Source organism: Pygocentrus nattereri, chromosome 24, assembly GCF_015220715.1.
Source record: "Pygocentrus nattereri isolate fPygNat1 chromosome 24, fPygNat1.pri, whole genome shotgun sequence".
Classification (NCBI taxonomy): Eukaryota; Metazoa; Chordata; class Actinopteri; order Characiformes; family Serrasalmidae; genus Pygocentrus; species Pygocentrus nattereri.
In genome coordinates, this window is record NC_051234.1 from 6898431 (window position 1) to 6955355 (window position 56925).

At 39.2% G+C, this 56925-nt stretch overlaps 2 protein-coding genes across 3 annotated transcripts; one reads left to right on the top strand and one right to left on the bottom strand.

Annotated features, from left to right (window-relative positions):
• Positions 1 to 1726: 1726 nt before the first annotated feature.
• abcb4 (ATP-binding cassette, sub-family B (MDR/TAP), member 4) lies at positions 1727 to 31567 on the top strand. Of its 2 annotated transcripts, none has more exons than XM_017719799.2 (28): positions 1727 to 1842; positions 5119 to 5264; positions 5494 to 5575; positions 6127 to 6292; positions 6454 to 6502; positions 6649 to 6840; positions 8036 to 8207; positions 8450 to 8574; positions 10336 to 10507; positions 11166 to 11279; positions 12686 to 12796; positions 12879 to 13004; positions 13093 to 13296; positions 15614 to 15784; positions 17098 to 17259; positions 18308 to 18475; positions 18580 to 18726; positions 18821 to 18925; positions 20203 to 20280; positions 20875 to 20958; positions 21259 to 21462; positions 22553 to 22653; positions 22779 to 22919; positions 26050 to 26206; positions 26520 to 26717; positions 28705 to 28911; positions 29611 to 29757; positions 30201 to 31567. In XM_017719799.2, the coding sequence occupies exons 2-28, from the start codon at positions 5203 to 5205 to the stop codon at positions 30402 to 30404; spliced, it is 3849 nt and encodes a 1282-aa protein (XP_017575288.2). In that variant the 5' UTR covers positions 1727 to 1842; positions 5119 to 5202; the 3' UTR covers positions 30405 to 31567. The 2 variants fall into 2 exon arrangements, with proteins under 2 accessions (XP_017575288.2, XP_017575289.2); XM_017719800.2 differs by having other exon boundaries at positions 1763 to 1842; positions 5122 to 5264.
• crot (carnitine O-octanoyltransferase) lies at positions 31340 to 51855 on the bottom strand. Its single transcript, XM_017719798.2, has 17 exons — positions 51644 to 51855; positions 51246 to 51363; positions 46586 to 46710; positions 46292 to 46473; positions 43783 to 43907; positions 42653 to 42761; positions 42035 to 42128; positions 41596 to 41721; positions 38397 to 38498; positions 38232 to 38315; positions 37889 to 37996; positions 37377 to 37507; positions 37129 to 37252; positions 35825 to 35903; positions 35418 to 35511; positions 33937 to 34056; positions 31340 to 33187 (listed from the first exon to the last, which is right to left on the bottom strand). Exons 2-17 carry the CDS (start codon positions 51358 to 51360, stop codon positions 33067 to 33069), a joined length of 1839 nt encoding a protein of 612 aa, XP_017575287.1. The 5' UTR covers positions 51361 to 51363; positions 51644 to 51855; the 3' UTR covers positions 31340 to 33066.
• Between the last annotated feature and the right edge of the window lie 5070 nt (positions 51856 to 56925).

Sequence of the window (56925 nt, forward strand, 5' to 3'; positions counted from 1 at the left end):
AACTTTACAGGAGAAGGAAAAAAACTACTTCACTTTCAATGGAAGTCAATGGAACCGGACGTCTTTCCAAGTCATTTTGGGGCGTTTCTTTTGGTCCTTTCATCATGAAATTGGCCAGTGGTGGACAGTAATCAAGTAAATGTAATTAGTTACTGTACATAGGTAGTTTTTCCATTTTGGGTGACTTTTTACTTTCACTCCACTACATTTAAAAATGTACCATGCCAAAATGAAAGAAGCATAAACCAAGAACACCAATCATAAATGCTTAGGATCATTTTAACAGACATTAGTCACTAATTAATGACATTTTATTAAAAGACTGATTTACCAAGAGAGACACTGGAGGATTTTCACCTGAAATGAGTTCATGAAGCGAGTCTTGTTATAAAAACGATAACAGGCCATCAGAGCCATAATTACTCTTTTAGTACTTTTACTTTGATACTTAATTACATCTGAAGGTAAATACTTTAGTACTTCTACTAAACTTTTAGTCTAAAGGGACTAAACTTTTACTGGAGTATTATTTACCTTGGGGGTGTCTACTTTAACTCAAGTACATGGTTTATGTACTTCGTCCAGCCCACTGAAATTTACACACAACGTAAAGGACAACAGGCATTTTCAAAAACTGGAAAATGGAGATACGAGGTTTTCCCCCGACAACAGTGACCTGTTGGTTTTATCAATGTTTTGTAAAGTATTACACATTGGGAGGGAACTGAATTCCACCTTTACGCCATATCTAGTAACTTCTCAGAGGGCAAATGCTGATTTAGGATAAGATTACGCCTCTTACATATCACTGAATTTTCTCTGAGGACGATGACGTTTGGTATTAGATCAGCATTGCTGCTCTGATGGTTGTATTGATAACTATGGGCCCAGGTCTCATCAGTCCATGTAGTTCAGTGCTTCAGTGCTATGTAAAAAGGTATGAACTGATCCCAGATCAGCCTTCGTTAACAGATACGGGCCGGTATCTTGTCTGTAAACATGAATTGCTGGGTGATGTCTCTCCTTACTCGGTTCTCTTTGAAACTAGGACGAAACAAAGGAAGAAAAAGGGAAAAAACTGACCAGAAAATGCCCTATCCATTGCCTCCTCTACTTTCACACCAACCATCTCCATGTCCACCTTCACCACATCCATAAACATTCTCTGAGGTCTACCTCTTCTCCTTCTACCCGGCAGCTCCAACATTCTTTGCCCAATATATCCACTATTCCTCCTCAACACATGTCCAAACCATGTCAACCTAGCCTCTCTGGCTTTATCTCCAAACTGCTCCACCTTCACTGTCCCTCTGATCTGCTCATTTCTAATCTTGTCCATCCTTGTCACTCCCAACGAAAATCTCAGCATCTTCATCTCCGCCACCTCCAGCTCAGCCTCCTGTCTTTTAGACAGAGCCACAGTCTCCAAAACCGTACATCATAGCAGGACGCACTACTGTCTTGTAAACCTTCCCTTTCACTCTTGCTGCTATCCTTCTGTCACACATCAGCCCTGACACCCGTCTCCACCCACTACATCCTGCCTGCACCATCTACACACACAGCGAGATAGAGATATAAAATAAACAAATCATCACTTTCAATTCCTTTCAGCCAAAAAAGGAGAAGAATGAAGGACAGACGAGCAGGAGACACCGGTGTGTGTGTGTGTGTGTGTGATGTAAGAGCGGGTAATCCCTCCCCCCCCCAAGCGCCGTCCGTTATAAGCTCTGCTAACGGCTAACGATCACAGTTCACTGCGCGCGAGACGCAGAGCACAGCGGAGCGGCGCGCGCCGGGGAACAGGCGCCAGGCAGAACAGAGGCGCGAGCTCCCGACCAGGTAACGGCTAACGGTTCTGTAACTGACTAGAACCCAAAGCTTTGAATGAAATCCTAAGATATACACTTTGTTTATTAAAGCTAAATAAAAAACTACTCCTCTCACTTCTGCTCGGTTACTGAAATGCCGAGGCTTAGCTAACTTAACCGAACCTACTGGAAAAATAATAGAAACCGTTAAAGGTGTCTGTTGATTTCTGCTGCTGTTCGGTAGCCCCAGGCGGCGTTCTGTGCTGTCCTGATGGTTTGATGTCACAGTGTGAAGGTTTTTAATGGTTCAACTAAGTGTCTGTCTAGCTGTGTGTTCTGGGACTGACTCCAGATGCATTTGATGCTTTCTTAATGTGCTCTAAAAGTGTCCAATACGTTAATGGTCTCTAAGAGTAACCATTAAAGTTAAGGCAATCTCTTTAGAAAACAAAAGCATCAGATTTGGATCCTAATGGTTCTAAGGCTCTTTTTTTCCCCAGCGGGGTACAAATTCTTCGGTAATGGGAACTGAAAACCCTGCTAAAAAACATCCGTGTTGAAAAAGGACCTTTAGATCTCATTTTGATAAAAGCCGGGCGCTTTTGCGTTCGAATAAGAATGGGCTTTAATGGCTTCCACTAGTAACTAATCTAACCTATAGAGTTAGTATATAGAGACCACTGGTTTCATATAGAATACCTTTAGCTAGATCTCATTAGGAAACCATCAAATGCATGTACGCTAGATCAGCTGAGCGGTCCCCTCTGTAAGCCATTGATGTTGGGATGCTTTACATTGTGATATCAACCCAATAAAAACGTCAAAACAATTAATAAAAAAACAGGAACCAACAGAAACACTTAAAGCGTTCGATGGGATTTATTTCCAGCTGGGATAGGCTTCATGCTTCTTTTCGGTAAGTTAGCCTAACTGAATAAATGCTTATGCCACAAGTTTGTTTGGTAGCTAGAGAACGTTAGCTTAGCTGTTAGCTAACTTAGCTATCTAACGTAAACCGAATAAAAAACTAGCCAGAATTTACACTTTTGTCGGTAATAAATAAACTGCGAATGTTTATAATTTGTTCGGTTCCGTTAACTGAATAGAGTGGTTAACTTTGTCGGTGGCTCCAGCTGTAACGGTTAATGCCAAAGCGCACAGTTTGTGTTCGGTAGCTTGCTAACGTTAGCTAGCAGGCTAACTGAATGAAGCGCAAGGCGAATAAAATGCTAACGCTAATGCTAACGCTAACGTCACTTGTTCGTCCTGTTAACCGAGTCTAACGCGCTAGCTTAGCAAGGTTAGATAAGCCCCACACATTTATTTTGTAACGTGACCCGAAGGGAAAGAAAAACGACATAGGTTAGAATAGCAGCGGATTTTGTGAATTATTAGCTTTTTAAAATTATTTATTTATTTTTTTTTTTAAATACTGCCAGCCCCTCTTCGTAGGACAATTTTTTCTTTATTACTGGTATAACATATTTCTTTTAGTATATGCTGCCATCGTGTAGAGGGAGGACAACACATTGCAAACCTACAAGCAAACAAATGACATGGGGGGATAAAGGAGGAAAAAAATGGTAGAAATATGGGAGAAAAAATAAATAAAAGAAGCATACAAAACATGTAAAACAACAACAACAAAAAAAGGAAAAGAGAGAAAAATAAAACAATTATATTTGTATATTTGGCGGCACGGGGGCGTGGTGGGTAGCGCTGTCGCCTCACAGCAAGGAGGGCCTGGGTTCGATTCCCTGGCCGGGCAACCAGGGTCCTCTCTGTGTGGAGTTTGCATGTTCTCCCCGTGTCTGCGTGGGTTTCCTCCGGGTTCTCCGGTTTCCTCTCACAGTCCAAAGACATGCAGTCAGGCCAATTGGACATGCTAAATTGCCCCTAGGTGTGAGTGTGTGAGTGACTGTCTGTGTCTGTCTGTCTGCCCTGCGATGGACTGGCGACCTGTCCAGGGTGTATCCTGCCTTCCTCCCGAAGACTGCTGGGATAGGCTCCAGCTCCCCCCCGCGACCCTGACGGAGAAGCGGCTTAGAAAATGGATGGATGGATTTGTACCCTCAGAGAATGAATTGAGCTTCAGCTATTTGTTATACCTGCCATATAAAATTAGTTGTGTGTGTGTGTGTGTGTGTGTGTGAGAGACCTGGAACATTTGGGTAGAGGCACCACAGGCAGGTCTAAAAGCCGATGGAAGTTAAGCTGGTAGAATGTTATTAAGTGTTGACTGTGTTTTTTCGTATTCGTGAGATCTGTGTTTGAGAGATGCTGAGATTTTTTCCATTGCTATGTGTTCTATCAGAAGGTTTTTCCACCGATTGATGGTGATCTTTTTCCTTGTTTTCCACTTTGTCAGAATAGTCTTTTTAGCGATGGTTGCCACAGAAAGAGTTCTGTTTTCTTCCTTCTTTAGATGGACTGTTGTGTCACCTAACAGACAGTGATGGGGGTGGGGAGTTGGGCTGTTTTAACAGTGGAGTTGATTTATAACAAGTTGCCAGAAGTACCTGACTGGTGTGCAGTACCACAAAGCATGTATGTAACTGTCAGGAGTGTTTAGTGAACAGTGTCTACAGATTTCAGAGTCTATTATTCCCATTTTATAGAGCCTCTGCCCAGTGTAGTGTAGTCTGTGAATGACCTTATATTGTGTGAGGTGGAGGTTGGTATTGTTGGTCATTCAAAATGTGTTTTCCAGAAAATGTATTCAGAAGTCGTTAGAGGGAGTAACCAAGAGATCTTCTGCCCACTTTTTCTTTGGTACATAAATGGTTTGGTCTAATTTGTAAATTTTAGATATTTTTTTGAGGAGGAGATGTTTAGGAAATTTGAAATTAGTGGATTTAGTTCTACTACATATTTTTTGTCTTTAATTTTTGAGTTTAATATGGATCTAAGTTGATGATGTTCTAGAAACTGGTTACTCTCAATGCCGTATACCTGGGTTAGATGTGAAATGGTTAAAGTTTTTATTCTGTATAATGTGATGTAAGTGTAAGGCACTTTCCATTTGTGTAAAGTTGTTGTGTTTTTGGGGGCAGGAAAGTCGGGGTTGTGCCATGTGGGTGAATGTTTGGAAGGTGAAATTATAGTGTCACTTGTGTAGTAAATCATTAGCTACCAGCTACCATAAGGCACCATCTACTTCTCTCGTTTGCATTCGTATTGTGAAATCCTGCTTACGCTGGTGACCTACGTCTAAAATTAAGCTCTCAAAATGGAAAAGAATTGACATGGAAAGGTTTTAGATAGTGTATCTATTTAAAGTCACACCACTTCTCAAATACCAATTTAGCAGGAGGCCACAAAGCTGCTCTGGAAGAAGAAACAGCATCAAGGCTACTTCGACGCTGACACCACCACCCCAAAGCAAGTAAAAATGGGCAAAAAATACAACTTGGCTGCGGAGACAAGAAAAAATGATCAGAATGGAGATGTCAGGTAGGTTATCTAATCCTTTTCTTTGATACTGTGAGTTTTACAAAGTTTTCTCAGCTGTATTTATGCTAAACCCATGCTAGAGATAGCTACCCTTTGTCCGTTTGCATTAGTTTGTGTGAATAACGTTGCCTGTAAAGATCACTTTAGCCTACAGTCGCTGAAGTATGTAATGTGGAATTAGCCTTTGGATGGAACCGTTGGAGTGTTTAACTAAGATATTGTCTTACAGCAGCGGGAAAAAAGGAGATAAAAAAGAGAAAGGAGATAAAGAGAAAGATGCTAAGATACCGATGGTTGGAACAATAGAAATAGTAAGTTTTTTTTTCATTAGTTTTCCTTATTATATGGGATAAGGTTGTACTCTTAATAAAAATGTACTTAATGTTTTTAGTAGTGTGTTATAATGCCAGTAAGACATCAGCAGCACATGGTAGCCTGATATTGTTAGTGTTTAAGGTTAGATGAGTGATCTTAAGTTAATGTCAGTCTTCAGTTAAATGTAACTAGACCTGATTTAATAGTTGTCATTGTTTCTTGTCCATCTAGTATTTTACAGTCATTATATGATTAAAAATCGCTATTATGTCTAAAACTTTGAAACTTTATCTGGAAAGACTGACTTTGTTTAGAATAGTTTTACCTGCAGGGGTGAATGTGGGGAAATCTTAAGAGTGCCGTGTTCAGGCTAAAAACATATTTATAAACCATTTTAAGCCGTTTATCCTCTTGAGAAACATATTTGAATATCTTAAAAGTCAGATTTTAAATTTGACTTTGCCTGTCTTATTTTAAGTGTTCTAAATTCAGCATACGCATCATGTTTTCATACAACTATATAATCTGAGTTTTCTCTTTATGTCAGTTCCGTTATGCTGATGCCGTGGACATTTTCCTTATGGTGATTGGGACTATCATGTCTATAGCCAATGGAGCAGTACTTCCTGCCATGGTGATTGTGTTTGGAGACATGACGGATAGTTTTGTGCAGAATGAAATATCAAACAACATAAACATTACTCTCAACCCCAGTGAGTGACACATTGCTTTTCTGCTGTTGTCTTGTTGGGACAGATCCAGATACACAAGACTAATGTAGAAATATTAATTAAACTGAACAGAATTACTATAGCAGATGTTTAAACTGCTCACAATCCACAGTAAATGCTTATAAACACCTTTTGCATACTAGATTTGACCTGGCCTATTTCCAATGAAACTCTTGGAGAGCAGATGACCAGGTAACAGGCTTCTGTTTAGTCCTCGGAAGTTTATTAACTATTGGTTTTATTATTTTATTATCTCAATTTCACAAAAATGTAGTCACATAACAGTGAACTATCGTTTATAAAGTTTACCCACCCTCCCCGTTCTGCTCTTCATTTAGGCATGCCATTTACTACAGCATCATGGGAGGTATTGTCCTTTTCGCAGCTTACATGCAGGTGGCTTTCTGGACACTGGCTGCAGGACGACAGGTGAAAAGGCTCAGAAGGATGTTCTTCCATGCCATCATCAAGCAAGACATTGGCTGGTTTGATGTGAACGAGACAGGGCAGCTCAACACACGTCTCACAGAGTGAGTGGTTTACTAGGGACCAAGACTAGCAGACCTTTGTGTGTTGGGTTATTATAAAATTACAGAACGGTTCCAGATTAAACCAGATTGGAGGCTGTCACAATTGCTTGGTTAAAACTGGTAACTTGATAAAAAAAAGTTTACTTGACTGACGAATCGGCCGTGAGTAGTTTATTGTCTTCCAGTCATATATACATTCACCGGCCACTTTATTAGGTATACATGTTCAATTGCTTGTTTACACAAATAGCTAATCAGCCAATCACATGGCTGCAACTCAGTACATTTAGGCATGTAGAGGTGGTCAAGACAACAAGGTGCAAATCGAGCATCAGAATGGGGACGAAAGGGGATTTAAGTGACTTTGAATGTGGCATGGTTGCGGGTGCCAGACGGGCTGGTCTGAGTATTTCAGAAACTGCTGATCTACTGGGATTTTCACGGACAACCACCTCTAGGGTTTACAGAGAACGGTCCGAAAAAGAGGAAACATCCAGTGAGCGGTCAGTTGTGTGGACGAAAATGCCTTGTTGATGTGAGAGGTCAGAGGAGAATGGGCAGACTGGTTCGAAATGATAGAAAGGCAACAGGAACTCAAATAACCAACCAAAATCTCTGAGGAACGTTTCCAACACCTTGTTGAAAGTCTGCCATGAAGAATTATGGCAGTTCTGAAGGCAAAATGGGGTCCAACCTTTTACTAGCAACCGAGTACCTAATAAAGTGGCCAGTGAGTGTATGTATCATATTCCAGCAACAGTAACAGAGGTGGCACATCAGTGATATGCATTTTTACCACATGCCATGTGTACCATGTGGCAAAAATGTAAATCGCTGCTGTGGGAACAAAAACTTGTACCACTACAATAATAACTTTATAGGAAAAGGAAAAAACATACGTTACTCTTAATGTAAGTCAACGGAAGCTGAATTTTTTCCAAAAAATTGGGGCCGTTTCTTTTGGTCCATTCATCACAAAGTTTAAACGCAATGTAAAGAGAAACAAGCATTTCCAAATACTTTCAAAAGCTGAAAAACGACAAAAATGGAGATATAAGATGTTACCAAGCTCTGTTTTACTGTAAGAGAAACCACTGGGAATTTACTGTATGTTCATTCGATCTTAAACACTGTAAATGCTTTATAAGTTGTGCCCTCTGACTTCTGCTTGTCCTGTACTGTGTTTTGTCTTTAGCGATATCTATAAGATAAATGAAGGCATCGGAGACAAGATGGGCATGTGTATTCAGTCCTTCACCACTTTTTTCACTGGCTTCATTGTGGGCTTTGCCAAAGGCTGGAAACTCACTCTGGTCATCCTTTCCATAAGCCCCCTGCTTGGCCTCTCAGCTGCAGTCATTGCCAAGGTGAGAAATCAGTGGAAATGTCAAGGTAGAAGGACAGAAGGGAGGAAAGGGAGGAGTTTAGTAGGGGCAGATGGGGAGAGAAAGAACAAAACAAAACAGCATGTCAGAAAGTAGATTACAAGAAGTACCTCCCTATACATCTTCCAAACTTTTCCCATCACTAAAAGCGCAGCTGCATAAATAGAACTGACCTGGAAAGAGAAGTGGAGAGGGCTGTCAGTAAACATTTGTTTCGTCTTTAGGTGATGACGACGTTCACCTCCAAGGAGCAAACTGCATATGCAAAGGCTGGAGCTGTGGCTGAGGAGGTGCTGTCTGCCATTAGGACTGTTTTTGCTTTCGGAGGACAGAAGAAAGAGATACAAAGGTGTGTGTTTTTGTTTGCAAAAGATCAAAAGAAAAGGGCAGTATGTGACAAAAAAAGGCAAAACAGATACTTGGTTTATTTTCTGTAAATATACTTTCTTTTCTATAAATATTCTCTCTCGCTCAAACACGAGCACATACACAGTTGAAAATGGATGATCCTCAGCCTCAGGAATAGACATGAAAAGAGAGTACATCCAAGTGCTAATTTTTTTTTTTTTTTGTATTTTTCCCCAATTTGGTCGTCCCCGATTCCACACACTAGTTAGGACTCCCCCAGTCACACGATACCACCAGTGCTAGGAGGGTGAAGGCTAACACAGGCTTCCTTAAAGATCTGTGAAATGCCACCGTATCTTTTTGAACTGCGTCGGTCACAGTGGGCCGATGCCGAAGTATAAATATTTATATAATGTAGAAATTGGGACTAGCTTCACCTGGATTAGCATAAGAGAAACATTTATTTCTGTAGGGTTAATAAAGGCAGAGGTGGACGAAGTACACAAATTATGTACTTGAGTTAAAGTAGAGATAACCAAGGTAAAATATTACTCCAGTAAAAGTAGAAGCCCTTACTCTAGATCTCAACTTGAGTAAAAGTACAAAAGTATTTGCCTTCAAATGTACTTAAGTATCGAAAGTAAAAGTACTAAAAGAGTAATTATGGCTGATGTCCTGTTGTCATTTTTGTAACAAGACTCGCTTCATGAACTCATTTTAGGTGAAAATCCTCCAGTGTCTCTTTTGGTAAACCAGTCTTTTAATAGAACGTCATTAATTAGTGACGCTGACGTCTATTAAAATAATCAGAGGCACAAAACACTGAAGGGAGAACAGAGTGGCTCTGAAATCACTTTTTACAAACAAAGAAAGTTTCAGTTTAAGATTACTTTGTAACTTAGTTACAAGTTGAATAAAAACTGGCTTTAAACCCAGGATCACAAATGAGTTCCTTTGCTATATTGATCTGTAGGCCTCTGTTCATAAACATCAATTAGCCAAAACAAATTTACTATAAAATGAAATAATGTGCATATAAATTCAGAAAAAAGCCGCGTCAGTCACGACTGCATATGTGTACATATTTCTATATTGTGTTCTATTTACACAAAGGTCAGTTAGGTCAATAGGTCAGTTCATCATTTAGGTGACGTATGTGCTCTCAAATTTTTATGCTGCTGCACTGACGTTGAACCGTGTGCTGCACTGGGTCGGTATGACCAACAGGTCAAAACAAGCTCAGAACAAACTGACCGCTGTGCCCTGATTGGTGTTCTCGCTTTGCACTTCTTTTGTTTTGACATGTTACATTTTTATACATACAGAAACCAAAAGGAACGACAGATTTCTCAAAGTGTAATGGAGTAAAAAGTAACATACTTGACTTTGAAATGTAGTGGAGTGAAAGTAAAAAGGCGCCCAAAATGAAAATACTTAAGTAAAGTACGGATACACAAAAACTACTTAAGTACAGTAACGAATTACATTTACTTAGTTACTGTCCACCACTGGATAAAGGCAGTTAAATTAATGAAATGGAGACACTGCAAAGTAGCCTGGTGTTGTCTAAGCATTCTGCTCTTCTGGGGTACACCATAGACATCATCAAATATCGGTTTGAAATATCAGTCTTATCTAAAGAGTCTTCCGAAGCTGATAATTAAAAAAATATATATCTGCTGATCTACAGTAAAGAGTTGAGTTATTCACAATCAGTGGTGCCTTTAAAGTAATCTGACCATGTCTGTTCTCTTCCTGGTAGGTATCATAAAAACCTTGAAAATGCTAAGAATGTGGGTATAAAGAAAGCAGTCACAGTCAACATTGTTGTGGGTTTCACGTACTTCATGATCTACGTCTCCTATGCTCTGGCCTTCTGGTACGGCAGCACGCTGATTCTGGATAAAGAATACACGACTGGAACATTGCTGACAGTGAGTACATGGCTCAATATCTAGTCTACAGACAAAAGGAGATTAGATTGTTGGTTTATAATGACAGTCAAATGTAATAGCATTGACTGTAAAGTGCTTCATTAGTGTTGGTTTCAACAAAAATAAGATTAAATAGTTCAGGAATAGTTATATGTAAATTTCACAATGAACTGGCCAAAGGAAACAGCCCAAAATAAACTGGGGGGAGGTTGGATGTCTGGTTCCATTGTTTTGCATTAAAAGAAAGGTCTATTTTTTTCCTTTTCCTGTGAAGTTATCATTTTGGACATATGAGGTTTTGTCGCAACAACAGCAAAATGTTGGTAATAATAAATGAAATGAAAAAGCCATCAATTAACAGTATGTAAATGAAATCATGTTAATTTTTTATTATTAGCTTCCATTCACTGTGATCCACATTTGCATGTTTGGTCAAGCTATTCCTTTTAATGGAGTTTCACTTTGAAAGAAAATACTGTGTACCATAGACCCCAAATCTGGCTTATGATACAAATGCACAGATAAAGATGAATCAAGCAGTAAATGTATATGTACTATAAAGTCACCTCCCAAAACAAACCAGTAAGTTGTTTAGTGAGTATGTGGCCACATATTGCAGCAGGAAAAAAATGCAACAGTTTCTGTTCCTCTTATTTAGGTTTTCTTCGCTGTCATCATTGGAGCATTCGGCCTCGGCCAGACCTCTCCAAACGTCCAAGCATTCTCCAGTGCACGAGGTGCTGCTCACAAGGTTTTCAGCATAATTGATCATGTGAGTGACCGCAGTGTACTTCTGCTTTTTCTCATTGAAATATACTGAAAGCCAGTCTACTGTTCCTCCTTATAGAAGAGATAGCGCAAGTTTCAGCATATTGGAATTATAGATGACGTAGTGACCGCAGAGCTCATAAGACATTAAAGTGTCAAACGTGGCCAAGCACACAGCAATGAAACTGGCTTAATCTTAGGTGCATTTTATACCGATGAGATAGCTGTAAGCAGTGTTAGTCAGTCACTATCAGTCAGTCCTAGTATCTGATATGGGTTGTGTCTACAATTAGGCTACTTACAGATTAAAACTACCTTCACATTTTATTTTACCTTTTACTCCTTTATTATAATCAGGGTACCTATTGGTGCATTAAAAGTCTTACGTTTATTTGGATGAATTTAAGATCTCATATCTTCAATTTTGTATATTTTCAGCTCTGAGATCTTAAATATGTAACAATATAAGGCTACTGTGAATACTGTGTTTGAACTGTTTATCCATAGTTTGTTACACTGAAGAAAAAGAAAACAGAATTTTATAGTAGACGGTTTCTACTCAAGCGTTAACCACAACGGTGGTTCTTCCTGGACACCTTATTGTAGATGGTTACTACTCATTTCCCATAATAGCTGTATTTCTTCCTGAGGGTTTTCCATAGTCTCAGTAGTTTTCCTTCATTTTTGTTGTTAATTTATTTATTTTTATTGCACTAATATTCTGAAGGTGCATTAAAACTGGTTTTAAAAAGATTTTGGGAATGCCTTATATAGAACTAAATGTGTAGATGCCCTCCATAATGCTGGATGTCAAGACAAAAATTTAATAAGTCATATGCAAGAGAAGGCTTAAACAACAAAAACAAGAAGTTAGAAGTTTTCCAGATTTAAGGTATTGTAAGACTAACCTGTTAAAACACTTTTTCACGGTGTTGGTTAGACAGGACACGTTTTACTGCAATACTACTGCAATGCATAAAATTGCTAGACTTCCTGTGACTTCCTCCCCGCCTCCTGTTACTTCCCAGGGGAAAAACCTTAAAAGAGGTTAGGGTGTGGAATTGGTTTTCCACTTATGACAAACATTCTACTCACAGGGAGTGGACAGCGACTTTGAGGTACACATCAAGTCCAGTCCAAATAAATATAATAACTCAAAATAGGGAGCAGAGCTTCCTGCCATTGTTTCTGCCACATGAACGTAGCCAGAATTTCAGATCACAGTGGCTCTCCTGCTGAGTTTTGAACAACCCATGGTCCAAACAGGCTTCCATTAAATGTGTTTTTATGCTTGGACCTTGAACCATTAAACGTTTGGTTCATTATTTGTTGTGGAGTAAAATCATAGTTTTGTTATTGTTTTCATTTTCAGTTTCTGATTATCTAACCCCTCCTGTGTTTTGTCCACAGCATCCAAACATTGACAGTTTCTCAGATGCAGGCCACAAACCTGACGTGGTTAAAGGAGACATTGAGTTCAAAAACATTCACTTCAGCTACCCTTCCCGGCAGGATGTGAAGGTACATTAGCCAACTGCCTAAGTCTGGAAAAAAACATCCAGTGTTCTGATTATTTAAACCTTTCCTTTACTTGTGTGTTTAGGTCCTTGATGGCATGAATCTTAAGATCAGCAGTGGACAGACTATTGCTCTTGTGGGAAGCAGCGGGTGTGGCAAAAGCACAACAGTTCAGCTACTCCAGCGCTTCTATGATCCCCAAGAAGGAGTAGTAAGTGTAGAGATGGAGAGTGGAATGCAGTGGTAAAGGCCTCTTTTAGTGTTATTCCTCCTCTCCTAATCCTTCTTTTTCACTTTAGGTGGGAATAGATGGTCATGACATTCGCAGTCTGAATGTGCGTTGTCTGAGGGAGCTGATTGGTGTGGTGAGTCAGGAGCCAGTGCTTTTCGCCACCACTATCGCCGAGAACATTCGCTACGGCCGTGAGGACGTCACACAGGAGGAGATCGAGCAGGCCACACGAGAAGCAAACGCCTACGACTTCATCATGAAGCTCCCTGACGTAAGACAAAAACACAAAGCATGACAACAGAACAAGAAAAGAACCATATCTGTTCTTTAAAGGAATTGTTTGACCCAAAATGCTGATTATGGTTGATGTGAATGTTAATTCGAATTAATAATTTGAGTAGCTCTGCTCCAATTTGCTAGGTTTACAGTGAGGCACTGCAGTGGCTCACACAGAAGCAACATGTCAAACTAGACCCAGACAAGAATCTCTGCGTAAATAAGCCAGTTTGTCATACCGTTTAGTTAGCTATGCTGGTTACTTGGAGCTTGCTAGTAGCTAACGTTACCTATACTAGCTACTTGCTTTCAATCTCAACAATGACATACAGTTGTTAGCTCCCTATAGATCTTTCAGTTAATGATAAAATCACAGAAAAAATCATGCAGCATTGCTGCTTACAGGTTTTTGTTGTGGTTTTGATGCTAATAAAGCTGGAACCACCTCCCAGCTTCTACAGTGTGTGAAGCTGAGTGACGCCTGCTCGATATTGTCCAAGGTTTGAGAAACTGTCTTGAGTGAAATGTGCAGAGCAAACTAACAACATTGAATTCAAGTAGTCTGGAATCCTGTTTAGTATATGGGAGCAGAAGTTGACTTCCTGGTCACCAGCTTGTTCCGCGAATTTTGTGTTCCACCTTAAATAGCTGTAGCACTTAACATGGCTTGAAGTTCTCCGACACAGGGCCATGGATGTAAAAAACTCTCACTACCTGTGTTGCATAGGGCAGATTACGAAAGTGTCCCACCTCCTCCACTTGTGTCAAAGCTGTTTATTATTTCCAACTTCGATGAGAGGGTGAAGTGGAACTATCTAAAGCTGCGTCCCAATTCAGGGGCAGCATCCTTCAGAAGCTGCATTTGAAGGCAGATTACGTCACAGCAGTGTGACTAGGCTATCCCATTTCGAAGGCTCCTTCATATGAGACTGAGAAAGGTGTCCTTCTTTTCCATGGCATCGAAGGATCCAACCGGTGCATCCATCGCCAGCCAGCATATTCCCGAGGTTCATTGCACGCTGGCGAGAATCCAAGAGTATGCCGGCATCATCAGAGGGGGGCGAACAGCAGCTTTTTTATTTTTAAATGGGTTTAAACTTTGTTGAATAGCTAAAAACACAAATGTTTAAAAAAGCTGGTGTGGTATAAAACATTTAGCTTTGTTTTAGGGAGCATTGAGTAGATGGAGAGAAGCATCTCCAGCTGTAATAAATAACATTTAAATCAAAGGGGTGGCATTTCGTGATGGTGGGAACAGCAGTGCTGTGAAGCAAACAGGAAATCCGCCCTAGAGCACACTGTCTGATTTCGATTCAGCTTTCGTGGGTCTATACACCCTTTGAGGGACAGTTTGAATGGACCTGATGCAGAAAAGATCAAATTAATAATAGTCTGAATTTATAATTTTCAGGTGACATGCTTAGGTTTGTCAGTAGAGGAGTAAATATTGATTGATAAATATAGTTGATTAATATCTCTTTCTGTTTCATGTAGGTCTACTTATTCTTAGACTGACAGTTGGAGCAAACGCTTTTAAAGCAAAGAGGATTGTAATAGGGAGCACTGGGGTCTCAGGTGTGACAGTGTAGCAGTTACAAATGGTTTACATGGCTCACAGGTCAGGTAGGAGGGCCCCTTTGTAGAATTGTGCTTAGGTAGATCAGGATAGATTCTGCATATAATGCACGTGACTGCACATTGAAAAAGCACTGCAGTTAATAGGCTATTCGTTTTGTTTTTATATCACTGTCGCTATCTTTTGAACTAATTTGGCAATCATTTGAAAGCAGCATGCCGCACATGCTGTATAGAGACCAACAGGAATGATAACAAGTTTGAAGGGTGGGCATATTGGATTATCTTTATGGCTTTGAAAGTTGTAGTGGCAGTTCGGTTCCTTTAGAAGGGTATGAAAAGTGCTGACATCCCTTCACAGCATAGAATTTAACAATTTTTGCAAATACAGCTGGGCCAGACTATGGGCTGATGTGAATTTTGGGGGTGTAGATTAATATATTAATATTAATAGAGTCAAGACTTTTATGTAACTGTTTAGGATTTTGGAATTGACCCATTTTGCCACACTCTTTTGTAGATACAGGCTCTGTATTTGAAGGAGGATACAACAGTGTTCATGATAAATCAATTCCATGAACAATTCCATTACAGAACACACTTCTTCAACTATGCCAAAGTGAATACAGTTTGTCATTCTGTGGAGCATTTAATTGTTGTTGTGCAGGATCTGCGTGGCACCAGCCTCTTTTTTTGCTGTATATTATGTGTGTACTCTAATCAAGCATCATTTTTAGAAATTCGAGACCCTCGTGGGAGACAGGGGCACCCAGATGAGTGGTGGGCAGAAACAGCGAATCGCCATCGCACGAGCACTTGTACGCAATCCCAAGATCCTTCTGTTGGACGAAGCTACGTCTGCTCTGGACACCGAGAGTGAGGCCATCGTACAAGCAGCCCTGGATAAGGTAATAAGACAAAATTGCTATAACTTTCTTGAGGGAAAGGCTGCTTGAATGTCTTTCATTGTACATATTTCTCGCAGTTATTTTTTCCTCTGAGGTTTATTACCATTTATCATGTTTGTGTGGCTTTATGTATCAAAACCAAAAAACAATAGTAATTTGGAATTAAACAGAGTGGCTTTGTTACTCTATTTTATATATATATATATATATATATATATATATATATATATATATATATATATATATATACACACACACACAGTACTGTGTGCACCCAAGAGACATTTTCAGAATCTCTTTATTTGTGTAGTTTGTGTTTATTTGCTGAGAAGTGTTAATATTTGAATAAACAAAATTTATAGAACATTAATTAATAATGATTATATATATATATATATATATATAAAAAATAAATAGGGTGGGACGGTGGCGTGGTGGGTAGCGCTGTCGCCTCACAGCGAGGAGGGCCTGGGTTCGATTCCCCGGCCGGGTGGCCAGGGTCCTCTCTGTGTGGAGTTTGCATGTTCTCCTCGTGTCTGCGTGGGTTTCCTCCGGGTTCTCCGGTTTCCTCCCACAGTCCAAGGACATGCAGTCAGGCCAATTGGACGTGCTAAATTGCCCCTAGGTGTGAGTGTGTGAGTGACTGTCTGTGTCTGTCTGTCTGCCCTGCGATGGACTGGCGACCTGTCCAGGGTGTATCCTGCCTTCCGCCCGAAGACTGCTGGGATAGGCTCCAGCTTATCCCCCCGCGACCCTGACGGAGAAGCGGCTTAGAAAATGGATGGATGGATGGATATAATAAATAGTGATGTTCTGGATGTTAGTTTGTTTAATCATTTCCAAGCCTCTCCTCGAGGAAGCCCAGTATTATATGTAGTTAAAAAGCAGCAATCAGTGCTTCAGTAAATTGAGCTCATGATGTAATTGATGATATTAACAAGTCTCTGTGTAGTGTGTGTCAAGGTGTCAAGGAAAAATATGGACTCAAGAAATTCTTGTTACTTTGTATTGTTTTTCTGTTTATTTGAATTATGAATATGACTTTATTCTAATGTGTATTGTGATAAACTCACTGCTGAGGTAAACTGTTTAAAAATGTGCTTAGATGCCTAAAACTTTTGCATAGTACTGTATGTATATATATATATATATATATATATACTGTGTGTGTTGGATTTGCTACATTTATTTTTATTTTATTTTATTTTTTTTTAGATTTATGGTGGTTAAATTTTAGGTATACTAATAGACTTGATCAAGTTTCAGTCAAAGACAGTGATTTTCACTTTCTTGTGCCATTTTGTTGTGTATAGGTGAGACTTGGCAGGACAACCATTATAGTGGCCCACCGTTTATCCACTATTCGCAATGCAGATATTATCGCTGGATTCCAGAATGGCAAAATTGTTGAGCTGGGTACACATGACCATCTGATGGGGATGAAGGGAGTGTATCACTCTCTTGTAACTATGCAGGTGAGGCAAACCCTGAAACAACAGAAAATATGAGGAAGTAAAAAACCCAGACATGCAATATCTGTAGTAGATATACAATCCTAATTTATGTGATTTGATATTTTTGCAAATATATGCTGATTTCAAACACGTTCCAAAATAGTTGAGACAGGTGCATGTTTATAACTTGCATCTTATGCTTCCTTACTTACTTACTTACTTACTTACTTTGAACAAAACTTAATCGTTTGTAGGCACAGGACACCAGTTGATCTAGTTTTGAAAGAAAAATGTTTGCCGTTTTTCTGTTATCAAAATCTGCAGCTGTGAAACAGTACAAGGCCTTTGCTGACATGTTTTGTCATATTTTACAATGCACCACATATTTTCAGTGGAAGACAAGTCAAGATTGCATTCAGGCCAGTCTAGTAACTTGATTATGCAGCCATGCTGTTGTAAGACATGCAGAATGTGGCTTGGATGTTGAAATAATCATGAAAAAAGGCAGCATATGGTATCTTTCACTGTTGATGGTGCCTTCACAGATGAGCACTGATTTAATCCAATACTAAGGACACTGGGTTTTGAATTTTATGCTGGTAACAGTTGGTCTGGTCCTTTTTGTTTTTGCATCTAATATTGGCATAAAAATCTCTAAGGCTGACTCATCAGTCAACAGAACACAGTATTAGCTTCAGCTTGAGGCCAAAGAAATCATTGGTGTTTCTGGGCATCGATGACTTCGCACACCCACTGTGCATTGTAGTCATTTGTGTGTTTCCTCAGTTTTCTCCCCAGTTTAGTCATCTCCAAAGCATGATTGCACAACATCCCCCGTCTTAAATTGCCCATCCTGAAACATGTTACAGGTGTCAATTTCAAAATGAGGGTATATTTCCAAAACTATTTGGTTGATAATGCAAAACATTAAATGTCTTGTCTTCGTACAAATTTTGTTTTCTGTTTCCATTTCACTTACTGTCTCATGCCCTTTTGGAATTGAGGTTTGAATAGAACATACAGTAGCATGTGTAAACATCACTGACATAACACTGCTTTGACCCTTCAGACTTTTAATAGCTCTGAGGCCACAGAGAACAAGGCAGAAGAGGTAGGGCTGGATGAGAAGAGTCCTTCTGTCAACTCTATGACAGAGCAGTCTCTCTTCAGACAAAAATCCATGAGCTTCACTGGCTCAGAGAAAAAGCAGGAGGATGGAGATAAAGACCCAGCACAGGTAAAGCACATGCATTTCAGAATATCCGCTTATTGTCCGTCCTGTTTTGATTGAGTGGATGTTATGTAAGAGTTATCTTCCTCTTTCTTTGTCTCTTTTTGTAGGAAGAAAAAGTTCCAGAGGTGTCGTTCTTCACAGTGCTGAGGCTGAATAAGACTGAATGGCCCTACATGGTAGTGGGTGTCTTCTGTGCCATCATTAACGGTGGCATACAGCCTGCGTTTGCGGTCATCTTCTCCAAAATGGTTGCTGTAAGTCGCATACAAAGGCAAATAATACTAAAAAAAACAATTTTGATGTAGTACAATGTTAATGGGTTGTCACTTTTTATTCTTTCCTCTTTAGGTGTTTACTGAAGAAGATGCGAACATTGTAAGGGAGAGGTCGAATCTCTTCTCCTTGATGTTTGCTGTTATTGGGGTCGTTTCCTTCATTGCACTTTTCTTACAGGTGTGGCAATGTGATGGGCCTCAAAGTTCATGTTTTAGAAAGTGACAAATTATACCTGTTTTATTCATTTCATTCAGTGCCAGTGGAAGCACTTGTAAAGGACCTTTTTTGCTTAACTCAAATCTTTGTGAATTTCTGCATAACCTTTTTTTCAGGTCTTTCGAAGGGAGGGTTTAGAGGGCATTACACATGCACTTATACATATTCATTAGCCACTTACACATATTCATCAGATTGGGCGAGCGCCTGTTTGTGGGCATTAGTTTAGTTAACAATTGTAGGGATTACTGAAAAGATTTAATTGTGAAGTACTTCCAAGCACATGTCACTATGATGTTAAGTGGTGGACACTTTTTGTTTTATGTTAGTTAGTACACAGAGCTGTTGACTAACTGATTTCCAACATGTGTACCTTTAAACACGGCCTTTCTTACTCATGGTCTATCCTTGATAGCTAAACATGGGAGCAGTTTCTGGAAGCCATATCCACTTTAGTCTGGAAAATGTAAATAGGTAGGGGGGTGGGTGGGTAGGTAGGTGGGTAGATGTTCTCTTTTAATGAAATTTTGCCAGTAATTTCTGGCTCACATGTGGACATGAGGGAGAGGGATGCAGTGTCACTTTCTGATCTAAATGCAGGAATGTGGCTAAAATAAGGCTCCACCTATTGACTAATATGCTGTGTTATTGGTATTGAAATGAAAATTTATTTTTATTTTCTAGTTAAAGTCATGATAAATTTGAATCTCTACTTGACCCTAAAATAATAATAGTAATCCAAAAAATTTTTAAAATGATGGTAAAAAATATTTAAATGTAATAATATATTATTTCAAAAAAAGTATTACTTTCACAAGTTGAAATTTAGGTTTATTTGTTTACTTTTTTGCAGTCCCACAGACTGCAGTTTGAACTAATTTGGTAGAGTGATCCTTGTAGTGATCATATGATATCAAAAATTATTGATTTGTTTTGAAACTTTTATTTCAAAAGTTTGTGTGTTCTATGATGTGGGGCCTTTAGATAGCAATTTCAGCTGAAAATGGATTGCATGACACAGCAGTAAGGCTAACCTCTGCTCTGGTGTGCCCTCCTGCATAGATAATTCATATTAGTTTTTATAGATTTTTACAGTTTTGCCATAATCACATTATAGTCGGTATCAGCAGGTTAACCTTATGGTCTCATTTGCTATTTTAAAAGAGAAATAAAGTATTGAAACATGGCATGGCACAGACATATTATTGGTATAAATGTGTTTGATTTCTTTTCCTCAGGGTTTTTGTTTTGGTAAAGCTGGTGAGATTCTGACCATGAAGCTGAGGTACAGAGCCTTTAAAGCCATGATGAGACAGGTGAGAATACACTACTGCTCTTCTTCCTTATGAGCTCTAACAAAGCACTCACAGTGGTTCACATTATTTCAGCGAATTCTGTACATGTATAGAGTATGAGTCGACCTCTGTGTTTATTCCAGAGCCGAAAGAGATACCAGTTATTAGTAAACAAGGAGACTGATATATGGGCTGATGATATTCATTTGCCATACAAATTTGAAGTTTAGAGTACAAGAAGTACAAGAGCACAATTCCTACACAAAATGTACACTATATTAAAAAAGATTTACATAATTCTTTCAAAAATAACACAAAATTGAAAATATATAATAAACATTTGGAAAACAAATTGATGAATTTAAAATGCATTTTATATAGCCAAATTAACTCGGAACAGAAGTGTGTCAGAAGTTAGACATGGTGGTGTTAGAGATGCTCATGCATCACATACAACCTTTTTTAAACAGCAAGGAAACAAGTAATTGCTGACTACAGTGATCAGTAGATTAATACTTACTGGATACAACTATTGACCAGGCTGATAATCAGTCAACTCATAATACAGAGTACAGGTTAGGTGGACTTGTTATGACTGTCTGTTTGTGCTTTTAGGACCTTGGCTGGTATGATGACCCTAAGAATAGTGTTGGTGCTCTGACCACCAGGCTGGCCACAGACACTGCTCAAGTGCAAGGCGTGAGTCTTTGTTTTGCTGTCCTCTTCCTTGATACTTGCATGCCATCTTACACCAGCTTAGATAAGCTGGCATTAATGAAATAAGTTGGTTAAAATAGTTACACTTTTCCTCTCCTTTAGCCTCGGTTAGCCAACCTGAAAGGACATTACTCATTTTCTAAGTTTCTTTAAGGACATCTGTGTACTAAAACACATGCTGAAAAAAACTGTCTCTGCAACAAAGTCTCTGCAAGTTAAGGATTCAGCAGATTGAAAGACATTGTGATTTGCATTAATATACTGTGAATGTTCTTTGGGCAGGCAACGGGGTTAAGAATGGCTACGCTGGCTCAGAACGTCGCCAACCTGGGCACTTCCATTATCATCTCATTTGTATATGGCTGGCAGCTCACCCTCTTAATACTTTCCATCGTGCCAATCATGGCTGTTGCTGGTGCAATCCAGATGAAGATGTTAGGAGGCCATGCCGTAAAAGACAAGAAGGAGTTAGAGCAGGCTGGAAAGGTACGATATTACCTGTGGATCCTTTATGACTTTAAAGCACTTTTTTGACAGAATTAGTTTTATATGGTGAGGTGGGGTAAAGCCAGTTTACTACAGGGCATCTAATGTTTATGACTAGTTTGGATGGGAAGAAATCTCTGTATAAATAAATAAATGGGAGTGGCTGCTCAATTTAGGCACTGACTTTCAATTAAAAATATATAATTTAGACATTATTCTGTTTATTCCAATTATCTATCGTGCTAGGGCCACTGATTTTTCCAATCGGTCAGTCTTTGAAATGTAAACATGTAAGTTCATTCAAAGTGGTCTCATGTAAAATGGTTCATTATAGAAAAACGTACTGATTTAGATTTCTTTACAGTGGTGGTGATATGAACCAGGGGTCACGATGTCTACAACACAAATATATTATTCTATCCAAATAATGGCTATCCAAAACGACCAGTGAACCAACATGTGTCTTTTGAGTTTTGTCATTGGCACCCAGACTGTAGATGGATAGATTAGAATTACTTTTTAGGACAGAACATTCTTCAAACTTCTTCAAACAGAACACAATGTCATGGAGATCAAAGTATTTGTGATGATTTCATGTAATTGACATGAAACTTTCTGTAAGGGAACTTTTAGAGGCAAAAAACCCTTCAGATGTCTGGTTGCCATCAACATCACTGTGAAGAATTCTGTCTTTGTAAGTTTCTTTAGAACAGGATTTCACATCAAATCACTGTGAATGACTTGGTTTGCATCTTAAGGTTTGAAATATACAGACATTTAATGAATTCCCCTTAAAGTGAATGCACTATATAATGAGCATTGCAACCAGTGTTGGAATTCACAGCCAACACTGCATAAAATCAAATGTTTTTTCTGTTTTCTTTTTAAGTTGTACTATTCTGGACATACACACACACACACACACACACACACACACAGCCAGAGAGAACACACACATAAATGCTTCTTTGCATTCTTTCTTACTTAACTCCTTTTCCATGAAAGCATTTTTACCAACATGTCTGATCACACAGGATCAGTATAACTTTGGTAAGTAACAGCAAGGATGTAACATCTGTCTTCCCCTCAGATTGCCACAGAAGCCATAGAAAACATACGCACGGTTGTATCACTGACCAGAGAAACCAAGTTTGAGATCCTTTACCAGCAGAACCTGATTGTGCCTTATAAGTATGTTTATTTATATATATGTAGTAGTATCTTCTTATAACATTTTGAATTAAGATATTTAAAAGTAAAACTTTAAAAGAATAACACAGATTGGGTTGTTTGCATTGGTTTGTATTTCTTCTCAGGAACGCTGTGAAGAAGGCTCATGTTTTAGGTTTGACGTTCTCTTTCTCCCAAGCCATGATCTATTTTGCCTATGCTGGCTGCTTCAAATTCGGCTCATGGCTCATAGAGCAGAAGTTGATGGATTTCGAGGCTGTTTTCCTGTGAGTGACTGATTTCCTGATAATAATGAGCCACTGCATCTAACGCTAGTGTCACTAATACAGTTTTGTATACTAATTATCATGATGCTATATTAATGTAATCTCATGCAGCTTTGTAAAAAGTTAGCTTTCACCAGTACGTCGCTGTGGCAAGTTAGGCCAGGTTCAGCGGGAATATACAGTTGTATGCAAATTAAGTTTTGTTGATTTTCTAAGTGTAGTGTAAAATACGTTAACACACTTGGAGCACACTCCAAACACTACATGTTTTAAATCAGAATTACAGTTTATTTCCTAAATTTAACAAATTGGAAAAAATAAAACACAAAATATGGCTTGTGCAAAAGTGATGGCACATTTTATATGTTGTATATGTCTTACTTTTTCCAACATGTTAAACGCAGGAAATAAATATAAATTGTGAATAAAAAATGTATGTATGTATGTGTGTGTGTATATATATATATATATATATATATATATATATATATATATATACACATATATATATATATGGTAAAGATTGCAGAAAAATACTATTTCAGGATAGCACAATGTGAATTTGTACACAAATTTCAAGTAACATTCAGGATTATTGAGCATTACTTGCGCTAGAAAGTTTCTACAAGAACTACAACCTAACTTGCCTGTCAGTAGCTTAGCCTGTGTGACCCTCATAGGTCTTGACCACAAGTTACAATATAGTTTATGTGAGACTCTTAAAGGTGTGCTGTAAGTGTGCCTGACCTTCGTAAGGTACCCGAGGTCCAATAATAGGAGAGGTTGCATTGCACAAAAATGTTTGTACAATATTTATTACTGCTTACTGTTTTGTTGCTATGGACATGGTGGAAGATAAGCTTTTACCCAGTTTTAGGAAAGTATCTGGTAAATAAATAGTGTAAAAATATCAGCATGAGCTGGGAAAAATATGCCAGTGCATCCCTGCAGCTTTGGTGGAAATCTGTATGTAGCCTGGGTGAAATACTTCCTACATTCTCAGAAATAAAGGTAGTAAACTGTCACTGGGGCAGTACCCTTCTTGTCACTGTCTCAAGGGTACATCTCAGTACCTTTAGTCAGGGAACATAATTGTACATAGGTTGTACTGACTCCACACACTGTTTAAAACATTAGGTTATGAAAAAGTACAAATATGTATTTTTAACCTGGGAAAACTTATTTTGGGTTCACAATTAGACCTTAAAACCACTGCTGTACCTTTTGAGGTTACATTTACATTGTTTGTTTGTTCCTTGTTGAACCAAAACTGGACAGAACCTTTATTTCTAACAGTGTAGGTAAAGTTAGTCAAGCTTGCTGTATACATGGGCACTGTAAACACAGGATGTTGGAGACTGCTTCTGACAGTAGTAGCATATGGGGTCAAAGGCTTCTGGTTCCCATAGTATCAAGTTAATGATTAGGGAAAGAGAAAAGCATGCCACAGGTTAAGTTGTCCAAAGAGGATGACATTTTTTTTTATATAGTTTTTTTTAAATTTATTTATTTTTTATGATTATTATTAAATGAACTGCCATAGAGTAACTGAATGTGTTGAAGACGTGGAGAAATCATTTGTGCCATATTAATGGCTCAGTGCTAGTTAAAGGATTGGCCACAGGCTTTGTTACGAACACCCTGTAGGAAAAAAAATCTTGCTCTTCTGTGGTCAAATAACATTTATGGAGGTGCAAAAGAGGAATGAGCAAATCACATTCTTTAAACTATCAACTAAAAACACATTTGTAAGAGCCCAGTAGTACATGACAAGTGTATAATGGCCAAAGCACACAGCCTAAAAACTGGGGAAGTCAACATGGAGTGGTCTAGAAATGACAAGCAAAGTGATAAATAGGAAAAACTGGCCAGTTTATTTGCCCTAGTTTTCAGTCTGACTTGAAAGTGTGTTTTAAGCAGGGATGATGTACAGATTTTTTTTTAGGGTCGTTATAGATGCTGATATTTTTAATAAAGGGGTTGTGGTAAAAATCAGGTTCTACAGTACAAGCATATTTTTTATGCAAACAGAATTTTGATTTAAGAGCGTCAGTGAACGAATAAGTTCTTACTTGAGTCCCTTGCTGCTTCATTATGCGTGAATGGGCAGATTTTTTCTTTCTTTTAAATGCTACTATTTTAACAGAGCAAGTCACAAGAAGCTGAACTCGCATGCCAAATAATAAATTTGCAAAGTGACCAAGTCTTACAGTTTAGTAAAGAAATGCTAGTTGGAAACTCGCCTTTCTTTGTCCGTGCTGCAGTCTTACGGCAGTGACGGAAATCTCACAGGTTTTCACCACATACTACGCAGCGTCCTCTGAAAAAACCGAAACCGAGCTTGGCTACAGGTTTGCAGCATATTGGCCAGCATTATTGGCCAGCATTATTAACCAGCATGGCCCCGTGAAATAAAAGTCTACTGCATTGACGTGTGCGCTGTTCTAACCGGATACCAAATGCATATTAAACTGTGTGTTTTGTAGGAAAATGTGCTTTGTGTAGTTTGTAGGCATGCAGTAAAGTTGGCAGCCTCAGAGTGGTTATAATTAAAATATATAGGGAAACAGTCTGCACACACACACTTGGCTCAGATCTACAAAGGTCTCCTTTTTCAGTTCCAAAACAGTTCAGTGGTATTGACAATAACACAGACAAAAAATGAATTATGTTATCAAACTTGTTTCAATAAATGAAAACTTGCAAGATATTGGATTAAGAAAAGGCTGCACAGCAAACAGGCTTGCAGGCCAAACTAACAAAAACTGCTGGGATGAAGATGCACCTTGTGTTGATTAGATAAAAAAATAGAAACACAAATAAATGGACATAATACATGTTAAATTACTGAAAGTTATACTTCTTTATGTTCAGGTAATCATTAAGGGCTCTGCTGAATTAAACCTTCTCTCTGGAAAAACAGAAAAGTTCATATGAAATTTGTGCTCATTGCTTTTTGTGTTTGTTTCAAATCATTTTGGCTGAAAATGACTTGCTTAGATGTAACATTCATGTTGGACACCAACAAAAAGCACAATACATATTGTAGTGTGAGGTTTATATGTACTACTACACTCCTACTGTTTGTCATTCCTACATCTTTATTCATTGTGTTTTTTTTCCTTTATAGTGTAATCTCAGCAGTAATGTATGGAGCAATGGCAGTGGGTGAAGCCAACTCCTTTACTCCAAACTACGCCAAGGCCAAGATATCTGCCTCTCATGTCCTAATGCTCATCAATCGAGTCCCGGATATCGACAACGACTCAGAGGAGGGAGAAAATCCGGTACAGAGCTTTTGTTTTTTTTTCACTCTCATAGACACAAACATATGAAATATGAGACCCTCCTGACGATACTTTCAAGCACTAATGTTTTTTTTTTTAACAGCACTCAAGTCTCCGCTGTCTTTAAAAAAATCAATATTTTCCTGAAGCCTCTCTGTATTATGTCACTGCATCCAATTTATATATTATATATATATGTATATATAAGCATACACATAAATAAATAAATGTGATTTGTCAGCTTATGCTGTGTGATTGTAAATACATACCTCTGTTTTAATTTTGTTTTCTGTCATATGTACTTTGTGTATAGGATCACTTTGAAGGTAACGTGCGTTTCCAGGATGTGCACTTTAAATATCCATCGCGGCCAGACATACCCGTGCTACAGGGCCTGCGGCTCCGGGTGAAGAAGGGTCAGACTCTTGCCCTGGTGGGCAGCAGTGGCTGTGGCAAAAGCACCACCATCCAGCTGCTGGAGAGATTCTACGACCCTCTGCGGGGCTCAGTAGTAAGTAGGGCTGAAAGACATTGGAGAGAAAAAAAACACATTAATTCATTCAGTGCATTCACACACTCACAGTACAAAGTCTCTAGTATATGGTGTCTAATTATAACTATAATTATAATTCTAAAATACATTTTTTTCTTGTTTAAACAAAATCGTGATTGTGAGTATTATCACCTTTATATTTTCTATTATATTTTCTTTATATTTTATATTCTGTATCGGGAAACTTAAGCTGTATAGAAAATGCTGGGGATTTTCTCAGATATATGCTGTACTCTGGGAAACCCATAAAGACAGTAGGGAGTAGGGCTGTAATCTCATTTAGTGTCCAAATAATGAACATGTGTAGCCTAATGTTAAGATTAGTAAGGGACTGAGAAAAAGCTCTACCTTACCCTCGTTTAGTTTAATAAACTAACAATGCTGAGTGAAATGATGACTGTTTGCTAGGTCAGTATTATTGTTATCAATCATATACAAAACTACACACACATTTCTGTCTTTGTTTTTACTGGTCTCGGTCTTAACTGGGTCTCACCTCCTGGATGCTGGACAATGAGAGGGAAATTTGTGTAAACACAAAATAAATTCCTTCTAAAATGTTCTTTTACTTTTTTCTCTTTTTAAGATGGATTAATCAATTAATCTATTTTTTAAATTGAACTTAAATGGACAAACTCCATTCTGTGTCTGCGCTTGATAAGTAAGTGCTAACACCTTTATATTCCTGCCCTCTCCTTTCCTGGGTCCTCACGTAAAAAGGTGGCCCTTGAGGTGGAAAAATTAAAGAAATTGGTTGCGTACCCTGGCTGTTTGATTATCAATTGCTTGTTATAATACATTGTTTACCCTAAAATAAGACAAGGCATTATATGTACTTATTATTTCATAATACTTAGTAAGCTGTTTAAAATAGATTAGCCCTTAGTAGTTCTTTGTTCTCTTTCCCAAAATGACGTGTTTCGTCTTTAAAGCATCCTTACTCAGCTTACTAGTCAGTCATTGCCGATATTGGTGCAAGTGTCTTGTTCTCATTCTCTGTTTATTACGCACAAATGCATGCTTGGTTATGCAATGTTAAGCCAATGAGTCATCCTGGACATTGACGTTGACCGTTCACTTAGTGAGAAGTTAATGAATAAGCTCATGTAGTCATGTAGAGAGAACAGAGAGGTGTCAAAGATGGGCTTTTATTACCACTTTCAAGGTTGCTGATAAGATTAACACACACACACACACACACACACACATTAGATCGGATGATAAACCCTGCCTTGATGCTGTTTGAACTCTCCAATTCTTAACCATTTATGAAAATGATGTTTTTCCAAGAACCCCTAAAATGGAAAGACAATACATGTATAAAATAGTGTTCACCATATTCGTCCAGTCTTCTGCTCATCCATCAATAAACCTGACTATCTGAGCCATAAACCCATAGGGTACACCCAAAACATGACAGCACAGTAAAGCTGGCCCATGCTGCAGCACTAATATATTAAACTAATATAGTGCCTCATGGTGGCCAACAAGTGTAGTGCAGCAATCATTTCTTAATGAAAAACAACGGAACTTGAAATGTAATTAACTTTTATATTGTAGAGCAGCATGTAGAGCTACATTGCAGAGCAACTTTACAGGAGAAGGAAAAAACCTACTTCACTATCAATGTAAGTCAAGGGAACCAGAATTTTTCCCATGTCATTTTGGGTAATTTATTTTAGGCCATTCATCATAAAATTTCCAAACAATGTAAAGAGTAACAGATACTTTTAAATTATGTCAAAAACTGAAAAATGCCAAAAATGGAGATACAAGGTTTTCTTCCAACAGCAACGATATGTTGCCTCCAGCTGATCTTCAGACAGACCTCACTCATGTAGCATTTCTGATGTTGAAACATTAAATGTTTGCATTTATGTAGATAATTAAAGATGTAAGCGTTAAATTTGACTGACTAAAGCGCTGCCTTTGTTTTGATTGGCAGATGCTGGACAACAAAGATGCAAAGCAGCTGAACATCCATTGGCTGCGATCCCAAATTGGCATTGTATCCCAGGAGCCTGTGCTGTTCGACTGCAGCCTGGCAGAGAACATTGCCTATGGAGACAACAGCAGGCAGGTCACGCAGGAGGAGATTGAACAGGCCGCCAAGGCGGCTAACATACACTCCTTTATCGAGGGGCTGCCTCAGGTATAACTCTTTTAACGCCTACATTTTTGTTGCTTTTGCTTTACACTTTTGCTTTACATGTTATGATCATACTAACCAATCCTGTTGACATATAATTTTTATGATATTCTGAAGTACTGTATGGTAATTACAGGCATTATAGCCATGTTCCACATTAAAACACTGAATAAATAATACAGATCCCCATCAGAGCCAGTACCATAAGAAAATGGGAAAAATTAAAAAAATGAGGGAAAAAGAACAAATCCAACCCAGTTTTGTGACTAATCAACAGCTGTTCTTGTTACATTTGGCATTTGTAAGAGTTAAACTAGAATTAGATTTTTTTTCCCCACACATTTGCACTTTCTTTAATTAGTTAAAGTTAAACTTTTTAGTTTAACCAACTAAAAAAGCCATATATTTCTTCCTTTAGATAAAAGCGTGTTTGAGCAGTTTAAGCTTGGTACTTTTAGACTGCCATCTTGAGTGAAGAGCTTCAATTAAAATTGTTTCTTGAAAGAAAAAAGTAGTAGTTATCAGTATTGTAAAAGATTAAAAGTGGTAGTATCATCTGAAATTAATACCTTAACTGCAACACTCGCAAAGTTTAAACTGGTCTGACATAATTTAAACAAATGCATAATATGCAATCGATGTGAGATATAAGCCTAATGTCCTCTGTCACTGAGTCAGAATGTGCTATATGGTGGTTTGCAGAAATACCAGACCCAGGCGGGGGATAAAGGCACTCAGCTGTCAGGTGGACAGAAGCAGCGTATTGCCATAGCAAGAGCCATCCTCCGGAACCCTAAAGTCCTGCTGCTGGACGAGGCCACGTCAGCCCTGGACACGGAGAGTGAAAAGGTAAAAGGCTGGGAACGCTCTGTCATGTGCTTCCATCATCATCATCAGTTCATTATTAACAAGGTGCTTTATAGTAAAAGATAAGGAACTGTCCTGTTACTGATGATTCTGTTATCTCTTGGGGGGGGGGGGACTAATTGAAGACTAATTACACAGGACACAGCAAAAGCCACATGATTAAGTATCTAATTAATAGTATCTAATTAATAGGGGGGGGGACTAATTGAAGACTAATTACACAGGACACAGCAAAAGCCACATGATTAAGTATCTAATTAATAGTTTAAGTTTTAATAGAGCAAAACTGCTCAGATCAACAACAGAAAGAAGCATTTTGACATGGAGGGTGAAAACACAAGGATAAAGTTGTGAATTTCAGCATACAGCATATAGAAATGAGTGTCATTCTTGGTCATCTCTTTTTCTTGTCTGTCTGTGTGTAGATAGTGCAGGAGGCGCTGGATAAGGCTCGTGAAGGTCGTACCTGTATTGTTGTGGCTCACCGGCTGTCTACCATCCAGAACGCTGACATCATCGCTGTGTTTCAGAATGGCGTGGTGGTGGAACAGGGCACGCACCATCAGCTCCTCAACCAGCAGGGGGCATACTACGCCCTGGTCAATTCACAGATGGGTCATGGGAGATAGGGCGGCCGGGAGCCGCGCCAGAACTCGCACACAGGTAGAGGATGAGGGAGAGCCAGGGCTCATTTTTGGACGAAGCCGTTTTGAATAGAATTTCTACTGTAAAGAGCTAGGAAGTCATTCCATTTAGAAAGGCCTTTGCATTTATACCTGTCATAAGACAGAAAATCTTTGTGGTTGACCTGAACACCATGGCATCGACGTCAAAAGGCCAGACTGGATAACGGTGTTGGGGGGGAAAAAACATGCACATTTTGAATAAGTGGCTATATAAACATTGGAAGACGCTGCTTGCGATCGAACTAAGACCAAAGATGCATTACTTCTGAGACTGAGTGTGATGCCTCAGAATTCTCTCTGGTTCTGTACTGTAAGTATAGTTCACCGAGGCAGGATAATCTCCTAATAGTTAGTCATACACAAAGCAGCACTTCTTACAGCAATAGTTTAAAGAGCACGTTCATGCCTATGTTATTAGAAGGTATGGGGTCTTCGCATGCTGTCATATACATACAATAGCAAACCAAAGAGAAAATTATGGCAATAATTAGCAGCATCATCTTTTATATTGTGTAATTTTTGGATGTAAAAATGGATAGTCACTCATAGATTTTGCCTCATAGAAACCTTTTAAATTAAAGAGGCAGACACTGTTATTGCACTATAAGAAAAGGAAAAAAAAGTCAGGAAAAAACACGCTTCATTCTTTGTAAATCAGAAATACCTCTAAATAATGCTTTGGCAATTTATAAAACTAACAGAGGGCATTGAATTGCTTTACCGTCTGTGCAGCACTGTTCTACAGGAGCACAGATATTTTTGCACTGGATATCTACGTTTGTGAAATAAACTCCTTTTCACTTTCATTTGCCAAACTGAGTATGCATTTTGTTAACGTGACAGACTGCGGACTCGAGTCAGATGAAAGAATACAAATATTTTTTCCATTTTTTCCAGTTTTATTGCATTGTAAATGTTACGTAGGTTTACTACATATGTACAGACATTACATGCAAAGTTGCAGTGTTTTGGAAGTAAATTCATACTGGAAGGCATTAAAGGTTCTAATTTTATTTATTACAGTGTTGTGATTACACACCTCAGAATTCTCAAAGCTACAATGTCCATGAGCTCTTGACCAATCGGATTTTTTAACGTAAATGCTTTGTTGCCCAAAAAAAGGCTGGAACTTTTGCTTTTCAACTATTCAGCAATCAGCTTTTTTAAACAAGTCAATACAAAATAATGTGGAAGTAAGCTGCTGGCGTACTGCTCCGAAAATCTAAAGGGAATGACTGCATATGGAAAAATCATCACTGAAGCAGATTAATATCGGAAGCATCAACGTCCATTCAAGACCCATTTTAAGTAATTAATCGGTCTGATGTATAAATCAGCAACAATTACGGTAAATCCAGTGAAGCTTAAACAGCCGTAGAGGTTTCAGGTAGATCACACTTTTGTTAAACAATAATCACTGTTACAACATTTCTTTGAATCAACTTTCTGTACAGATTTCTAAATCAAATTTGGAGAACACTCGGTATTCAAAGAGCTGTGAAAGAGCTGTATTCATCCTATCCAAATCCTAAAGAACAATCACAAAGTTAGTTGCAACATTGTAAAATTAAAACAACAGACAAGGAAACATTTTATAACTGAAATATACAGGCTGCATAATTCCTGTTGGTTTGCATTGATTTGTGCATGATTAAGAGTTTATGCTTCTTTCTATGAAAACACTCAAAGAATTTGTTGCATTTACTGTGCATTTGGTTTTTTAAACACACTACAACAAACCAACATCTAGATAGCCACAGTTAGCTACCCTGGGTTTGTTTTCAAACAGATAAATGATCCAAAACAGTAAGGCAATTGAGACACTCGAGCACACACTGGACAGCTTAAGTGAAGCTTCAAACCCAGTTCACCACAATCTCACTTGTTTAAACAAAGAGGAACAGGTTTTATCAGAGAACTGAGAGGAACAGGTGCATCAAAAGCCGACACTAAACGGTTCCTGTTCATTCATCACGTCTATTATTATAAAACAACATACGTCAAGTTATATTATGTATTATTATGTATTTTACAACAACATTAAGTCTCCAGCTAACTCTAGAGAAATTCAACCCCCCCCCAAAAAAAAAAGCCTTCCACAATCCAAATACAAGCTTATTTATGAAAGAATGAATCACTCAACAAATGATTCTGTTTTGAAAAGCTTGGACAATTTTGGTTGAACACAGAACTAACCAGTCTTGGTCAGACTGACTTTCCGTATATAATGTATTACCTCCATTTAGGGACAACTTGGTGTCAAAACTGCCCACTTCGCAGATCCACCGTTTTATCTGAAGACAAATGAATCTAATCTGTTCACATTATCACAGGACTACCTGTTAGTAGTTGTTCCAATTCATGACAAATGAAGAAGCAGTAATGCTACTGATGAGTCTATGAGTCTAGTATTAATGACTAGAAGCAGCAAAGGAAAAGATTACAACAGATTTTTTTTTTGCTAATTATTCACAAATTCATCATTACTCCACAGAGGATAACCTGAATGTAGACGGTATTAGTGCAACTGGAAGTAAAGGCACTGAAGGATTACTGATTAAACTTGATGAACTTGTGGAAACTCAATTTCCCAGAACGCTTTACTCTACAGCTGGGACAGGGTGGTGACCTGCATTATGTCATGGAAAGAGGCACACAGGTTGTGGAAGAACGTCTCGGCGTTTGTCTCTGGGCAGGATTTCCAAGCCGTACAGGCAACAACAATCCTGAAATTTGGCAGCAAAGCAAAACAGTCAAGTCACAATCACATTCTATTAATAAATGTAAAATAAACTAAACTTCTTCAGTTACATGACCATCCTAAATTGTGTAACAATGTCTACCTGTACTTGAAAGATACACATTTTTTAAAGCATGTTTTCTTTGTCATTTACAATAATTCATATTGAAAGAACACCTGACATATTTTTCCCCCCTTATTGTGAGGTGCACACTCATCTACAGTAAGTGTCTGAAACATAGACAGCATATTGAACTACCACCTTCAGTCATTAAATAAGCACAACTCGCTCTGCATCCCAAAGAAGACACTTTGATAAATTTGAAGCAGTGTTTTATATCGGAAGCTGTTTTATTTACTCACTTACTTGTGCAAAAGAAAAAAAAATATTTAAAAGGAAAAGAAGAAATCAATCATCTGTGAACTTTTCTGATTGGTGGTTTATGTCAAAAAGATATCGCTGTTGTCAGAACAAAACCTTGCATCTTCAGAATGGTGATTTTGCAGGAGAAGGAAAAAACCTACTTGACTTTTAATTTAAGTCAGTGGAACCAGAGGTTTCTCCAAGACATTTTGGGCCATTTCTGTTAGTCCGTTCACCATGAAATTCACACACAATGTAAAGGACAACAAAAAATTTCAAATTATGTCAAAAACTGAAGAAAAAAGTAAAAAAATTAGATACGAGGTTTTTCTTCCGACAGCAGCGATATGCAAATACACTACTGATCCCACCTGTCGTCACGGATACGATAGAAGAATCCATAGCCGTGGTGCACCATTGGAGCAACAGCTCCCAGAATAGTCGTGTAGCCCACAAGGCTAGAAGAAATGACAAAGTTTCCTCCTCCTCCACTGCTCAAAGACAAAAGGAGGAAAGGAAAAAACACACAGCCATTAGGAATAAATACTACTATTGCACTTACATTGCTATATTATGTGATATGTTGCACAATAAATTCAAGCACTGGTGAATCAATAATGTGACATGGCTCTAAATCAGCCTGCATTGAAAATAAAGAAATAAATGAATAAAAAATATACTGTATATTGTGGTTGGTTAGGGGGGTTATTTTCATATTGCAACCTTCTGTGACACCAGTACTACAAAGGCCAATATGGTGACATTAATGAACAATTTGTGAATGCAGACCACACCTTGGTAAATGAGATAATGAGAGGAGGGGAACTCTGAGGAATTTTGGGCTAGAGTTCAGTACGGCTTCTGTGGGTTACGAGAAGGCTGACCTTAATTAGACCTCCACCTTAATTAGAGATAAGAGATTTATTCAAGATAAAGTGCAGGCATGGACAAGTTGGAGGGAAAGGGGAGGAGGTGGGGTGCGATATTTTGGCACAAGTAGGAGGAGTGAAGGACTGGTATTTATAGGAAGCTGGAATTGAGAAGGGTGGGGGGTTTAAGCGTGGCCTTTCCTTAAACTTCAGTTACGTCATAACTCCATAAAGTATGTCGCTAGTAGCAGACAGTTGTGATGGTTTGTGTACGAACAACATGTCCGAATTCATGTTTAGGCCATTGTTTGTAACACTTCATAACTTCATTGTGAAAGGGTGGAGCTAAACTGCTCTAGGTTAAATAGGTAGATATATTAAAATTAGTTAAGTCAAATATTTTTTATCCCACAAATGGGAAATTCCACCTCCACATTTAACCCATCTGTGTAGTGAAACACCACATACACACTAGGGGGCAGTGACCACACTTGCCCGGAGCGGTGGGCAGCCCTATCCACGGCGCCCAGGGAGCAATTGGGGGTTAGGTGTCTTGCTCAAGGACACTTCAGTCACGGATTGTCGACACTGGGGATTGAACCGGCAACCTTCCGGTCACAGGGCCAGTTCTCTAATCTCCAGCCCACGACTGCCTCAAAATGCATTGGTTTTCATTCACAAAACAATTAATGTAAAACTAACTGTTCTAATGGGTCAGTTTCCACATATGGACTGGGGTGTGAATAGTATGTCTTAAAAACTACATCAAACTCTTATTGCATTAAAAAGTAAGGAAAGTTTGGTTTTACATGGGTCCTTTAACTATTAGACTAATAACAGGTTTTAGAGAGCATTGAAAGTGACATGATTCATGATCATTAACAGCAGTTCTATTCCAGCGCAACCTAAGCAGCATTACAGTGCCCTATCCGTTCAATATTAATGATCATATCAGAATAAGAAATTGCTTTGCTTAGGCAAACCTCTTAGCGTAGAGAGGATCGGAGTAAAGCTCAGGCACAGGAAGTCCCTCTTCCTTGGCAATCAGGTACAGGCCCAAGAGGTGTCTATCAAAGCCTGAGCAATTAAACAGAGAAAGAAAAAACATGCAGCACATAATCCATAAGATGGTCTAGAAAGCATGTTGACCCTCTAACTCACAATGCAAGTTTTTTGCACAATGCAGAGGACCATATTTGACTAATCCCACAATGTTGGAGGCTTAGTATAATACATTTAACTAAAATATGACTAATCCCAAGAAGAATGTAGGATTTTGGGAATGTAGGATCTTGACTAGTGTTGGGGTCACCAGAGATACCAGTGCTTTCAGGTTCTCACTACAATAAATGACAAACTAGCAGAAAACTACATCAGAAGCATCACAAACCTTTTCCTTTCTGTGCCTCATCCATCAATTTGTTGTGTTTGCTGAAGGCAGCAAGAAGGGCGCGTCTCTTCTCTTCAACCTATTGATTAAAGCTAGCATTAAAACCACTGGACATGAGTTTTAAGGCAATCGTTTAGCACAGAAGTCGGCAACCCGAATATTAAGAAGAGATATTTTGTCCTTTCAACAAATGTCAACCTTGGGAGCCACGACATTTTATGTCCATTTTACCATCTTTGCTGTGAATATGTCTCAGTATGTGTTAATGCACTAGTATAGGTTAAAAAATATAATACAATATTATAAACAAAAACTTTGCTCTATCAGCTCAGCTATAGCTGCTTTTCTTCTTGCTTCTCCGACAGGAAACCTTTCCTTAAAAGTGGAACAATTTCTTGTGAAATGTCTCTCAATGTTCGGCTTTTTACGAGGCTGAAATCAGCTTCTCATTCGCCACCTTCTTGTTCAGATTTTCCCGTTCCACCTTAAATGGTGCCTCAGTTGCCAGAATGAAACTGCCACACCATTTAAGGTGGAACGAGAAAATTGAAAAAGCTGATTTCAGCTTTGTGACTTTTTAGTGTTTGTCAGTTTCTGGTTGCAGATTAAATGCATCAGGAAACCAACTGGAGTGATTATAAATGCAAATAACTCAATTTGTCTCAGAGTTATCAGTGTTCATCTTAAATCTCTCTCTTTGTCTTTTCTTTGGCTACTAGCTAGGTGAGATTGTTATCTGCATTGCTATGGTGACCAGCAGTCTGTGCTTCAATCTTCAGGGTTAAAGGGTGGACTAGCAGTTCTACATTAACTCCAGTGTTTAAGACCATTTATTGGTAAAACTGTGTTGAACGATCAGCAGAGCTTTATTTTACTGCAAAAGAGGATTTTATTTTAATCCAAAAAAATCTAATTCTGCTATGGAGCCACGACAGGGCAGTAGAAGAGCTGGCCCCTGATTTAGCAAAAATGATAAAAGAAATAAATTCACACTATTTTTTTTTACCTCTAAATGTAGTATCTCACACAAGATGTTTGCTTCTTTAGTTTTGCACTAGAATTACGAATCTAATGTTGTTAATACAGAGTGATTCAAAAAGATTCATACAATTTCAAAGCGCCTAGGAACCAATCACATACCAATTTAAAGAGATGGAACAATGGACATAAAATGTGGCTCCCAAGGTGGTTTGATTTTTTTTTTTTTTTTGAAAGGATAAAGTGGCTCTTCTTAGCATTTGGGTTATACCCATGGGCTAGAACCGTTCGGTGTAGACATATCAGTGTTGCTACAAAGTGCTTACACTTGCTGCAGGGTTAAGCATGATTTTGCACCACTGCTGAGCTTCCACCGTGCACGGCCTCATGGTCTCTGTGCGACCGTGATAGAACCTGCGCGTGGTCGCCGTCTCGTAGCAGCTACCCGGCCTGAGTGGGAGATGAAAAGAAAACAGAAAGACACAATTTCAACTGAAGTACTGCCATTACTGCCCTCTAAGAACCTCCTCGTCATGAATTCTGTACGGCAGCCTAGCAGTAGACTGTCTCTCACTTTCCATGCTGCCTGTAGTAGGTTAACTGCATAGCCAGCTGCACAAACGTGTCTGGGTGAAGTTTCCTCTTCTTGATTGCTACTTTCCCAAAGGAGGTGAAGGCATAGCAGGCAACCTGCAGGTCCTGACACTGGAAATGAAAACGTCTTTTTAAATAAATTCAAACAACTGTTTTACTGCTGCAAAAATTTTTTCTGTGATGTAATGAAAACAGCATACAGCACTCTGCCCATTCAAGTAGTGTAAACTCTTACCTAGACAGTCAAAGAAATTTGAAACGAAAGCAAGAATTTTCCCTATATTCCTCACAAACTCCACTCATTTTGCAGAAAAAATCAGATAAATAATAAGGTAAATTCCTTAATGAGTAAAAATATCCTCTCCATTAACATTTGTAAACCGCTGTTGCTGTCCAGTTTCTCTACTATGACAACTTACGCCACACTGAATCTAGAACTGTGAAAATGCTCTATTACAGTGGCAGTTTTTTCCTGTGTGTGTTAAAACGTACACTTTTTCTGTACTGCTCTTTAGCGAGTGCAATGTCTCTCTTGACTCTATCATCCACAGTGAACACCAGCTCCTCTGGCACAGGCATGTCACGCACCACCTCTGAACCCTACAGGAAACACAATAATATTAACACACATGCATTCACATACACACATTTACACACACCCACATGTCTCGCTTACATTGTGAGGACATCCGCTGATACAGTATTTGTATTACTGTAGCCTAGTAACAGTTTGCTTAAACCTAAGCCTAACTCTAGTCTTAACCTCAGTATCCAAAAGGCAACCTTTCAGTGAGGACCAGCAAAACCCCCACCCCCCAACCTTGTCATTTCTTACCTTCCATTTTCCTGCGACGGCCTTCAGTTTTTGGTCAATATAATAACAGAGAGATACCAAGACCATAGCGTCATACGGTGTATGCTGTAACAGATACATATACGTTTATTAGACATGTGATTCAACAGATGATGATAATAACAATGATGAATGTGCTGTGTTTACATCACAGGTTGAGCCAAAGGTTCCATCAGCAAAGCTGATGTTGTTGTAGGATTTATCTCCCCAGCGAGTTGTAGGATCACCTGTGAGAGACAGGAGGGTCATCTACAGAGAGACAGAGGGAAAAAAAATCTATCACTGGCCTAATAAGTGCCATTATGGATGCAAGTATGTTTCAGCATTTCCAGTTTTTCTCTGCAGTGCCGTTTCCTTGGCAAGTCGATAAAATCTGTGATTCTTATACAGTATAGTATACAATGCAGGCCTTTAGAGAACTTTAGCTAACGTTAACAGCCGAGAGGTAAACAGTCATCCCCTAATGGAGCTGCAGACCCCCACTATAACTTTACTCTCTGTTTCTGGAGATTTAAATGAGGTTTGAATGGAGAAACATAGACGCTAGACGTTAAATATCAGACTGAATGTCGTGGCTCGGAAAACGACGTCGTGTTTCGACAGACGTGGTTCTGTATGTTTGTTAGTGCAGTTAGTTCAGAGTTCAGCTCCAGTCCTGAAACCCCTGCACTGCATAACTGTGGTTTCCTGGTTAAAATACCTGATATTATGAGCTAATTCATCCCTTCTTGAGCTGAACGAGGTGTGAACAGCAGAGAAACTCTAAACTACAGTGTAGCGGCTCCAAACCTGGAGTCTGAAACACTGAATTAAAGGTCTGTGTCTCTCGTCTCTCAGCTTCTGTCGTGTCTTGCAGGTGAATCGTTCACACAGCACATTGTACTAAAAAAAAAAAAAAAAGAGTCTATAGCACCCCCTACACTTCCTGTAGTGTACTGCAGTTTGTCAGAAGGGCTGTGATCATCATATGAAAGGAGAAAATCCAAAGATTTTTTTAAAACTTCTTCATAATAAAATGCATTAGATGTAAACAAAGTCCAGTCCAGAGCAGTTTGGTGTGAAATGCTGTTCTAGATAAAATTACCAAGTTAGAATTGTTCAACGCCACTAAAAGCTTCCTTACAGAAAGTTATTGCATTAAGTGATTCTGATTATGTTGTTAGATGGTTGAAACATTGTTTTACCACAATTATGTCATAAGCATTTAGGCTAACATTATATATGAATGAATTATGGCAGAGGGGTACAAACCAAATTCCAAAAAGTTGGTACAGTGTGTGAAATGCTAATAAAAAAAAGCAATAAAAGGAAAGCAATGATAAATTTGCTTTTACCTGTGTTAAATTAAAAAACAGTACAATAACATATTTTATGTTTTTTGTAAATACAAGCTAACTCCAAATTTGACTCCTATAACACAATCCAAAAAATGCTGGGCAGGAAAATGTTTACCACTGAGTTGCATCAGCTTTCCTTTTAACCACACCTATTTGAAGACACAAACTGATCCAGTTTTGAAAGTCTAATTTCTTGCAAATTCATCAATTATTAATTCAAGTCTGCAGCTGTGCAGCCTTTGTTGTTGTATTCTGAGCTTAATAAGACACACTTTTCTAACGGGAGACAGTTTTGCATTGCAGACAGGCCAGTCTAGCACTCGCAGTCTCTGTATGTGCCTCATGTCACTTTAGTGTTCATTTCAGGACCTTCTTATATTTATATAATTTTTTATTATTCTATTTTTCTACAATTAATGTTTATTTTTACGATTAGTGTTTTTTTGTGTCTATTTAAATTCACACTTTTCCTGTTTACCGTCTATTTAATGTTATTGTTACACCATGGGGTCTGAAAGTTTCAGTACACTGCATGTCCTGTACATATTGTAGTATTGACGATAAAGCTGTCTTGATTTGACTTACAGCGCCATGTTATATTATAAAACACGCAGAATGTGATTTGGTGTTGGCATGCAGAAAAAAAAATGTATGTCCCTGAAAAAGACAGCATCTAAAAGGCAACACAAGTTGCTCCAAAGCGTGTTCAGTGGTGCCTGAGGTCCCTCATACCACTCCCAAAAATCTGGACAGTCCTTTTCTTCTTTGGCCCGGAGAACACAACGCCCACATTTTCCATAAACAATCTCTAAGGTTGACGCGTCAGACACAAGACATGTTTCTACTGTGCATCAGTCCTTTAGCTTGAGCTCTGCTTTTAACGTATCGCTGCTGTCGGAAGAAAACCTTGTATCTCCAAAAATAGTAACTTTACAGGAGAAGGAAAAAACTTACTTCACTTTCAATGTAAGTCAATGGAACCAGAATTTTTCCCATGTCATTTTGGGTCATTTCTTTAAGGCCATTCATCATAAAATTTACAAACAATGTAAAGAGTAACAGATATGGAGATACAAGGTTTTCTTCCGACAGAAACAATATGAATTGCACTGCGCTACAGCAGTACAAGCCCATGCAGTTTTTAATGCGGTGCCATCTAAAGGGGTCAAAGACCAGGGGCAGGCATTTGTGGTTTTTCGTTGTTTTTCTTTATGCAGGGTTGGGACAGCTACTGAAAAATTTGTATTTAGCTACAATTTAGCTACTTTTTCAGAAAAAGTAGTAGCTACTTTTTAGCTACTATCAAAGCATGTTTGTTTGAACGTTTGTGACTCTCCACCTGACACACCAAACAAGCCCAACATACAATTGAAAAGCAGCAAATATATATATAAAAAAAAAAGATCACCAAAAAGTCTGTTTAAGTGTAACCAACAATCAAACTTACACAACCAAAGGCCTGATATGCAACAAACATCCACCAGATGTGTTATGTCAGCTAACAGACGCCTGCACTGACTAGCATCGCTCCGAGTGATGGAAAGCCATCCTACCCACCCAGAGAAAGCCACGGATGGCTGGAGCATCACCAGGGATCGAACATGTGACCTCCTGATGATAAGGTCAACGCTGAGACAGTTGCACCTCTCGGGAGCTCAACATTACGAATATAAACTCAAAGCACACAAATAGGTTCAATGATCATTTGAGATAAAATGGCTATGTTTGTGTTGCAGACATCATGAGCGCTGGTTCGCATCATCAGCACTGTAAAGAAATCTAAATGTCTCTACTACGCACCATTTTCACATCAAATCGCTCCAAATTATTTCATTTCCATCTCAATGACTGAATTATGTAAGTTTAATGGAATTTAATGGTATTAATGGAATTCAACGTGATAGACCTCTATAGAATTGAAATTGAAATTGAACTTTTTTAAGTAAATTGCATCATCACCCAATCTTTGCAGCCCTAGTCAAGATGAATGGTGCATATGTATGCATTACCGCTGTGTAGTCATCCGGGGTGGAATATGGTTTGGCATCATCCAGTGCAATAACAAACAGTGAGCTTTGAATGGTCTCCAGTATGGTCTCATTCACAGGATCAATGGAGATTAGATGCTGCCGGGTCTATAGTATCACATTGGGGGGGGGGGGGTACAGAGAGAGAGAGACAGGGAGAGAGACAGCGAGAGAGACAGCGAGAGAGACAGCGAGAGAGAGACAGAGAGAGACAGAGAGAGACAGAGAGAGACAGAGAGAGACAGAGAGAGAGACAGGGAGAGAGAGACAGGGAGAGAGAGACAGGGAGAGAGAGACAGAGAGAGAGAGAGAGACAGATGAAATTTCAAGCACCACTCAATTCAAGCTTGATAATGACTGCTTTATCATGACTGACTGAGCAAACTTCAGTTATGATTTCATTATTATGGAGCTCTAGGACCTTAGCCCAGCGGGTCCTCTCCTCACTGGTCAGGGCACCCACTCCATCCCCATCTGGCTCTCCGACGCAGCTCTCTTTAATGTAGGTGAGCTGCCTAAAATGTCACACCAAAGACGATCAACAAACGCATTAAATACTTCTTGGCTGATCAGCTACATTTGGGCAAAACGGAAAATTATACAAATTTAACTTCTTGATAAACTACACACTACAGTGCTCAGAGTTTGAAATCAATGCTTTCAATAATATAAAACCAATCTGGTTGCAGATAAATATACAAAATGTATTCATTTATGCATTTTATGCATCGACGATTCAATCCAGAATGATGACCAGAGCTGTAAATGATTCTAGTATAGAAGTAATAAAGTAATAAAACTGAAGTAATAAAATGAAGTAATAAAATTATCCTTGTATTCGAAAAGTGGTGATTAAATCTTAAATAATAGATAATCCCTTTACAGATGAACTCAATCTAACACATGATTTTAAAGCTTTAAACTGCAGTGCGTTTCTTTTTTTAGGAGGAGTTATTGTTATTGTTATTATTTTATTCACCTTTTGTAACAGTAAAGAACAGCTATCACTGAGATGCTGTATTTAGGACAGAAGCATTACCTCAGTAATTCAGGAGGAGTGAGGATGTGTCCATCGCAGAGAACATCAAAGGAAAAGATCCTCCCGCGACACATCACCACAACATGAGAGGGACAAGGACCCTCACTCTCTACAACACAAAGAACACACATCAGGGAGTGACAGCGCTGCGCGATGCCTTTAATTTGCTGTGCTTTGTGAACGATTCACCTGCGAGATATGACAGAAGCCGAGAGACGAGAGACACACAGATCTTTAATTCAGTGTTTTCACTCCAGGCTTGGAGCCGCTGCACTGTGTAGTTTAGTGTTTCTCTGCTGTTCACACCTCGTTCAGCTCAAGAAGGAATTAAATAGCTAATAATATCAGGTATTTTAACCAGGAAACCACAGTTATGCAGTGCAGGGGTTTCAGGACTGGAGCTGAACTCTGAACTAACTGCACTAACAAACTTACAGAACCACGTCTGTCGAAACACGACGTCGTTTTCCGAGCCACGACATTCAGTCTGATACTTAACGTCTATGTTTCTCCATTCAAACCTCATTTAAATCTCCAGAAACAGAGAGTAAAGTTATAGCGGGGGTCTGCAGCTCCGTTAGGGGGACGGCTGTTTACCTGATAACATTAGCTAAAGTTCTCTAAAGGCCTGCATTGATCACATCTGTGTTAATAAGCTGATGTCGTTTCCCTCCTATGATATAAATATGTCAGGAAAACACTAATTTGGTAGCTTTTCTGCCAGTTTAAGTGGGACCAGGAGTTCAGGGGGAAACTGTTTAAGGATCACAGCTGATTTTCTAGACTTTGTTAAGGTAACAATTTCTCTCTTCCAAAGTAAGGAGAAAATCTTTCACCTCTAGTTATGTTTGTGCAGAGCAGCAAAGCCAGAAATTCGGTCCCAAATATAGCGGCCACAACAGAAAAATCACGTGACTGAAACCCTATGACAGCACTGCCATGTCACCCCTGAATTTGAGTTTTCTGTTTTATCTCCAGCTTGTTGACAGCTTCATTACTTCACTGCATCTTTAAAACCCTGCAGTTCACAAGTAAGCAGTTAGTGAACAGAGCTACATATAGTTTGTGTAACAAGCGGCACTGTGGGCGCTGTGCCTGTGGCCGTACCTACATCTGGCCCAGAGTCATACCTGTCTTAAAGTAGTTGAGGATGCTGTCCTTGGTAATTCCAGGCACTTTGCAGGTACAGAAGAGCATGCGGAACTGGTGCATGTCAAAAGGCATGTTTCCTGCTTTATGGACAGCCAACTTCTCCCTGATCCACAACACAAAAACACACAGCACAGTAAAGTATGATATTCTAACAAACACAACTCAGCAGGCTTTCACGACAAGCAGATGCAGCATAAGTGACCATCACTGACTAGATTACATTCCTTATTTCTGCAAAAGCTTTGGATGTATCTAAAATGAAGGTATTTCATCATCTAAATCAAGGCAAGCATTGCTGTCTAAACTGTGTTTTGTTCTTCAGTGGCATTTTGTGGAATGGAAGGCAAAAGTAGTTATGTAAGAAATTTTCATGATCAAATCTGCTCTTTATAGCATTTTTGCGATGTGACTGTATACTATTTCCTTAAATGGAAAGTGGCAAATATGATAATTATGAGGTTTAGAGACTTTACTGTCAGTTTTGAGTTAAGTGGTCAAGATCTGAGTTCATTCAGAGCCACAGATAAATAATAATAATAATAACAATAATAATAATGCCACAAAGGTACATTCTTACGTTTGTGTCCGATGGGGGAAATGCAAATGACATTTAATAAGGCCTATGCGATGGAACAATAATAATTATGAAAACACTGAGGTCACATGCTTCTACAGCAAATTTGTTCTGTATTTTTTTTATCCCTGCTTTATTGATTTTAACATAAAATCACAAGCTTATACCATCCTAAGGCCTTTTTTAGCAATTAAATGGTAATCAATACAAACTAAATATGTTCCATTACATTCAGTTATTCTTAAGTCATAAAGTCACACACACTATGACCAAAATTATGATCATTAATATGGAGTCGCTTGCTGTGAATTATGTCGTCTTTTTGCGATTCTGTGGTTGTACTCCTTCTGTTCAAATACAGTATTTAAATGACACATTATTTATTGGCCAAGGCTCACCAGGCAAAACCTTATTTCCAGGTACTGTCATATTGAGAATTTGTTCAATCACAGAAGTGCATAAACACACGACCGAGGTGGCAATATTGGTAATACAAGTAACTTTAGCACTGCAGGACCCGTTTAGCAGACTACACTAGACAGTGATCATAGGAGGGAGACTAACAAGAGCAACAGCAAAGTGGAAGACTACATTAGTACCATCTGAATAGGGCAAGGTAGCATTTAGTTATACAGCTCTATCAACTTGTAATGATCAGCAGTTTTAGATAAGAGTGATTATTTTAAAGCATTATTATTTTACTATGTTTGCTTTTGATATGAATTAATTGCTGTTATTATTAGTTCATGTGAATACCGATATGAAAATAATTTTATGGAATTCCTGAAAGTAAGTAAATATATCACTGTTGTCGAAAAAAACCTTGCACCATGAAAATGGTCATTTTACAGGAGAAGGAAAAAACCTACTTTACTTTTAATGTAAGTCAATGGAACCAGAATTCTTTCCAAGTCATTTTGGGTTGTTTCTTTTAGTCCATTCATCATGAAATTTAAGCATAATATAAGGAGCAACAGGTATTTTCAAATCATACCAAAAACTGAAAAATGGAGACACCAAGTTTTCTTCCAACGACAGCGATATCTTTGCTAGACGAGAGATTTTATTTGAATCTGTGTGATAAGCTTTACTCGGCTCTGCTCCACCTGATTATCAGAGACTGATACATTTTGTTGTTGAACTTGGCTAAATCCTGCATCCTTTTTCAGGAAAGTGATTGACCGACATGAAAAACGGCCAAGAGGTATTCAAATGTAGAGCATGAATCAATATATTTATTCACATTCACGGTATTATAAATGTTTATTGCGCTATTCAGTGGAGATTTTCATCTAAAGTGGGAGATATCCTGCATGTTTATGTCCTCAGTGTGTTGGGCGTCCACAGAGTGGAAGACCCTCTTTGCCGTTGGAAAAACTAAGCAGGTCATTTTTTCCTCTTGGCTGGAGTAATGGATTATCAAAACTGATTTAGGAAAGTCACTTAATTTCAGTATTTAGCTGTGCTAGCTTAGCTACTAACCCCAAGTTCCGTTAATGAGAGAACGATGCTATGGATACAGTGGAACTTTCTCCAGCAAAACCTTTGTCACTTCAGTAAACCCTCCAGCATTTTCCCTTAGCTAAGAGAAACGTCTGAGGGGAAATATCTGAGATGCAACACCCTTCATGAATTCCCTTTAGTAAGGGAAACCCCTACTTAAGAGAAATGCTTAAGGTATTTTATGCAACCATGCTCTTATTCTGGAGGGCCAGAGTTCAGCTCAATTTGGAAAATGAAACTGTGCCATACCAATGTGACAAATAAATAATGTTGTATAACACCCCAAAGTAAGCCTTTTGTATTCAATAGGCTCCCACATAGGAAATGCATTTAATAATGACTAAAACAAGAAGTTATATTTAAATAATCTGGAAAAATCCATTGTATCTGCAGGACAAGGTGATGCTCACGTGCGGATAAGGTCCCAGTACTGCAGTGTTTGCCACACAATTATGCTGGTTCTCTCGAGCTGGGTACCCTCACAAGGGGGCCAGCAGTGCTCCAAGTATGGCCCAGGGCCCCCAAAATTGACATTGAGCTGAGTTGGCATGCGAAGCTCCAGATACGCCGTGTCTAGCCACCAGTCCTCCAGCTACACAAGCAGACAAAGAATAGTCAGTCTATCAGGGTCTTTCACCAAGTCTGAGTCAAAGTCACTAGAAAGCAATTCATCTGTAGTTTTATCTGGATGTATTAGGAGTTACCCAGTTGCGCCTGTTCTTGGCTCGCTGTAGAAGTTTCTGATGAAGATGCTTTCCAATGCCCTCCCTGAAACGTTTCACGATGGTTGCAGTGTTGCGAAACTCGTCCTCTGAAGCAAAAGGCTTGACTGGAAGAATGAAAAACAAGGATACACAGCGTAAAAGTTTTTCAAACTTTCTGCATAATTCCATCACTGAGATAGAACCAAGTGTCATTCAAAGTGGTTTGATGTGAAGCACGCCATTCTAGAGAAACACCCAGGCTCATATTTCTGGTGGTAATAGGAACCAGGGGTCACAATGTCTACAACACAAATATGTCACTGTTGTCAGAACAAAACCTCAGTAACTTTACAGGAGAAGAAAAAAAACTATTTTTAATGTAAGTCAATGGAACCAGACGTTTTTCCAAGTCATTTTGGGCTGTTTCTTTTGGTCCATCCATTTTTAATTTACACACAGTGTAAAGGGCAGCAGGCATTTTCACATCATTATGTCAAAAACTGTGTTGTGACAGCAGTGATACACATTTCACTTACTATCCAAAACAACCAGTGAGCCTACCTCACAGATCTCTCTGGCATCAGGCAGCGCATTTGTAACCATTTCATATAATATTTGTAGCTTTTAGAGGCATTAAACTGTTCAGATGTGTGGTTCCTATCACCACCATTGTGAACATTTATTAATTTCACATCAAACCCATTTGAATGACTTTACATCTTAACGTCTGCCGACAGCTTTGAAAAATCAGTAGAATTTCCCTTTAAAGGACATAAACCTGGGTTGCATGTTGTGGGCAGCAGAACACTTCTACAGGACGTCATTTAGGCCCGTCCTTCTTCATACAGTGGAAGCTGTTCTGATTCTGACTTTTCCCCAAATGATTAAAGTTTTATATCAGCCTCTTCTTACTATTGAGAGAAAGACTGACAGATAGATAAGACATAGTCTGAAACCAAAGAAACACTTTTCCAAATCGTGTTTCAAAGTAACAAGCAAAGGAGGAGGTGAAATCAGCAACAGCTAAAAACCAAGCCTTAACAAAAAGTTAATAATGAACATGAATGAACACATCTGAAGTCCTGGCGCTTGTTCAGAAGCTAACTTGACACCAACTCTTCATGAAACAGTCATCACAACAAGGGAGAGGGGGATTTTATAGGGGGATTTTCTTACTTCTTACTAGGATTGTAATTTTATTAAAAAAAGTTTTAAAAAGTTCTCAAGTTTAGAGGGGTGGTGACCCCCATTCAGAATATGAATAAATGAGGCAGCTAAAGAATAAGTGAGTGTCTGAATGCATAACCATAAGTAAATGAGTGCACTGAAAGAGAGGCTAATGTGGTGCTTCACAAACAATCAATAAGCATTATGAATTAAAACTAGTAATACATACACTCACCAAGCACTTTACTGGAACACCTTTACACCAACTCATGCATGCAAATATCTAATTGTCCAAATGTGTGTGTGCAGATAAAGACTAGCAGCAACGTCATCTTGACCGTGACATTTCTGCAGACGGAAAAGCCTCATTGATAAGAGAGGTCAACAGAGAATGGCCAGACTCGTCCCAGCTGACGGAAAGGCTATGGTAACTCAAATACCCACTCTGTACAATTGTGGTGAAGCATCTTTGAAAGCACAATATGTTGACCCTTGAGGTGGATGGGCTACAACAGCAAAAGACTATGTCGGGCTCCGGTTCTGTCAGCCAAAAACAGTAAGCTGAGGCTGCAGTGGACACAGGCTCACCAAAACTGGACAGCTGAAGCACACAGACGGTGCGATCAGAATTTGGCACCAACAGTGAGAATCCACGGACCCAACCTGCCTTGTGTGAACAGTCCAGGCTGGTGGAGGTGGTGTAATGGTGTGGGGAATGTTTTCTTGGTACACTTTGGGCCAATTAATTCCATTCATCGCTTGAATGCCACAGTATTGTTGCTGATCATGTGCATCTCTTCATGGCCACAATTTACCATCTTCTAATGCCTCATTCCTGCATGATAATGCACCACATTACAAAGCAAAAGTCATCTCAAACTGGTGTCATTAACATGACTATGAGTTTAGTGTTGTTCAGTGGCCTTCCCAGTCGTCGGATCCACAATCATGTCAACATGGACCAGAATCTTAAAGGAATGGTTCTAACATTTTGTGGAATTCATGCTACAATGAATTGGGGCTGTTTTGTGAGCAAAGGGAGGCCCTCAAAATGTGTGTAGCATTCTAAATAGAGATACTGGTGAGTCTATATTATTTGTCATGTTACATTCTGTAGCGCTTAACTCCCCCTTCAGGAATCCCTTTCATCCATCAGTGTTCCCTTAACACAATACCCAAAGCCCAGTAATGAAATCGTGACTGGTAGCATAGCCACTGATGTCAGGGCTAATGAATACAGTTGTGATATTCGGCTTTCAAGCGGTAACATTAGCAACCTGGTTTTCTCCTGTGTCAGGCAAATGTCAAACTGCATTAGCACAACCTGACAGCACGAGGACAGTCGCTCCTGTCGGCCCACTGATGGCAAAGTTGGTGGCCCACTGGTGTTTAGCTCAGTGTTTTCTGGGTGGCCCAACCAATTATTTGTATTTGTAATGTATTTTCTGAAATAAAAGTCTCTGTGCACTTAAAATCTGTTTGAGGAGATTAAAAGCTACTTAGAGCTTGTATTCTGGACAATAACCTGGGTGGTCTGAGGGATTCTGGACTCACAGTGGCAAACATTCAGCGGGGGGCTGACCTTATCAAGTCAGTGATATATGCTTGCTATCTGGGATAACTGCACAAACTCAAACCTTTTCAAACTTCAGACTGCCCGCTCTCAGGCATTCACCCCAAATTAGCTTTTTAAAAGCTCCTCCCACCTTCAAGATACATCAGAAATGGCTTTAAACCTAGAAATCTGTCTCTAGAGAGTACTGTGGCACAAGGCATGTAAGCATGTTTACAACAGATGAAGCAATAACTGCAGTTTTCACTTTTGTCCAGAGTGCCCCTTTAACCTTTTTAACTCCTTGAGACCACTGGTGGTTCCGAAATGCTGTGTCATATTCTTCATAGCTTTTAAATTTCATAAGCTACATTCAGAAGGTGAGTGTCGTATGAGGCTGTAAATAGACAGTGATGTAATTTTAAACTCATCATAAAAGAAGCTGAACTCACTTTTTTTTCTACTGAAAGTCGATTAATTTTTCCCCAAATCTGGGCTATAAACTAAACAGATGGCGTCTCATCAGTGATCTGCTCTGTAAAAATGATTTGGTAACACTTTACTGTAGGGAGCTGTTCATAAGAGTACAGGACACCTACATAAGCTTGCAATGCCAACTGACACAACCCTACATAACTGTTTATAAATGCTTATTCCAACAGGCATCATCTGTCTTAAAGGCTACTTTAGCTAACTTTGATGGAAACTGGCAAACGTAACCTTTACAGCAAATTTAGCCTATGGGAATAAGTATTTATAAACATTTATATAGGGTTATGTCAGTTGTCATGACCAGCTTATGTAGGTGTCACGTAGCCTTATAAACAGCACCCTACAGTAAAGTGTTAATTATTTTTATAAAATAATACAAAGATACCTCCTTAGGTGTGTGTCTGTTTGTGTGTGTGTGAGAGGGAGAGATGTGTGTGTTTGGGGGGGGGTTATTCAAATGAACTGTCACTCTGTTATTATGCAGCTCTTAGTGGAGAAGCCTTGTTTGAGTCCAATTTGCACCCTCTGAACAAACAGTCCTAACTTGGGAAATGTTTATCGCTTAACCGGATAGATGGTGTGAGATAAGACCCCTAGAGAATTATTAAAATCTTGAAATAAGCAAATTCTGATTTGGAGAAATTTACATGGGAGTGAATGGGGCAGTTTTCTGTGCCAAACAAATGCTCATAACTCTAAAGCTAAAATGCTGAGATATTTTGAGGTTTCAGAAAGGACAAGTTTCTCTACCATTTAAAACTGAAATGGAGTTTCTAGGTGAAAGTTGAAGGATTTTAAAGCAGATTCCCTGCGTGATCAGCTGTGTCTGTGAGACTGAGTGGCCTGCTGTGACATCATCTGTATCAATTAGAATTTGAAGTTCTGAACATTCCGCCATTCATTCTTATGGGAGGTTTTTCATTTTTAAACTTAATTTTATTAAAAACTACCAATCCAATCGACTCCAAAAATACATAGCACAAGTCACAGCGCCGAGACCTTCGAAATGCACTTTGAACGGAGTCTGTACGTTAAGCGGTTTGGGCTGGATTAATTGCAGAAAAGTGTGGAAGAAGAAGTATAAGAGATAACAATAGAGATAATAATAGAGATAACAATAGAGATAACAATAGAGATAACAAGAGTTCTTTTTCAAGCTCTCTAACAAATAAATAAAATAAAAATGTGCATTTATTTCATGCAGTTACTGAATCATTTATGATTTGGTCTTGTAAATTCAGATGGACAAACCGAAACATACCCTGGTCAATAAGAGGCTTTAATAAACTCCCAGTGGAAGTTCACTGTTCGTGCTTTGAACTTCTGCCCAATGAGCGCACATAAGACTTACATAAGCGCGCACAGCCTTGAACTTTAACCTAATTTGAGAGCAGCGTCTCGCTCCAGGACTGCAAACGCTGCCCATTTCACTGAATGACGACCTCTTACCTGCGTCCAAGTATTTGCTGAGGGTTCCCTCCAGGGAAGGCACGGGTAGAGGAGGCAGGCTCTCCTGGTGCTGAAAGGTGCGCTCGGCCGTGGACTCGAACATCTGGTTATCCATAGCCTTGAATAAGTGGACAGCAGCGTGTTACCCCTTAGAAATGTACCCCACTTTACTAACGTAGCTACACTGTCTCTGGTAGAACCATGTCACCCGCTGAAAAACAAGCCTGGCTTCACATTCGCCAGCTTCTGGTTCGAATGTTCCCGTTCCACCTTAAGAGGTGGAAAAGAACGAAAAGCTGGCAAATCGGGTCTCTGGGACGTGACTGCTGCTGCGTGCCAGCCAGTGCACTTGACCCAAAGCTCACAGATCACTGCGCAGTAAACAAAGCCTGACTTACCGAAAGATCCTCAAGATTCACTTAACAGCTGGGAGGAACGCCACGTGTTTACAGAGCAGGAAAAACTGGCGTGAGCTGCAAACACTGAATTACAGCTGTTGTTGATCGTGTTGCTTAACATCCAGCTCAAGTCGTAAACTCAGTGGGCTCTGTTCCCGTCCTCTTTGCCCCAGTAGCCCACAGAGCCCCGCCAAGCAGGCGCGGAACGTAAACACCAGAGCCCGTTTATGAGGAGCATGGCCACTTCCTATTCCCCCCGTTATGCATAAAAAAAAAAAAACAGCACGGCTAAGCAGCAGAGGGCGCCCGAGAGCGAGTCCTCGATGAACGGGAGTGAATGAGGCTCAACGGCTAAAAACGGAAAGTTAGAATAGTTTCTAATCACTCGGCCAGAACTTTCCTTTAACAAAGCAGAAGCATGTGTTTCAGTAAAAAACAAAGAAATCCTACCTTTATATTTCCCTTTTTTATACAGCAAACGGGTTTTTTGGCAGCAGGAGGCGGGCTTTACTGCTACTGAGTGATGATTGATGGGCGAGCAGAGGAGCTCATTGGCTGTTCGCGCTCACTGACGTCACGAACATACACGAGGCGCTGTTTTTTAAAACTCCTTTTAAAGAGTTTAAAAGCTCTTAAAAATATAATAGCGGCGTTAAAATGTGTTATGCTGCTCTGTGTTCAGGAAATGATTGTGGTATTTTATATTAAAATTGTTTAAGCAATTATAAAGTATGATTTTGCTCAAACGCTCCATGTCAACCCATTCATTTTGGCCTCGCTCGGGAGCGCCCTCTAGCGTTTGAGAGACCTGTAGACATTGCAGAGCGGGAATTCTCCTCTACGCGCTCTCTGGTAAGGCGGCGACAAAGCTCAATATGGCCGCCTACATTAACGTTTTTCAAAATATTGGTACGAGAGCTGCGCTGTATTAAAGACGAAATTCCGCTGATTCTTCACAGTTTTCTGTGTAATTCAGTCATTGCGATGTAAACAATATATCAAATATATCAACTTAAAAATGAATATAAAAGTATAGTTAGAACAGAGAACAACCTTACTCACCACTGCATCTAGTTACAACGCAATGTTTAACTATTCAATGTTGTAGGTTATATATTATTTATTATATTTTACAAAGTATAGTCTAAATGTAAGGTTGTGTTTTAATATATAATGTATAATTCATAACAATTAATGTACAATTAACTATAAACGAACTATTTTATTTTTATTTTCGCTGTCTTTGTGCACGTTAGGCCAGCAACAAAGGGCTCTCACCAGCTGGAAGGTGTGTTTGACTCCCTAATACTGATTATTGTGAAGTTGCTTTAACACTGTAACCTTCAGCTGAACTGGGAGTAAAATTGACTTTAATGGCCTCTGCTTACATCCTAATTTTGCCTGTACAAACGTAATTGTCCACCATGCAGGTCTCACCAGTTCTTGTATCACCAGCATGAGTTGCTGGCGCTCCCATCAGATGAAGCTTCTATCCTCTTCTCCAGAATTCCAAGAACAACCCTGTTACCATGTCTGACCCCTGAAGGGCCTGAATCTGGGATTTAGAAAACTCAGGGAAGATCTCAACGTCAGGAACTGTACCATTCTTGCCTCTGTTGGCATCGTAGTCCCCCTTGTGGCCAACTCCGGTATTCCCTCTGCTGATTTACTGTAAATACTGCGTAGACATGGTGTCTGCCTTGCCAGTTTGGTTTCCTGGGCAAAAGACAATATCAAACATTTCTAACTGTGATGCGCACTTCAGTCCAACTGTACTCAGCTTCAAGGTCTTAAGGTGGCATAAGAAGAAAAACAGTCATTCTTTGTGCCAGCAGTCCCTGACAGCTCAACTCCAGTGCCAGGAATTCTAATTTCATTGCAAAAATAATCCATGTTGATGTCTCTTTGTTTGCATGCAATCCTCGGCTGGCATATAGTGTTTTCCCATTCCCATCATCCCGAGACAGCACCGCTCCCCTGGCTTGTGGTCATTTCAAAATAAAATTGCTTAAATAAAATAACGCCAGGATTATGGTCAGCCTTCTCTTCCGTATTTTAAAGGCACCATCACACTGGTCATCCCATAGGTTTCTAAAGGAGGCCTGATTACTCATTTCTTCCTTTTTTTACTGCCCTTAACCACCTGATGGAGGGGAGCTGCCACTTGTGCAAAACCTTCCATGAAATGATCTGAAAGAAGACAAAACAGTGAAGCAAGGCTACTGGAAGTAGAGGTAGTCTTTTAGAAACTGTAACAACTCCAGCAACATAATATTCACCAATTAGGTCAGTTAGTTTTTCTAATTTACGACTAGAGCTGATAAGCACTGAGTGCATGTAATGGAATAGCTCACCTGGGACTACTGTACCACTCACTGGAATAGTGATATGTTCCTATACGTCATCACTTTCCACTTTTCTCCAGAGATTTTCTAATGCAGGGGAGGTTTCTGTTCTCTCCCTCTCCAGTGGAAGAGCACAGTAACTGAAGCTGGCTTTGAAGTGACCTCAGTTTGTGCTCTTATGGTCGGCACAGCCAACTATACTGAACACTTCTTATTGGAAAATAGAAAGTGACACAATGATTTTTAATCAAACTGTCGCAAAATAGGAACATTTTGCATTTTTAAAAGTTAATGTGAAAAGTATTTCTTTATTGAAGCTTATTACAGCTATTCAAAACAACGTAGAAGTGGCAACTGTTGCCATATTATTCCAGATAGCAAGCATATATTGGTCCGCTGGCTTGATAAGGTCTGCACCACACTGACTGTTTGCCACTGCTGGTCCACCCTCGGACCACCCAGATTACTGTCCTGCATACAAGCTCTAACTAGTTTTTAATCTAACAGATTTTAAATACACAGAGACTTTTATTGTAGAAAACAAACTTAGAGAATTATTACAAACAACTGAGAGAAAAAAATGATGACTAGGCCTGATGTAAGGTGATTTTATAGACAATGCTGTTGCTGTCATTGTGCTAATTTACAAAGTATAACTAAAGAAAGTAGGGAAGGAAAAATAACTAAATAGGACTGTGAGTGGAAAATGAGCGATGATATGTGGAATTTTGTCTCATACTCTGCTTACCCACCAGTGGACCACCTGGAAAATAATAAGCAAAATGCCAGTGGACCTGTAGGTTTGCCATCAGCAGGCCAACAGTGGTCCACTATCCTCTTGCTATTAGAGATATTTCTGTTTTCTTCTCTGAGAAAAATGGTTTGGAGGCCCCGCCCTCCGTTTCAATACTGGTTTTAGCATGGAATTGGTGAGTGTATGTTACACGAAGGTTACACAAGTGACCACTCACACACTTTATCCTCAGCTAGGCTTGCTAGTTTTTGTGAATTTGTGAATAACTACCATAAAATTTGGGAATGACTGCCCTTCTGTTTCCCTCTGTTGCTTACTGCACTTCATTTGCTTCATCAGCTATCATGTATAACAGCACTGGCTGCCGTTTTCCCCACATTTGAAAAGAAGACGGGAGTCAGATTGCAGTACTTTCTGATTTGGATCAACTGCTAAAGCCTGTATTTAGGCTCGATCCCTCCCAGGGTCACCTAAGAAACTTCACGAGCGAGTAATAGCCCTTAAAATAGCACTGGGCATTCACTCAAAGAGAGATACTACGTCCAAGTCAATGAAGGCATCTTACAAACAGTGCTGAAACATGAACCGGGGGCTGGTGTCAAATGTGATATCAGTATTGCACAGCCAGCCTGTATCATGTTTTATACTGGCATGATATTGTGATATGGGTTAGCTATGCAAGGCCAGGAAACGTGACGTTTAATTTGCGTGGACTGGTTGTTTAGTAGACATTAAGATCTGATTGATCTTTGTCTTCTAGATTTTATACAGACTATAGGGTGAAACCCACCCCCCACTCCCACCCAATCAAAAAGGACCTTGATATCAACCCCTCCACTGTTCAACCCAGTGGCCTTACATAACCAAGCCATTTGCCTTGGTATACTCTTGGGCAAAAGACTAATACTTGGGGCTGGGCGATACGACAGTACTCATCAGTATTGTGATAAATTATTGGACAGTATGTCACAATATGCTTTTTTGAGTATATCATGTTTATCAAAAGTACTGACAGAACACTGAGCAACTGCATATTTAATCAAAAACAAGCACAATTAGTCCTGTTTAATGGTATTAAATGCAGTACACAGTGTGTGAAATTTTGAATAGTAATTGTATTCATAGTATTTTTGACCCTGCTGGTACTTTTTGGTCCCTTCCAACAGAAAACAATATTATGACACATCACATTTCGAGAAAATTTCTCAAATTATCGTGATATTATATTTTTGCCATATCGCCCACCTGTACTAATAACACAATCAAGGAAATCAGCAGCCATGGCAACACTTCAAACATAGATTAGAGAAAATATAAATGATGCATTGTGAAGAAGTAAACAAGTCACACCCTGTGAACATGGTTGTATTGCAACATAATAAACGTCACACTATGATCACTGTCTGACATTCTGTTCCAGGTCCAGTTCAGTGAGGGAGTTCCTAAAGGACACAGACTCAACACCAAGTTTTACAATGTTTGAGAAAGAACTAACAAACCAAATGACCCAGAGTAGAGGCCTTTGAGGGACTGTTTTTTCAGTCCCGCTTCCGTCCACTCCTGCGAAATTTCATCCCACTCCCACCCAGAACAATTTCTCCCACTCCCGCCCGCAACCGAAATTATTTGGACCTGTTCCTGCTCATGCACATCTAACATCTCACACAGCCTGATCACAAGTTTATTATCCTCTGCTGAAATAACACAACACAGCAGTCATGGTCAACAGGTTTACTGTAAGTAACTTCACCAAACTTTGGTGAATTTATTCTGACACAGAGCACACAAAGCACACAGCTGGGCAGCTGTGGCCATCAGACTGAAGGCTCCGTCATCTTTCTAATGCCAGATTCACACATGCTGCCTCTGATTGGGATGAATAAAGTGGCAACACAAGCGCTACAGCTGGAACGCAATGACCTTTCATACATCCGTTTGAGCTGCGGGACAGTTAAACAGACATTCCTATTTTCAGACGGATAAATGGTCACATCAGTCACTCTGCTCCATAGGAATTTGATTTATAAATGCACACGGTATATTTGTTTACCCTGGACAGCATTCTGACCTCTTACATTTACGGCATTTGGCTGACGCTCTTATCCAGAGCGACTTACAATTTGATCATTTTACACTGGTAGGCCAAGGTGGTGTTAGGAGTCTTGCCCAAGGACTCTTATTGG

Bases quoted from the DNA above. Each gene is read 5' to 3' on its own strand.
- crot (XM_017719798.2), bottom strand. From the start codon at position 51,360: ATGGATAACCAGATGTTCGAGTCCACGGCCGAGCGCACCTTTCAGCAC. The intron at 38,316-38,396 runs GTAAACACAGCA...TATCTGTTACAG, and splicing joins CCTTTGGCTCAACCTGTGAT to CATACACCGTATGACGCTAT. The intron at 35,512-35,824 runs GTTTGTGATGCT...TTAATTGCTCAG, and splicing joins TGAGGCACAGAAAGGAAAAG to GCTTTGATAGACACCTCTTG.
- abcb4 (XM_017719799.2), top strand. From the start codon at position 5,203: ATGGGCAAAAAATACAACTTGGCTGCGGAGACAAGAAAAAATGATCAG. The intron at 8,208-8,449 runs GTGAGAAATCAG...TTTCGTCTTTAG, and splicing joins CAGCTGCAGTCATTGCCAAG to GTGATGACGACGTTCACCTC. The intron at 22,654-22,778 runs GTATGTTTATTT...ATTTCTTCTCAG, and splicing joins AACCTGATTGTGCCTTATAA to GAACGCTGTGAAGAAGGCTC.